The sequence below is a fragment of the Pelophylax lessonae genome (genome assembly GCF_965119305.1).
Source record: "Pelophylax lessonae genome assembly, chromosome: 13".
In the NCBI taxonomy this organism is placed as follows: domain Eukaryota; kingdom Metazoa; phylum Chordata; class Amphibia; order Anura; family Ranidae; genus Pelophylax; species Pelophylax lessonae.
The window spans coordinates 157,089,915-157,162,003 of record NC_138780.1 but is presented as its reverse complement, the minus strand read 5'-3'; the positions used below and the strand labels follow the sequence as shown (position 1 = coordinate 157,162,003).

The 72,089-nt window shown below is 42.0% G+C and overlaps 1 protein-coding gene across 1 annotated transcript; it reads left to right on the top strand.

Annotated features, from left to right (window-relative positions):
• Window positions 1-21,432: 21,432 nt before the first annotated feature.
• Window positions 21,433-48,797, top strand: LOC309569218 (uncharacterized protein; the record flags this gene model as incomplete). Its single annotated transcript, XM_082274973.1, has 3 exons — window positions 21,433-21,559; window positions 33,315-33,513; window positions 48,056-48,797. Coding segments are annotated over 3 exons (1,068 nt in total), but the record flags the coding sequence as incomplete, so codon positions are not given.
• Between the last annotated feature and the right edge of the window lie 23,292 nt (window positions 48,798-72,089).

The window sequence follows — 72,089 nt, the reverse complement described above, 5'->3', positions numbered from 1 at the left end:
GATCTGCTGATGTCACATAACTAGACCAAAAACCCATGAAAAAAGTATCTTTTGTTGTTTCGTCACAAATTTTGGCGGTTGTATTCGATATGTGCAAAGAGAGATCACACAAATACTTAAAGAAATAACATTTATTAAAGGTAATGACAAATAAAGATATAAAAAGAATACCTAACTTAAGATGCTGTTTTGCCACGGAGTCCCCCCTTGATGGCGTGGCATAGGTGACCACAGACTCATGCATAATGCAGCTCTGACACGAGACTGACTGCTCTAGTGATAACTGTAGTATATAGACTTGTGTGTAAGGAATGGACAACCCCCAAGCCAACTCCCTTTGTAAGCAACAATATGACTTTTTAAGGACTTGGCCAGTTTACAATCACACATTCCTTTGGTATGACTTAGCAGACTTTGTCTTTGTATAGCCCATTAGCCAAGGCTTGGAGGAATTCTTAAATATTGTGAGACAATTAGACAACTTTAAATAAGGAAATATGTACTATGCATTTCCATATCAATTGTATATATAGTAAAACTTTGGATTGAGAGTACCTTGGTTTGAGAGCGTTTTTCAAGACAAGCAACTTTTTTTTTTTATAAATTTCGACTTGATAAACGAGCGATGTCTTGATATACAAGTAGTGTCACATCACAACTGATTATAAAAGAGAAGAGAGGTGACTCTAAGGGTAGCAATATGGTTACCTTTATTGAAGGTACAACATTTAGCAACTCACATGGTTAATTATTAAAACAGACACATCTAAGTATGCAGGCATCTGGGGTAGAGTTGTCCACATAGACCATCCTCTGCACCGCCATCGACGTCATCCCTTCCACACTGCACTCCACGAGCGCTTCAAGACCTTCTTTTAGATCGCTCAACAGCAGGGTAGTCTTCACAATGGTAGACTGACAGCAATGAGAGACAGGAGTGTTGAGGACGGTCTATGTGGACAGCTTTACCAGGATGCCTGCATTCTTAGATGTGCCTCTTTTAATAATCAACCATGTGAGTTGCTAAATGTTAAACCTTCATTAAATGAAACCATATTGCTACACTTAGAGGCTCCTCTCTTCTCCTTTATGCTCTGTTGCTCCTGCTGGATTTTTCTTCTAACCCCCTTGTGGAGGCTGCCATTTGTGGATGGACGTTTTTTGGATACACAACTTATCACATTGCTATAATCTTTTTATATGGACTATAAACTAAAGGCCTTATGAATAAATGGTTGTGGAACGAATCATCTCAGTTTCCATTATTCTTTTGGGGAAATTCACTTTTGATATACGAGTTGTCACAATCTGGATGGAGGCCGAAGTGCAGAGAGGGCTTCCCTTGCAGCTCAGTGCGAGTCACCCCTGGAAGTGGTACAGGAGGTGAAGCGTCCCAAGTAGCACAGGTCGCCTGTGGTGAGCACCAGATGATTTCAGGAACTCTGGGTAAGGCAGGCAACTAGAGGAGTAGTAAAAGCTAGGCCGAGGGTCAAACACCGGTGATCAGTCCAAGAGCAAGGTAAGTAGCATAACAGGGACGAGCCAGGGTCATACACAGGTGAGCAGGCAGAAACAGAGTCCTTAGGCAAGCCGGGGTCATACACTGGGAAAACAGGCAGGTAGTAGCAAGAGCAAAGTCCGAGAGGCAAGCCGAGGGTCAAACACCAGGAGGAGATCAGATGGTTCAGAAACAAGCCTGGTCACAACAGGAAGTCCAAACAGGAAACAGGAAGCTGAGAGATAATCCAGCAATGAGTCTGCTCCTATGGCCACCTTTTATAGGCCAGCAGAGGGCAGTGTCAATTGAGGCAGGAACGACCATTGCTATTACTGGCAATGTTGCCAGTTCTCCTACGGCCATTTCCCTGATGGGCCAGCAGAGGGCTGTGTCGATTGAGCCAGGAGCGTCCATGACTAGTACTGGCAGAAATGCCAGCACGTCTGTGTCCCTGACACGAGTGCTCCGGATTACAAGCATGTTTCTGGAACATGTTTTGCTTGCAATCCAAAGTTTTACTGTATATTTATTTAAAAAATAAAAAAAAAAACAGTTACAGGGGTAGGCAGTTTTCTTTTTGACAATCTTGACATTTTTCAAAACCAAAACTCCCCTGCTAAATCTTTTCAATGCTGAGTTCAGTTCAATACAAACCTTCTTGTGGCATGTTTAGAAAGAGGAAGACGTGCAAAAAAAAAAACCTTAAAATATGTGAGCATGAACAGAGATCGAACATTTTAAATAATGGATATTTTTTGTTATGTGGCCATCTTATATATAAACCTTGATGTATAGAAAAAAAAGAATGTCTTAAAATATACAATATAAATAAATACCATACATTGCCCCTTCCTCCTATCAAGGTTCAAAACCAGCATTTAATTTGAACCGTGTTTTTTCCATCCTGTATATGTGTTATATACATAAAATATATGAATAAAGGTTCTGCCTGGAGTCTATTGAGTGTATCTCTTGTTCCCAACTTGGCCTTGTTCACTATACTGTCCTTGAGCACAATAAGAGAGTCTGCAGTGACATTAGCAATTAACAAAATGCCCCCTCTGCAGTGACAGCTGAGCGAGAGATCCAAGGACTGCATTATACAGCCGAACATTTATGAGTCGCAATTAAAGAGAACAGAGGGCTAGGACAGCTCAAGGCATTAGCTTTTTATATTTTATACGGCTTGATGCAGGTGGATGACTAATTTAGTGAGTGTTAGTTTTAATTCCTCTGACCACCCAGATATTGACGCTAATGATAGGGGTGTGTAAAGAAATTGTTGAAATTTTCAAAGAGGGCACTCGCTTCATCAAATTTTCATACAGCAAACGCTCTATGAAGAACCACTGCACAGGCAGTAAGACTATTTATTCATTTATACAGAAATTGGAAACAAAGGCACCTTTTAGCCTAAAAGATTTAGGTATTTTAAGGTCACACCCTTGCCGCACCCCCAATCACACCTTGAACAATTACGTGCCAAAAAATAGTTGAACCGACAGGTTTTTTTCTGTCTTTCCTTTACATCATGTAAATCCTAGCTGAATCTTTACTAAAGCACTGTGTATAAAAAAGAATTACCACTTTAAAAAAATACATTATTTATTTATTTATTACAGGGTCTTTTATAGTGCCATCAATTTACACAGCACTTTACCCATATATTGCACATTCACATCAGTCTCTGCCCACAAGGAGCTTACAAACTAAGGTCCCTAACTCGCATTCCTACATACACATACCTGGGCCAATTTAGACAGAAGCCAAATAACCTACCAGTAAACAAGATACCGCTCAAGGCGAAAACTCCTCCAGTAAACCTTGTATAAGCATATGAAGAGGGTGCTGGCTCTGCATGTACAACATGTAGAAACAAAAAAGTATAAAAAAGAAAAGAATTGCTCCTGCGCTTGAGGGGTTGTTCATGCGACTTGGATCGCTGGACATGACCTTAGCTGGTATTGTCATCGTCCTGCTGTGCTGCCACTCATGGATGGTTGGATAAACCACAAAGAGAACTGGAAAGAAAAAATACAGAGGACGCACCAACCTAGCGCATTACCTTAAAAACTGTTTATTGTTAAAAACATGAGTACATCATACTCACAAAAATTGATGGAACATAGGCACAAATTGGCATAGTAAGTCCACCAAGGAGGTCCACTGGGCGTAGTACACTGGTACAGACCGTGTTGAGATGTGGAACCTCTAAGTGCCGCTTACGCGTCTCAGGGGCGTACCCCCTTCCTCAGAACAAGGTACGAATAGATTTGGTTCTAAATGAGGAGCAGTAAGGAGCCATGTGTTTCCAGAGAACCATTCTCGTTCTCAACAGCAAACTAATAAAGTCTCCCTTTTAGTGATAGACACAGACTGTATATGGCCTCTGGGCTGCAAAACAGTATTGGCCTATTTTAATTCTTACTTATTATTTGTTGCCCAAAGTATGTCAAGGCATTGTGTACAGTCTGGTAAATCTGGCATCCAGAGCAGTTCTTTTTTGAATGTGAAAAACATTATTATGGGAACAATATGTAACCTAGACTGTAGCTGATAATTGCTGCGGAACGTACACTCACTAGCCACTTTATCTGGTAAACCAGTTGAATTGCTTGGTAACACAAATTGCTAATCAGCCAATCGTGTGGCAGCAACTCAATGCATTTAGGCATCTAGACTTGGTAAAGACACCTTGCTAAAGTTCACACTGAGCATCAGAATGGGGATGAAAGGGGATTTATCGGTGGCATGGTTGTTGGTGGCAGACGGGCTGGTCTGAGTTTTTAAAAAACTGCTGATCTACTGGGATTTTCACACACAACCATATCCAGTGAGTGGCAGTTGTGTGGAGGAAAATACCTTGTTGATGTCAGAGGTCAGAGGAGAATGGACAGACTGGTTTGAGATGATAGAAAGGCGACAGTAACTCAAATAACCACTCGTTACCACCAAGGTATGCAGAACACCATCTCTGAATGTAAAACACATGGTACCTTGAAGAAGATGGGCTACAGCAGCCAGAGACCACACCGGGTGTCTCTCCTGTCAGCTAACACCAGGAAATTGAAGCTACAATTCGCACAGGCTCACCAAAATTGGACATTAGAAGATTGGAAATACATTGCATGGTCTGATGAGTTTCGATTCTAGCTACGCCATTCAGATGTAAACAAAATGAAAACATGGATTCATCCTATATCCCAATGACACTACCTGCCTGGAGTTTGCATGTTCTCCCTGTGCCTGCGTGGGTTTCCTCCGGGCACTCTGGTTTCCTCCCACACTCCAAAGACATGCTGGTAGGTTAATTGGATCCTGTATAAAAAATTGGCCCTACTGTGTATATGAGTTAGGGACCTTAGATTGTAAGCTCCTTGAGGGCAGGGACTGATGTGAATGTGCAATGTATATGTAAAAGCGCTGTGTAAATTGACAGCGCTATATAAGTACCTGAAATAAATAATATATCATAGAATCACAGATACAGATTCAGGAAGTGTGTGAAGCGGGTTAGCTTGCAGCGTAAGTGTGGGGGACCGCTCACTGTAGGAGTGCGCACGTCTGGGAGACCGTATTGATTTTTTGTATGTGCAGCAGCATATAATTGGATGATGCCCTTGGGACAGCTTTTAAAACTGTATTTATTTTAATAAAACCTGGATTTTTTCCATCGCAATACTGCACTATGAGGAGTCCTTCTTTACATCTGATCTGAGATTCACAGGAGTTTCCTAAAAGACGCATATCCGGAACAGTGGAACTAGATCCTGGAAATACCCTAAGCGCTTGATGATCCCTTGTTTTCATAAGATAACAGGGATCCACAACTTCTGGTGAATCTTTATTTCTTCCATACCCTGAAGGTAATTGGAGGGTCCCACCACCACTATTTTCCTTACCACCTGCATGATCTGGATTATTCACATGGTTGCATTCACTTGATGAGGCATATTTGTTGGACTATTTTATACTTTGGACATTTTTGCATTTTTGCAGGTTGCACAAAGCACTGAATGCACTTATTAATTTTGCACATTGAATATTTATTCGTATGCACCTTACTTTAATTTAATTATATATGAATTATATATATTTAGCACAGAAAGTAATTGTGGATATATAGCACAGTATTTCAATATTTATGTAATTTAATTAGCACATATGCACTTTAGTGGTTCTATGGAATTTTGTTTACATATAATTTATGGATTCATCCTGCCTTGTAATAACGGTTCAGGGTGGTGGTGGCGGTGGTGTAATGGTGTGGGGGATATTTTCTTGGCACACTTTGGGCTTCTTATTACCAATTGAGCATGGTTTAAATTATAAAAGAGAAGAAAGGCACCTCCGAGTGTAGCAATATGGTTACATTTATTGAAGGTACAACATTTAGCAACTCACATGTTTGATGATTAAAAACAGGTACATCTAAGTATGCAGGCATCTGGGGTAAAGCTGTCCACATAGACTGTCCACTGCACCGCCATCAAAGGCATGGTTTAAATGCCCCGACCTACCTGATTATTGTTGCTGACCATGTCCATCCCTTTATGATTACAGTGTACCCATCTTCTGATGGCTCCTTCCAGCAGCATAATGCACTATGCATCTCACCACTGGTTTCTAGAACATGACAATAGGCTCACTGCACTCCAATGGCCTCCACAGTCACCAGATCTTAATCAAATAGAGCACCCTTGATGTGGTGGAATGGGAGATTTGCATCATGAATGCGCAGCCAACAAATCTGCAGCAACTGCGTGATGCTATGCTTTTAATATGGACCTAAATCTCTGAGGAATGTTTCCAACACCTTGTTGAATATATGCCACAAAAATTAAGGCAGTTCTGAGGGCAAAAGAGGGTCCAACCGGGTGCTAGCAAAGTTTCCCTAATAAAGTGACCAGTGAGTGTATGTTGCTGCTGTATTAACCTTCTGCAGCGTAAAAAGGGTTAAACTGAATATTCATTAAAGCGGAGTTCCGGGCACAAAATCGACCTAATCGATTTTGTGGCCATCCGCTTGCTCTTCTTCACCTGAAAAGGAATTGGATAGTTAAAATTATTTTTATTTTTTTTACTTACCTTGTAATTGTAGAAAGAAATACTCACCTATTTTCCACTTCCTCCCTCTGTGGACGCGGCCCGCGCCGTCACTTCTGGTTTGCAATGATTCCTGGGGGCTGAACGTCATCGCTCCCAGGAATCAATGCGACGGCACCGGCCCCGATCGTCACTTCCGGTGCGACGCCGCATTCCCTGCTAAACAGCTTCTGGGCATGCCCAGAAGCTGTGTAGGAATGCGGCGCCGCACCGGAAGTGACGAGAGGGGCCGGTGAAGGCGCATTCTGGGAGAAGAAGACGCGGAAGAGGACGCAGAAGAGGATCGCGCTGGCTTCAGCTTCCCACTACAGAGATGGCAACGCTGTAGAAGAAATTTTATAAGTGAGTATTTCTTCTTGCAGGTAAGTGCGAACCGGGACAGTACAGAGGCTATCCATTGTGGAATGTGCTAGCCCTGACTGTCCCGGGGGTATGTTCATTGAAAAAATGTTTTTGTGCCCGGAACTCCACTTTAATGCAGAAGTTCTGCAGCCATCTTTAGGGAGACTACTTTGCAGTGCTCATCAATGGAGTGTCTCCTGTGCAGGGGGCAGCCATCTTGGCTGGGTCTGGATCGTGGAGGACAGTGATTGACTGATGTAAGAGAGGAAATGGAGGAAGACAAGGGAGGAAAGGGAGAGAAGCAAGCATTTATGGATGGGGGGAACTGGGCTGCTGGCTGAATGGAACCCTGCCATAGCTGACCACAATCAGGTTAGACCTAAGAATAGCAAAGAGACTGCTCATTGCAAAGGACCTTGCCTGAGAGACCAGGAGTGTAAAGGGAAACAAAAACCCCACAAAATGCATGAAAACTGCATGCAAAAGCACATTAAAAACGCAGGATTAAAAGCGCAAAAAGTGCCTAAAAAACGTATCAACTGCAACTGCATAGATGTGAACCTAGACTTAAGAAGGAATGAGATCCCTCCAGGCAAACCTAATTTATCCAATGCTATTTATGCTCCAACTTGGAGACTCTCAAATTCAAGTGTTAGGGCCACACTTTATAGAGGAGCCTTGGCAGGGCAGTATGGCTTCCATCTATATTTGCAAATGTGTGCTATTAAAAACTCAGTTTTTAACGTAAATTATTAGACAGTGACAATATGTTTTTTTTTTTTTTTTGTGCAGGCTAGCTGCTTAGTGTGCTGGGAAATCTCGTTTTTAGGAAGTCACCAGCACTCCAATAGATGCATCATTTGTGGTTTTGGGGTTGATTTACTAAAGGCAAATAGATTTTTGCAAGTTGCTCCATAGCTTTATGAGGGAGAGCTCTGCTGACTTCCATTATCCAATCATGTGCAAGCAAAAATTCAGTTTTTTTTTTATTTTCCTTGCATGTGAGTGAGTGTTCTTTGTAAAGTGAAGCTTTACCCCATTTACTAAACTCTGGAACAACTGCACCTGCAAAAGTGCACAGTCCATTTGCCTTTAGTAAATCAACCCCTCTGTATTCTTTGAGAAAATGCAAGGTGTTCTCTGAATTACACCCATGCCGCAGGGCAGCCACTTGGCACAGGACCCAGAAACTAGCGGCAATCACTGTAGTAGCGATGCCTACTATGATTATTTCCCACTTCCATGGGGATCCCACAGGTATGACACATACATAATTGCGTTGGTCCAAGGTGGACCATTGTAACTATGTAAACAGTGCCATACCTAAATTCCAACTGTAAATATCTGTTGCTTACAAAGCCACCCACATCAAAGACCACCTACATAAAAACAACCTTGCAAAATAGAGCTCTAGACCGTTCCTTTATTATCCCCAGGCGTTATTACTTAGCCAATGTAGTCTGCAGGGAGGTCTTGCAATCAAACCTGGCTGTGCTGTGTTGGGGGGGGGACAACTGGACCACAAGACTGGTTAAACAGAATTACAAATCCATTTGCAGAACAGTTAACATATTTGTATTTGAATTACCCATTTTGATTATACCAACAACATTATAATGACCATAGGTTGTCTTTAAGAGAATCAAGACTTAACTGCTTAAGCCAATTGCCAATAAAGGTTTTTCTTAATATGAAATCTCAGTACTCCTTGTTTTACACACTTCAGAGCCATAAAATGTTGAATGATTAATCAGCTAACACACAAATGACTTCTTTTAACCCTTTATCCCCTCTCCCATTAACAGCAAAGGGTTTCTCAGTTGCCGAAAATGTGAACCTTATTAATCCAAGAGTAATGTCTAAGTTATGCAAATTAAATCTCATGTCTCAAATGAAGCAATTCAAGTTCTAAGTGACTTGTTTGTAAGTTGTTTTCAAATGACAGATTACTGAATCTGGAACTAATGTCGACCGAATATATTTACATGGTAATGTGCCATTGCAGACAACGATCAACGATTCCAATAAATGCAGCTTTTACTTCTTAGTTTTATAACAACATGTTCAATAGTGCAGTGTACAGATTGTCCTTAGGTCAGCTGCATTTACATTATACATAGGTTGATATGCCAACGTTTAGCACCTTGCAGGTCGTCACTGTTCACCCTAAAGAAGGGGACAAGGTGAGGCCCTCAAAAGGGGGAGTTCCGCTTTAAGGACTCATCCCCCGCTCCTCTTGCACAATCTGCACTTTAAGGAGCGGGGGGGGGGGGGGGAGCAGGTACCCAATTTTGACAGGTATCTGCTCCCACCTCCTTTCCGAGCGCCGCGGCCCTTGGCAATGGAGGTTCTCCTCCCTCCCTCCCCCTGAGTCTTCTAAGACACTGACAGGTCCCAAAAGACTGCATCCACCAATCCAGAATGCACCACGAGACGCGCACATGCACATTGGGCACTTGGCTGTGAAGCCGCAAGCTGTCACAGCTGGGTGCCCATAGTGAAGATGCCGGTGCTGCTGACGGAGGATTGAAGATAAAGATGGCTGGGGTGAGCTCACTGCTCGACTGTGGGACAGGTGAGGTGCTGTTTTTTAAAAGTCAGCAGCTACACTTTTTGTCAAGATGACTTTTATGTTTTTTTTATAGATGCCTGGAACTCCTCTTTAAGTGAAATTACATCTGTTACACAACAAAAGTGAAGTACCAGAGAAACTTGAACAGTATTTGGCTCAAGTAAGCAACAAATTTGGCAATAATCCGAGTGTATCGCGCACAGACAATGGAACTGAATATACAGGTGATAACACAAAGGCAATTCTCAGAATGCATGGCATAATATTTCAAACAACTGTACCATACAACCCAGAACAAAATGGGGTTGCAGAAAGAATGAACCATACTCTATGTGAGAGTGGAATAACCATGCTGATTGATGCAGATACTGTATGCCAACCACATACTTGGGGGAGGCAATTATGACCACATGCTATCTCCAAAATCGACTACCAGGAAAATCAAATGAGAAAACTCCATATGAACTGTGGAATGGAAAAGCCCCAAATTTGAACCATCTAAACATTTTTTTTATATGTGCATAGCCCAAATAAAAAACGTACAAAATGGGATGCTTGCACAAAGGAAGGTGTAATTGTGGGGTACAGAATTCTACACTAAGACACAAACAAGGTAACCATCAGTAGAAGTGTAATTATCGATGAAACTTCAGTATGTTAAAAATGTCATGAACTAACACAAACACTTGAAACTGGGGGAAATTTCACATCGGTGTCACATTAATATAGGCAACAAAGTAACAGAAAAATAAATTAATGCAGACAATCCAAATACTGTAAAAGAAGAAACCAGGCCACAAGTGTAATGTTCTGGTACCTCTGGTACCCTTATTTCCACATTTCTCTCTTAATATTGCGTCCCATCTTGCTATCCAAATGGAACGCATACACCTTTAAGGGCAATGACGTAATCGCCGGGCGCCGCTATGAGCGGCTATTTCAATCGCCGGCTTTCTCTCACTCATTGCTCGTTCAAACCGCATGTTGCCTTGTCTTGTCCAATGCTGCCAGAGCTTCAAGCTATTCCCCTTGCCTGAACAAGACCGGAACCTCGCTACCGATCCAGTATCTCGCTACCGGATTACTCCATTACTCTTAGACCTTGCTACTACTAACCCATCTAGTGATAAGTACCCCGCAGGGGATTCCTTCCTCAACCTAACTTTCACTATCTACTACTGCATACTAAAGGGACTATTACTATCTAAGCTATTTCTATCATCTGCATAGATTGCTAGCTCTTGGGACTACCATCACCTATCATTGCACTAGGTTACTCTCTCTTGCATACTTCATCTGCTGTCCCCTACCACCTGTTACTATACATGATTGCTAAAACCTATCTGCATACTATCATCACCTACCACTCTCCTGAATACTACTACTAAGTGCTCACCATTCTATTGCCTGTCTCTCACCTCTATTCTATCATATACATTCTATCACTCCAGGAACATCATATTGAGTGTATGTATATTTGCATAACAGGCTGTACACAGTGATGAAGTCCTGAGAGTTGGATATGTTGTTCAACACATTCTCTACATGACTACTGAGTGTAATAATTCTGCAGCTGCAAATCCATTCACTAACAAAAAACGCATGAGCGTTACAGATTGAACGAGCCAGAAAAAATATGGATTCAGCAGAATTACCCACTCAAGTAATGCAATTAAAACAACAAGTAGATGCATTGATACTTGCTCTTACAGAGGTAAAAAACGAAAATCAGGCTTTAAGACAGCAGGTTGGCCGTCTTGCGCAGCTCTCTGCTGCTCAGCCCCGTGAGCCTAAGATAAACCCTCCTCTAGTGTTTACTGGTGATCGGAGTAAATTTCGTGAATTTAAAAACGCATGTCGATTGCTATTCTTGTTGAAACCTCATACCTACCCCACTGACCAAATCAAAGTCTGTACCACTATTTCCTATCTGACGGGTGATCCCCGGGCCTGGGCAGACTCTCTCTTTGAGAAAGATGACCCACTTCTTAACTCCTATCCTTTATTCCTAGCGCAACTCGCTAGTTTATATGAAGACCCCAATAGGCAGAGTACTGCTGATACCCAATTGAGGGCTTTAAAACAAGGAAGGAGACCTGTTGAGGACTTCCTGGCAGATTTCAAAAGATGGTCCCTTGATTCAGGGTGGAATGACACATCCTTGCGAACGCAGTTCAGACTCGGCCTATCAGAAGCTGTTAAAGACGAGCTCGCCCGAGCGGATTTACCTGACACCTTGGATGGCCTGATACAGACCAGTATCAATATTGACAGACGACTGCGAGAAAGAAAGGCTGAGAAGATGGGATTGCCATTGTCCAGTCCTTCTCGGATGTCGCCTGTTGACCCTACTCCTATGGAGGTAGGAATGATACGCCCACCTTTGACCTTTTCCGAACGTGCCAGGAGGAAAACCGAACATCTCTGCATGTACTGCGCATCCCCGGATCATTTGCTAAACGGCTGTCCCCTTGTCCGCAAAAAAGAGGGTGAGTGTTCAAATGTCTTGCTAGGGGGACTAACAACTTCATTTTCTAATCCTTATCTTTTTATTCATTTGACATTACAGTGGGACCAAACTAGGATCACCACCAAGGCTATGGTCGACACAGGATCTTGTGGGAACTACATTGATACTTGTTTTGTTACCTTAAATAAAATACCTATTATTTCAAAACTTAAACCTGTCTCTGTTAGTTTCATTAACGGTATTCCGTTATCCTCTGGTCCCATCACTAATCAGACATCATGTGGAGACCACCACTTTTGATGTACTGACCTCACCACATTTTCCCATTATTTTGGGACTTCCCTGGTTACACATACATCAACCAATCATCGATTGGAAAACAAGAACTCTAACCTTCTCTTCTCACTACTGCGAAACCACGTGTAATCTCTCATCACATGGAAGGATCCTGTCTGTGGTGTCGGATGAGATTATACCAATATGTTATCAGGATTTGTCGGAAGTCTTCCTTGAGAAAAACGCTCAAGTGTTGCCTCCCCATAGGGACTATGATTGTTGTATCGATCTACTCCCTAATAGAAAATTGCCTTTCGGTCACGTTTATCCTCTTTCACAGGATGAACTCTCTCATCTCAAGGAATACTTGGATGAAAATTTGGCGAAAGGATTCATCAGACCTTCTAGTTCCTCCACTGCTGCAGGACTCTTTTTTGTCCGCAATAAAGATTCAAGTCTCAGGCCTATTATTGATTTCAGACAATTAAATACCATTACAATAATGGATCGTTATCCTTTACCTTTTATTCCTGAACTTATAGAACAGGTGCGCGGAGCTTCCTACTTTTCGAAATTGGACCTAAAAGGGGCATACAACTTAATTCGAATCCGTGACGGGGATGAATGGAAGACAGCATTCAGAACCAGATACGGACTGTTTGAGTACCTCGTGATGCCATTTGGGTTGTGTAATGCTCTCGCAGCCTTCCAACAATTTATAAATGACATATTCAGAGACTTGCTTGATGTTTGTGTTGTAGTATATCTGGACGATATACTTATTTATTCTCATTCCTTATCTGAACACATAAAACATGTAAGACTCGTGTTGTCAAGACTACTTGCACATAATTTATATGTTAAATCAAAAAAATGTTTATTTCATAAAGAGGAAGTACTATTCCTAGGATACATTATATCCAAAAATGGAATCAAAATGGACATGAGCAAAATATCCTGTATTCTAGATTGGCCTGTGCCAGCAACTCGCAAAGCATTACAAAGATTCCTCGGATTCTCTAACTACTATAGAAAGTTCATCAAGAACTTCTCTGTTATTGTGAGACCTCTCACACAACTCACAAGTACAAAAAAACAATTCAAATGGTCAGAAGAAGCAAATGGAGCTTTCTGCTTGTTGAAATCAAGCTTTACTTCTGCTCCCATACTACGCCATCCAGACCCATCCCTTCAATATATTTTGGAGGTAGATGCGTCAAATATGGCAGTAGGAGCAGTTCTCTCACAACGACCAACAAACACTTCACCACTTCACCCAGTTGCTTTCTTCTCAAAGTCACTAAGCAGCCCCGAGGTGAATTACCCAGTGGGTGAAAAAGAGTTACTAGCCATAAAACTGGCATTAGAGAATTGGCGACACCTACTTGAGGGTACTCGATTGCCAATCCTTATATACACAGATCACAAAAACCTTCAATACCTTCAGACTAATAGAACTCTTTCCCACCGGCAGGTACGATGGTCATTATTCTTTTTGAGATTTAATTTTCTAGTGACCTATACACCTGCAGACAAAAATAAAAAAGCGGATGCGCTTTCACGATTAACCGAAGATAGCTACGCCGAGGTTCGATCAGTTCCTATAATACCCTATGAACGTATTGTCGGTGTTGTCCGTTCCCTGAAGGAAGAGATTTTGCACAGCATAGGACTGGATTCACCTCCACCACAACTAAATGCTGATGCAGAAGGCTTCCTCTATTACAACGATAAACTATACATACCCCCTACTATGCGAACCAAGATCTTGGAATTGTCGCATGATGTACCTATGGCAGGACATATGGGTATGACTAAAACATTCAATTTACTTACTAGGCAATTTTGGTGGCCTGACATGAAGACGACCGTACAAAAGTTTGTTTCATCTTGTGACATCTGTGCAAGGTCCAAAATTGACACTACAAAACCATCGGGTCTACTTTGTAGTTTACCAATACCCCAGGTTCCATGGGAAGTGGTGTCCTTAGACTTTATGGTAGAACTACCACCTTCCAAAGGATTCAACACCATTTTAGTGTCAGTGGACCATCTGACCAAGATGGCACATTTCATTCCTATCCGAAGACTACCTTCATCCAAGCAAACAGCCAAATTACTTGTGAAACATGTCTTTAAGTTACATGGTATTCCAAAAACACTTCTGTCTGACCGTGGTTCACAGTTTATCTCAAAGTTTTGGCAAGCTCTATGTCAGATTCTACGAATAGAGCGAAAACTTACTTCTCCTTACCACCCTCAGACCAACGGACAGACAGAAAGAGTCAACCAGTGCATTGAGCAATATCTACGTTGCTATACTTCATATCTACAGGACGATTGGGTGGACCTCCTCCCGCTGGCGGAATTCGCCTATAACAACGCGACCCACAGCACTACTAAACAAAGTCCATTCTACTTAAACTATGGGTTTCATCCCACACTTCTTCCACCACGTATCTTGCCATCAAGTAATCCAGTGGCCTCTGATTATCTTACCCAAATAAAGGATTCCCTGGGTTTACTCAACACCACCATCTCACATGCCCATAGCCAACAAAAGAGGTACTACGACCTTCGTAGAAAACCCTCTCCCCAATATGCCATTGGGGATCTTGTTTGGCTTTCTACAAAAAATTTGAGATTAAAGATCCCTAGTAAAAAACTTGGACCTTTATTCCTGGGACCTTTCCCTATAAAGAAGCTTATTGGAAAAGCTGCAGTACAACTTACATTACCAACAGACCTCAAGATACATCCCATCTTCCATGTGTCTCTACTAAAGCCCCATGTTCCTAACCAAGGATTAAGGCCTACCATCTCACCTCCACCTCCTGTACAAGTTGAAGGCGGAGAAGAATTTGAGATAAAGGAGATTCTGGATTCTCGTATCCATAGAAGAAGACTCCAATATCTAGTACGATGGAAGAACTATGGGCCCAAGACGACACCTGGCTGGATACCTCCGATATACATGCCCCTAGACTGATTCGCAATTTCCACTCGAAATACCCGGAAAAAACAGTTCTAGAGGCCTTCCGGAGCCGGCCTTAAGGGGGGGTACTGTAATGTTCTGGTACCTCTGGTACCCTTATTTCCACATTTCTCTCTTAATATTGCGTCCCATCTTGCTATCCAAATGGAACGCATACACCTTTAAGGGCAATGACGTCATCGCCGGGCGCCGCTATGAGCGGCTATTTCAATCGCCGGCTTTCTCTCACTCATTGCTCGTTCAAACCGCATGTTGCCTTGTCTTGTCCAATGCTGCCGGAGCTTCAAGCTATTCCCCTTGCCTGAACAAGACCGGAACCTCGCTACCGATCCAGTATCTCGCTACCGGATTACTCCATTACTCTTGGACCTTGCTACTACTAACCCATCTAGTGATAAGTACCCCGCAGGGGATTCCTTCCTCAACCTAACTTTCACTATCTACTACTGCATACTAAAGGGACTATGACTATCTAAGCTATTTCTATCATCTGCATAGATTGCTAGCATTGGGACTAACATCACCTATCATTGCACTAGGTTACTCTCTCTTGCATACTTCATCTGCTGTCCCCTACCACCTGTTACTATACATGATTGCTAAAACCTATCTGCATACTATCATCACCTACCACTCTCCTGAATACTACTACTAAGTGCTCACCATTCTATTGCCTGTCTCTCACCTCTATTCTATCATATACATTCTATCACTCCAGGAACATCATATTGAGTGTATGTATATTTGCATAACAGGCTGTACACAGTGATGAAGTCCTGAGAGTTGGATATGTTGTTCAACACATTCTCTACATGACTACTGAGTGTAATAATTCTGCAGCTGCAAATCCATTCACTAACAAAAAACGCATGAGCGTTACAACAAGAGGCTTCAATCAGGAAATTCCTCAGAAGCAATAAAGGAATCCCAGCTAAACGTCTGTCCTATCTTGCTCACATAACATTAAAACCAGAGACAGATTCATGGGATGAAATACAAAGACTTCCAACTGGAGCATGAAAAACAAAAGTGGATCAGAGCTGCTGATGAAAATTGCAGATGCTTTGACAAAACAAGAAATACTGTAGATTTTGTTGTTAAATGGGGGTGTTGGAATACATTGTTCATGTATTTTGTTCAACAACTACATCAGCCAGTAGATGGCAGTGTTTATAAGTTTGTAGCTGCTCTATGGTTAAACAATGTCTTTTCTCTGATTATAACATTTCTGTTTCCTGTCCTCAGTTAAGCAGCGAAGTCCATGTGGACTGTGCACTGTCTATTCTGTAACGCTATATACAGAATTTCTAACAGGGAGGCCTCCTGAAACTGCCCTAGACAGTCACTTGACAGTAAAAGAAGGTCATCTTTTTGTATAACCCCAACTTTAACAAGGTTAGTGTTTCTTTTGTAAACTTTGAGGATGAATTGCTGTACAGTACCCGCAACTACAACTGTTAGTGAGGGCTTGGTTTAAAGTTAATTTACTGCTTGTTATTAATATGTAAATAATGTACTATCTATAGCCTTTTTACTTTAAGGTGAATGTGCCAAGGAGGATGAAGCTTGAGGGTGGGGTTGGCACACCGTATAAGAGGCCATTACCTGATCCTGTAATATGGTTGCAGCAGCTAATGCTACACTCTTGACCTTGAAAGTTCTCATTTAAATTGTATATTCCAACAGAGGCCACCTACATCAAAACAACCTGCATATATTTTTTATTAGGCCACAGTCATCTAACATACCTAATGAACAATGAGATTTCCCTTTGAAGTATATTTTATGCCTCTGAATACATTTAACGGTAAGTGCTTTCTGTAGCGTGCCATCATTTTCTCAGACATGCAATGCAGCATTACATTACTTTGCACAATGGATTTTAAATGAGGCAGTTTAAACACTAGAGAGTTTATTTAAAAATATAGAAAAGTCGAGCATAGATGTATATTTTTTATGAGAAATCCTGGCTTTTTTTTCTGCATTAACAGCTCTGCAGTGTAATTCTATATAATTAGTTTTCCATTAACTGAAAGCACATTTTGTGAAAGTAATTGAACAGGTTGTAATATGAATGTTTAAATAACAAGTCTCTTCCTTTTTATTAAAAAAGTTGTGACTCTGTGTGGATGGTACTTTATATCGTAGCACTCTGCGGCATGTGTCTGAAAATAATTCAGGTTGGTAAAAGGGGCATAACAAGTTCATAAGGTCCATAAAATTCAATTTTCATCAAAAAAATAAATTATATATATATATATATAAAAAACTAAATGCAAGAAGGCAATTGTGTTAAAAACACAGCACACAGTAAAGTACAAGGAATTAGGCAAAATTATTAATAGAGGATAGTCAACCAGATTTTCTGGTGACAATAAAAGCCAAAAGCACAACCGCGGGGGCATATCAGATTTGTTTTTTAGTTACCCTAATGATGCCTGTGATAATGCATTGTCCAATAAGTAGTTCAGAGGTGGAGATGTAACAGATGGGAAGCTTCATTAGTGAACCGGGAAGCAATGTGTCTGGGTGTCTAGTATGGTAGATGTATACAAATCACAATACTGGCTGGACAGAATAAAAAATCTCTTGCAACGTTGAAGTATATGTAAAGCAAAAACCTGTGTTTGGTACAGTTGGAAAGGAACAGTAAAGTTCCAATATATTCTTAAAATGTGTATTAACTGTTTGCCTGCAGTTTCACTTTGAAAGGGAACTTTGCTTCCACTTTACACTTTTTTTTTTAAACTTTCTCACCTGTACCAGTGGATTGTTCACAAAAAACATACTCACCTGTTCAGTGAATTCAGGGATTATCCATCCTCCATCTAAGACCCCCTTCCTGATCCCCGAGAGGCAATCAGATATTCCCTGGATCAACTTTACCTAAAAATGTTAGTACCCAGTTATATTATGTACATTTAGGAAAGAATCCAGGCCTTTTTAAAAGCAATCTACTGAGCTGGCCAGAACCAGCTCTTGAGGGAGTCTATTCCGCATTTTCACTTTACGTATTTATGTATGTGGAGATTAAATCTCTTTTCCTCTAGACCCAAAGAGATCCCCCTTTCCTCTGTGATGACCTTAAAGTGAATAACTCAATACTAAGTTCACTATATGGACCACTTATGTATTTGTTACATGTTGATCATATCCCCCTTAATCTCCTCTTCTCAAGAGAGAATAAATTCAGTTCCTCTAATCTTTCCTCATAGCTGAGCTCCTCCATGCCTCTTATCAGTTTGGTTGCCCTTCTCTGCACTTTCTCCAGTTCCCCTATATCCTTTTAGTGGACCTGGTGCCCAAAACTGAACTGCATATTCCAAGTAGGTCTTACTAATGATTTGTACAGGCGCAAGATGATCTATATATCTCTCTCCGGAGTCCAGGACTTTGGTTGCTTTGGAAACTGCAGCTTGGCATTGCATGCTATTGTTAAGCCTTTGATCTACCAAAACACCCAGATTCTTCTCCACCATTGATTCCCCCAGTTGTACTTTCTCTAGTATGTATGATGCATGCATATTCTTAGCCCTAAGTGTATACATTTACATTTATCAGCATTAAATCTCATCTTCCACATAGTTGCCCAATTAAACAGTGCATTGAGGTCAGCTTGTAAGTTGGAGACATCCTGTAAGAACGTTATTCCACTGCATAGCTTGGTGTCATCTGCAAAGACTGAAATGGTCCTTTTAATTCCAGACCCTATATCATTTATAAATAGTCTTCTCCTGTGATGTCACCCAGAGGTCAGTTGTCTCTTCTGAGTTCTTCTAGCTGGCCCCCTGATGACATGAAGTGGCGCATGCGCATTGCCATGTAGATTTTCCACCGTATTTACAGTGTAACAAAGATTCCAGGCCTTCTTGGGTGTGTGACGTCAGAATCACAGGAGGTTTCAGAAAAGGGATGACATAATGCTTGCCTAGGCAAGAAAGTAGAAAGGTAATTGTGTATTTTTTTTGGGGTGGGGGCTAGGTCAAGTGATATTCCAAAAAAGGTAAAGCACCGTACCAGGTCGGTTCACATTATACCCCTTAAAAAGTCCCCACATGTAAGTGCCCGCTTGGCTCATAATTGAAGAAACATGATTTGGATGGCCACGCACTCTTCTAAGACGCTTCCAAAAAATTTTATTGTGACAAATGGAAGATAAAAGACATCCCAACACTAGGATACACAGGTGATTCGTTGATGCATTTCACGCTAAAAACGTTTTTTCATAAACAGGGTTAAGTGATAGGACAGTGCAAAGATACATTTTAAAGTGATTCTTTCAATAAATCTGTACAATAAACGTCTACCTACAAAGGAGTCATTGAATACTCACCTCTCTCTGCCTGCAAAGCTGACCTCTGCAGTAGTGAAGAGAAACCGCTGGCTGAAGATCCCGAAGAATCTGACACTTTTTTAAGTGTTTATTTTCTGGTCCCCTGATGTGGTTCCTCCTGTTGACCCCTGTCACTGCAGGATAAAATTGACATACAACAGCTGTCAGTTTGAACCACTGAGCTCAATGGGAGGACAAGGATTCTGCTGGATCTTCAACCGGCAGTTTCTCTTCAGTATTGTAGAGATCAGTGACATGGGCAGAAGGAGACCTGATGTCATGATCAGGAGTCAGGTTCGGAGGCCAGTAGCTATAGCAGTAAAGAGGCTCCCACCGAACAGCTGGATAAGTGCAGCAGCAGGTCACCCTGGCGGATGACACCAGTTTACCCAAGGTGCAGAGTCTAAATACTAACCGGTATTCATCAGAGCTCCTGATGGAGATATGCTGCATGTTAGTACCAGGTCAAGGTCCTTAGGATCGCCCCACCAGGAGGTGAGCAAGCTGGGGTCCAGTAGTAGATATTGCACGTAGGGATCAAGTAGAAGCGTAGTCAGTAAACAAGCCACAGATTGGGATTAGGCAGAAGCATAGTCAAGGAACAAGCCAAAAGTCATTAACAAGTAGTAGCAGAGATACAGAAAGAGACAAGAGTGAGATATTGGCTGGAGAGAGCACAATAATCTGGCAAACAGGAAATGTAAAGGCATAGATTAAATAGGAAGTTCATGGGAGGAGAAAAAAGCTTGAGGTTCAGCAGAAGCATGGCACAAGGCAGGATTGTCCAATGCATCAGACAGTGTGCTGTCCAGCAAGAGGAGACATTGCCAGACACAAGAGAGGTCACAGGTTCAGACCCAGGTCCTGCCATCTGAGTATCATAAGTGTGCTGCTTCTTCTTTCATTGTCCTGTCAAAGGCTAAGGCAGGTCCAGGATGACCTGGGCTCTGAAGAAGTAGGTGGAATCATCGCTGAGAATATTTAGTGGCAGAAAAAGGTACTGCGGGGGGGGGGGGGAATCTATGGATTGAAGTTCAATTTGATATTTAATCTTTAATGAGCTATTTATTTTTATCTTGTTATTTTTGGCTGGAGTTCTACTTTTACGTATCCATGATATCCCTACCACCCTGTTGCACTCTATTATCAGATGCTGGTTGCAGTAGAACTAAACTCCAAAAAAACTACTAGAAGGCAGAACCTACCCCTTGCTCCAAGGAGTTTATTTTTTATTTTTTTATGTACACTGCTCCCTGGCTTAATCTTAACCTCAACTTTCAATAAAACCTAATGCCAGGATGAGGTAACTATAATCAGCCAGGAGTTACATCATCAGGGGCTTCCCAATGACAGTGCCAAAAGACAACGTACCTGAACGTAGACAGCAGCGGGGATAAAGCGATGGGGGGGGGGGGGGGAGGGTATGGACATTGCATTGCTAAAGGAGGGCTCACTAACCATGCATGATTGACCCTTGTGGGACAAGCTCCCTCGCCTCAAATGCGATAAAATTAAACTTTGGCATATTAGTATATTAATAGGTAAAGGCCAGAGCACCCAAGCAAATAAAATGAGAAACTATTTGTAGATTTATTTCCTGCTGGGGACTGAGCTAAAGGACCCAACCCTACAAGGCAATAATGATAAAGACTTAAAGCTTTAAAATAAATAAAGCTTTGAAATAAAATAAAGGGAAGTTCCGCTTTTCTTCCTGCCCCCCCCCCTTTTTTTGGGAGTGGGTACCTAGTTTTGATAGGTACCCATTCCCACTTCTGATCTGGTCTCCTAAGTGATCTAAACCAAAGTTTGCCACCAACCCCATCCTCTGATCTGATCTCCTATGCTCAATGGGAAATCGGCTGTGAAGCTGCTGGAAGTTACAGCCAGCTCCCCACACTCAAGACAGCAGTGCCAGGGACCTGAAGAAGAACTAGCCTGGGTGAAGAAAATGCTAGATCCCTGGACTGGTAAGTGTGTATTTATTAAACTTCAGCAGCTACAGCATTTCTAGCTGCTGACTTTTAATTTTTTGTTAGAAACGACTGAAGATTTTCTTTAAGCTGGACATACCAGCAGGTTTAATAAAAAGAACGGACCTGATTCCCCCAACCACACATTTGAGGTGGATGGGGGAATCCTCCCTGCTGTGTCATTGTATTCGGTTGACTCAGAATACACAGATTAGTGGTGCAGCCTATTGCCTGCGGTGCTGATTGAGTGAAAATATACCAACAGGGTGGTTAAACAGAAGTTGATCAGTAAATAGATATCTGTTCAACCAAAGTGGACACACATGGATAAAAATTTGGCCAGTCCCCGTTGAACCATCCGATTTTCGATGCAAATGAAATGGCAAACTTTAACCACTGCGCTGTCTCCAGGAATACATTTTTTTTCTGGCCAGCTTGACATTCAGTTTCCCACAATGCTTTTTTCCAAGCACATCAGATGTGGATATAAATGTATTTTACATGTGTAGCACCCTCCTAGGTAGGTCATAGAGAGAAAGTATAGTTTTGAGCCCTGTCTGATTACCAAAAGGGCTGCAGGTAAATCTATATCGTTCTCTGCCTACCAGAGAGCAGGATCTGTTGGTGAGGTCTGCTCAATGTGCGCAGGTGCAACTCATTCTGTCTGCAGAGTGTTTCACACTGGTCCAGTAGAGAGGCATATTGGACAGTGGGAGGAAACCTGACAAATGAGTACACAGGCGTTTAATATAGCCCTAGTGATTTGGCAGAGGAAAGTGCCTCTCTGTGTGCTGGGATACTGTATAAAAGCCAGGAGCACATGTGCTCAAGGTCTTTTGGCTGGATAGCGGAGTCCCGAAGGGAGGGAGCCATGTGGCCTCAGGTAGTCGACCTGAGGGCCTGGAGAGTGCTAGTGTAACGCTCCTGCGTTTCTTATATGGTGTGGATTTTCAGCTGCAGAAATAGTTCCACGTCAGTAGTCATGTAAGAGATATGCTGAGATACCATTCCCAACCTCAATGACTCATCATGTGTGGAAGGTCTTATTTCACACAAATACACACAAATACACACAATTAGCAAGCTGGTTCCTAGAGTGACTTTATGTATGTGGTAACACAATGATGAAGGTTGAGGGATAGGTTGAGTGGAGGTGATAGGTGATAGACACTTGAAGGTGAGACAGTAGCAGATGGATGCAGGAAGGTTTAGCAATGTTGTATGATAGCAGATGATAGAATAGCAGGTGGACATACAAAAGAGATCAACCCAGTGCAGAAAAGTAGCAGTAGTCTCAAGAGCTAGCAATCTAGTTTATGCAGATGTAATAAACAGTCTTTACTATGCAGAGCTAGATAGTGTAAGCTTAGTATAAGTTTATAGAGAATTCCCCTGGGGGGTACTTAGCACTATTAGCGATACAGCCGAAGGGTGGTTCAGGAGAGGCGGATGATCCAGTAGCGGGATACAGGGATCAGCGCAGCGAGGTTCCGTCAGCGAAGTAAGCTTGCAAGCATGGAAGCTTCAAGCAAGGTTAGCATCCAGATAAGGGTGTTTGAACGAACACATGTGAGTGAGAACCGACGCCTTAAATAGCCATCTAGTCCGGCGCTGAGTGATGACAGCTCCAGTCTTAAAGGTGTATGCGCACCTTTCCAAAAGTAAATGGTAGGGCGCATACACTTGTGGAAAGTGTAATTTAGGGTACCAAAGGTACCGGAACATTACAGCTAGTGAGGAACTGAACTCAGAGGTCTGGAGAAGCTGACTGAAAGCGGAGACACTGGAGGATCTGATACTGCAGTACAGTGAGTACAGATCTGTGTCAAGGGGCCTGACCTGAGGGGGCCACCCGTGCAGCTAGAAGAGTCAGTGGATGGGTGTCAGTAAAGGGGATGCTAGTGAGTGTCCCAAAGATAATGCAGATTCACCAAGTCTATTGCTGGAGAGATAAGAGCAAGGAGACTTAACCCTTTCCATACATGTGGCAGTATGGATTAAGCAGTACAGCTGCTTCCACAAGCAACCTGGTAAGGCCAAGTGAGAGTTGTCCTTATCCATTGTGAATAGTTACAGTTGGAGTATCCCGCTATTCCCTTCTCCCATCCAAGTTCCACAATAAACCATCAAAAAAAAAAATAATACCCCTGGACTGTTTATTGTGTGATGAGCCATCGAGAGTAAAGAGGGATGTGTGAACTGTACCCCAAGTGACCATGTGCTGGTAAGCAGAGGAGGCCTGAGAACTCATCGCACAGCAAGCCCTACAGGGACAGTGCCACACATGCATTTACAGTGTATTTCTATACAGTTCAGGTTTCTGCTTCCCAAAAAGACACAGATGTGTCAACAAGGATGAACTGCAAAACAAATGGGCTGAAAATGTATTGCATTTTTTTTAAATAATTATAATGCAGTCAGAAACTTCCAAAAAAATTGCATGTGAACTGCAGTATTTTGTATGTGCACTTAAAATTAATATATATATATATATATATGTTTTGTACCTCTCTTGATTTTTTAGTATGGTCAAGACAATAACAACATTTAAAAAAAATATATACATTTTAAATATATGCTATAACATATTAACTGCTTCAATACTGGCACTTTCATCCCCTTCCCCTTTCTGCCCAGGCCAATTTTCAGCTTTCAGGGCTGTCACACTTTGAATGACAATAGGGCGGTCATGCAACATTTTACCCATATAAAATTTTTTTTCACACAAATAGAGCTTTCTATTGGTGGTATGTTATCACCACTGGGTTTTTAAGTTTTTGCTAAATAAACTCAAAATACCAAACATTTTGGAAAAAAAAAATGTTTTTCTTCGTTTCTGTTATAAAACTTTGCAAATAAATAATCTTTCTTCCTAAATTTAGGCCAAAATGTATTCTGCTACATTTCTTTAGTGAAAATAACACAAATCAGCATATATTATTTAGTCCACAAACTAAAAACTGTTTTTTTCTTTTGCTTGTATTGGTATGACACAAAAAAAGGGAAAAACAAAAAAGTTAAATCTCCACAAAGCACTGAATTGGCCAGCAGTGAGTCCAGGTCTAAATCCCAGAGAGCACCTGTGGAGAGATCTCAAAACAGCAGTTGGGAAAAGGAACCAAAAATGCAGTAGAGAGGTGTAAGAAACTCATTGATGATTACAGGAAGCAATTTATTTCAGTTATTTTTTCCAAGGAGTGTGCTACCAAATATTAAATTGAGGGTGCCAATAATTTTGTCCAGTCCATTTTTTGGAGTTTTGGAATGTGTCAGATTTGACTTTTTGGTGTCATACCAATACAAACAAAAGAAATAAAAATGAGAATGCCTAAACATTTGTAATTGCAACAATTTTCTGGGTGAAGTTGTGCATTTATCTGATAGAAAGCCAATGTTTTTGGCCATGACTGTATATCTGAAAATCGATCAATCCTGTTGTACTGACGGCCTATCTAACTTCTTGAGGCCTGAAAATGCCAGGACAGTACAAATATCCCCCAAATTACCCCTTTTTGGAAAGTAGACAGTCCAAGGTATTTAGTAAGACGCACATGGAGCGACGAAAGTCATTCTGGGCCGTTGTTTTGCTATAGAACAAGCCGGAAGTGGTTAATATTCAGTTTTTTGCTTTTGACCCAAAAGGTGAAGCTCCTTCTTTATAATCACATTTATTATATAAATAAAGCTGAACTCCAGCCTTACCTTCAGTCTTGCACAGTTGCTCAACTGCGACAAGTCAGATAAACACAATGTAATTTTCTGGCTGGAGGAGATCCAACATCATCCCTTTCCTCCCCAGCCTAACTGCACCTGGCCTACAACTTTCATTTATTGTTTTTCCAGTACTTTCAATCACAAAGGCTCAACATTACATTGGGGGTACTACTTAGACCAATCTACATGCAAATGTAGTCTGTCTAGGAACACCCACTCCTCCAGATTGACATCCACCCATCAAGGCTTTTTGATTCGATCAATCCTGTTGTACTGACGGCCTATCTAACTTCTTGAAGCCTGAAAATGCCAGGACAGTACAAATATCCCCCAAATTACCCCTTTTTGGAAAGTAGACAGTCCAAGGTATTTAGTAAGAAGCATGGCTAGTTTTTTGAAGTTGTAATTTTTTGTCACAATTTTTTGCAAAATAAAGACACTTTTAAAAAAAGTATTTTGTTTTGTTTTTTTAAATACTGTCATCAGTGCAGGACAGCTTCATCATATAAGTAGTGTGACTGTGATCAGGGACACTGGTGTGACAGTGACAGTATGTAAAAAAATGTAATGTAAGAAAAAATTAATTTCATCGGTATAAGGAACCATTTTTACTAAATGAAACTGATTCATTCAGTGAGTATTGTTGTGATTAGCTGTGATTGGCCACAATTAATCCCATGGTACAGGTGGGCTGTGATTGGCCCTGTCTATACTATGTGATAACAGTGAACAATAACAGCTAGCAACACAATTGTACACAATGAATGGCATGAAAGGAATCCATCCATTGTTGGCAACTGTCATGTGATCTGCTGTGATTGGTCACATGGTACCGGAGGCAGGCCACTACAGTGATCTGTCATTGGCAGTGTCACAGCCGGCTACAGATTGAGCCCGCGCCATCATATGACGCCCACATGGAGCGATGAAAGTCATTCTGGGCTGTTGTTTTGCTATAGAACAAGCGGGAAGTGGTTAATATTCAGTTTTTTGCTTTTGACCCAAAAGGTGAAGCTTTAGCCTCCTTTATAATCACATTTATTATATAAATAAAGCTGAACTCCAGCCTTACCTTCAGTCTTGCACAGTTGCTCAACTGCGACAAGTCAGATAAACACAATGTAATTTTCTGGCTGGAGGAGATCCAACATCATCCCTTTCCTCTCCAGCCTAACTGCACCTGGCCTACAACTTTCATTTATTGTTTTTCCAGTTCTTTTAATCACAAAGGCTCAACATTACATTGGGGGATACTACTTAGACCAGTCTACATGCAAATGTAGTCTGTCTAGGAACACCCACTCCTCCAAATTGACATCCACCCATGAAGGCTTTTTGATTTGCTTGCATAAGGGCCGTGTTCTCTGAAATAATATGTAAACCCAACTTTTTATATTTCTAAAATGTGCCTGCTGTACCATGTACCTGTATGAAAAAGTATCCTGTTCTCTTTGTATTGCTTCCTTTGAGTGAAATCCCTGGTGTTCCTGCCAGTCCCTCTGCTTTCCTATTACAAACTGACTACACTAGGCATGAGAGCAAAGCATGGTCAGATCTCTAGCTATGTTGGGAAATCAGTGTGCTCTCCTCCGATTACAATACTTCCGCACAGCCATTGCCCGGGAATTTCAGTGTACTGCTGTTTCTCCTCCCCCAGCTCTCGGTTCTCAGCTGCATAAGGAGCTTAGAGGGTATGTGACCACTTAAAAACAGGGTATAAAAAGGTGTATATATAATGTTTTTTTTATATCTATACAAAAATGTTTTGCCTTTTAATTATATTTTAAACTGAATGGGTTGTTGTACAAGGTGAGGGTTTACATATACTTTAAGAGGATCTCGCCAGCCTCGGACAGCCGCCATGATCTGCCTGCATTGCTAGGATTCTGGCAAGATCAAGTGGTATTTTTCTGTACTTGAAAAAAATGTACTTCACTTGAAAAACAGGAAAATGAATGCAGCCACAAGGACTGGTAAGCTGTAGTATATTATATTTGTGTTATTTGGTTTGGATATCATCTGACTTCCATTGACTTTGGATACCCTTTGATTTGCAATGGCCAATCTGCCAATTAATAGGACTAGTATGCATGGAAGCTAGGATCCCTAATGACCAACCAGCAAAAAGGCTCGTTCCTTGGATGGCATCACAGGTGTCTAAGGGTTAGCAAAATGCAAGCAGGTTTGGGACAAGGGATGGTGGGAATGGGAAGCCACCCAGGTGCAGTGTTTCCATGTGGGAGGGGTGCCGCATGCCCCCGCCTACCTGAAAACACTGCGCCTCTAAGACCTCTGATACAGTCGCAATATACTATGTGAATAGAATGCCAGGGGAAGACCTAGTCTTCTTCTCAGCTCTAATGGGCGGTGCCCATTTCCTATATGCTTGTTCATATGCTACGTTTGTGAGTATATTGTACGCTACCCTTCTTTGTTTTTAACAAACATTTAAGTGGTAATGCACAAGGTCGGTGAGCCCTTCTCTTGTTGTTTTCTTGTAGTGCCTTTTGGATACCCTTGGTCCTGAGGGGGGCAGCAAGACCACTTCATTTGTGTCATAAAACCGCCTAGAAGATTCACCTTCCCGCATACCACTCGAGCGCAGGAGAGATATTGTTGTTTTTTAAAAAAAATGTTGGCAATTTCACCCTGGGCAGTGGATGACCTTGTCCCAGCACTGAGTGGAAGTGCATGTCACAAAGTTCAGGTAAAAAGCCTTCAGTGATATGGCATCTCCCAACTGTTCCAAGAAACATAGGGGCATGCCGTAAGTCGAGCAATCATGCTGCACAGCAGGAACATGCATGGTTTGCTCCTGCAATGTAGTTAAACAGGGAAAACTGTCTTACTGGCTGTTAAGCTAGCCAAACATGGTTTGGTATTCTCTTTGTTCAGCCTGTGGGCTAAGCAAGAGAAAATCAATGAATTCCCCTATCCATCTGACAGTATGCAGTCACTGTTCGGCCAACAATTTTCCACCTGGCTAGGCCAATTTGTAAATGTGCTCACAGGGCCTCCTATGGCTCAAATTTTGGCCAATTCAGCAGGAATTGGCTGAAATTCGAGCCATCTATGGCTGGTATTAAGCAGCAGGGTCCTTGATGATCAGCCTAAATTCAAAGCATTCTGGCCCTGCCATCCTCCCACCCAAGAATTCTCTCATGAGTGCAAGTTCAACGGTTTTGTTATCATTTCTTATGGCTCATTACAATAATGAAATTCTGCATTTATTTTAAAAGAATATTCTGCAGTGACCGTCCAGTTCTTATAACACAACACTTTTATCCATGAGGGTCTATGCTGCTGAAAATGTAGCAACTCAATTTATTTATGGAAATAATTCCTGCTTCATTTCAGGACACAAGGGTAGCTTCCGAATGGTTAAACAAAAATTGGAGTGTAGTACATTTCTTTTGCCAGCATGTTTATTTCATGCTTTGTTCCTCTGTCTGTGTGACTGACAAGTCTGTTTGCCAATAGCACTATGTCATAATCAAAATGTCTTCCAAGAGCTGTGAAAAGCCACATTTAAAATAATGCTGTTGTCAATCAGTCCTTTATGTATGCATGTCATTTTCTGGAAGGTTAAGGCATTCTGAACTGAACCGTGGTTTAAGAATCAAGCACTGATGTTTTAGAAAACAGGGAGACTTTCTATATATTTTATGTCTCTTACAATTAGTAATATATTGCTTTATAACAAAAATGTAAATTGAAGTGCCACACCACTGCTAAGAGGTCCAGATACAACTTTATTTCTATAAAAGTCAGGGGGGACAATCCCAAAAATATTGGATTGTCCTCAAGACTTTTATTGGTATAAAGTTGTATCTGGACCTCTTAGCAGTGGTGTGGCATTTCAATTTCTATTTTTGTTACATTAAACAAAAAGTCAAGGAAACCATGGAGATCCTGTGGGGCGTAGAAACCTCTTCCGATTATATACATCAACATCAGTACCAATAAGACAATCTTACGGGTCCAGCACTATTTTTCCATTTTTCCTCCGCTATCTTGCTATATAAGGCTGCCTGCAGATGGAATAACGAAAAAAATTTTCAGGCTTTTTTGACTATTCTCAATACAGGCAGAGATGTACATTTCCATTACAGGTCTACATAGTGGTCCAATCTTGGCTACAAGCACACTAGACGTTAAGCCCTGGTGTGTCAAAACCCACCCTTTCCATGCATCCACATGGCAAAGTTGCCACGTCCAGCCATGCTGCCTGTCAAAATCTATAACAGGCTGATATATACTGCAGCTGAACGTGTTTAGGGCCCTATGCGTTCAGGGACATATGCCTGGAATGTAGAATACCTGGTGAAAAAATAAGTTGTGGGTTTAAACAATCAATGATTGAGAATTAAATCTTCATGCTCTATGTAACATGCTTTGTGCCAAAAAAATGTCCCTATTTCTCATCTCAGAAAGTTGGGAGGTATGTGTCTACATGAACTCCAGTGATGGCTGCCTGGCATTCCTAAAAATTGGTTTTCTGATTATGATAATAGTGGACCATGCCCCCATTATGTGTGTTGAAATGGTCACTTTTGTGACAAGATGAGCCCTGTAGGAGCACAACTGGAAAACAGGGACATCAGGTTTTCTCACCATAACAGGAAGTCATCCAGTCTTTCTCTCTTAAAGACTGTCCTAGTGCATACAGCAGGTCAGTCTACAGCACAGCAGTGACCTCATGGTCACTTCACTTAGTTTGCTTGCTGGCAGTCTGTTTAGCCCTGGGCTCCTGGCACACTCTGTACAGTACACCTGCTTAGTCCCGCAGTTTAGCCTGTTCTCTCTGGCTTCCACAGTTCTCCCCCACATTCCCCAGGCCCATTGAAGCTCCCAGCCCTGTCTCTGGGCTACCTCCAGCTCACTTGTTGGCCCCAGGGTCTGATGGCTGAGGTTAAAGTCCAAAAATTGCAGCCATGTGTAGCACTCCCTCCATATTGCTATGAGTGGGCTAAATTCCAGGCTGGAGCTGCAACCAACTCACATCCTCCTTGGTTCTCCTCTTCCTATTTTGTCAATCTCTAGCAGGGAGGCTAGAACTGCAACCAAAAGGAGACATTCTACTGAGTGGCCTAAAAGTCTATTGGTCAATAGTACAATGCCATAAATAGTAATGTATATCTAATTTATTAATATGACCTCCGGTATCCTTTATCTTGTTAACTATTGTGTGAAATGAATTATTCCACAGCCAGCTGACAATCCTAAATCGCAAAATCAATAATAAGCCAGACTAAGTACTATATTATATTCCAATGGTCAAACCTGCTCTATACCTACTGTATCTGTCAACTGTTCCAAAATCTCTGTAGCTGCCAGAATCCAAAAACCCTTGCCAGAATCCTCAGTAGTAGGTTACCTAGTCGATGTTCAGCCAATAACTGACTCTGTGAGAACACAGATTCCACACTTTGAAATAGGCTATGCGACCTGCAGTTGTGTTTGAATGTCAGAAGCTGAAGAGAGCCTAGGACAGCTGATAAGTTAGTCTACCAGTGCTTTACATATTAGATTGGGCTATAGGGCAGTGGTGGATGGGGGAGTAGAGATGTAACAGGTTAGAATTATAACAGGGTCTAGGGTTGATTTAAAGACAACTATATGGAAAACATTTTTTAGTTTACTAAAGCCATAAAACCATTTTTGAATTCAGCCAAATAATTTCAGTAAATAATGAAAATCAGTCTGTAACTACAGCCAAAGCATTTTTATTTCAATTGGATTGAATGGGAACATGTTAGACATGCTTTTTCTTACAGACAGGCGTTTTCTTTCAGTCTGTGTCCCAGATGGCCATTGTTACTGAGACAGAAAGTGATGGGAATAATACCTCCTATTTTGGCAAAACTGGAGATAAGGGGTAATCTTTCGATAGGAACACCTGCTGGTGACAAATATCTAAACTGGATTTTGCCCTCACTTTGGAAAGATTTTTTCTCAGTTTCTGTTGTGTCTCTAGGACAGAAAGTGAAAGAAAATTATAATCCTGCATGCCATCCTTTATGAATGCCATAAAAGGTAAAATAGGTCAAATAATGGCGAGGGAAAACATTGTAGACTTCTGGACATACATTTCTTGAAATTTTTCAAAGCTAAACAGTTTGAACAAGTTCCTTTTTTCTCATTTTGTGTTTCTAGAAAAAATAAGAAGCATGGAATTACATCTGTAAATGCAATCAAGGGGCTCTTGACCTATGTGAACACCAATATCTAGGAAAACATGACTGGCTGCGGTTCCAAAAATGAGACAAAGTCAAACAGCAATAGAGGCAACGATAGCCAGGGGTAGTCTGAGTTGAAGGTCACATATCACAAACAATGAAATTTCACCTGCAAAGGTTACAGTTGTCTGCTAGAATGTAAAACATATATTTTATGTATATACAAACTATATTCCTTTATCTATTGAAAGCATCCAAAGAACCTTTTTTTCTGAATTGGAAAGACAACAAGCGGTAATTTAAATTGCGGCATCATTAAATAAATAAATTGGGATATCAGAAAATCCAACAGAACAGAAGTCTGTGTTGTACATAAAAAATCAGTCCCATGTTCAGGATTATTTCTTGAATTCACAAGAATTTATTTAAAAAGATTGTTTAAACATTGAGAGTTGTTAAAGTGATTGTAAAGTCTCGTTTTTTTTTTTTTTTTTTTTTTTGGTTTAAAATAACATGTTATACTTACCTCCTCTGTGCAGTGGTTTTGCACCGAACAGCCCAGATCCCCCTCTTCTCAGGTGCCCCTTCGGCACTCCTGGCCCCTCCCTCCTGTTGAGTGCCCCAAAGCAAGCAGTTTGAAATAGGGGCACCCGAGCCAAGCCGCAGCTCCCTGTGTCCATTCAGACACGGAGCCACGACCCGTCCCCGCCCCCTCTGTCTCCTCATTGGCTCACTGAATTTGATTCACAGCAGCAGGAGCCAATGGTGCCACGCTGACGTCTCAGCAAATGAGGAGGGCAGCCAAGACAGTCCTGCAACATCGCTGGATAGAGATGGGCTCAGGAAAGTATTAGGGGGGATGCTGTACACAGAAGGCTTGTTATCGTAATGCATAGAATGCATTAAGATAAAAAACCTTTTGCCTTTACAACCACTTTAATTAAAGTGTTTTAGTGGGGTAATCTGTGTTGCTACTATTAACCAATTGTGTGTGTTGTTTCATTATACTTCGTTCTGGGTTCTGTTATGACCTCCTGGATGAGTTGTTGTTGTGCTCTTGGAGTAATTTTGCTAGGCCAGCCACTGAGTCCTGGGAAGGTTCACCACTGTTCCAAGTTTTCTCCATTTGTGGATAAACCACTGTGGTTTGCTGGAGTCCCAAATCCTTAGAAATGGTTTTGTAACCCTTTCCAGACTGATAGTACATGGGGGAGGGAATTGTGGGACTTTATATGAGACTCATGACCAAAAGAGTCTCCATCCCTAAATTGATTGACAAGAAATAAAAGCAATGTGGGACTTTATATGAGGTGTGACCAGATAAAAAGATAAATTATGAATGCGTACTAGGAAAACCAGATAGGTAATAATGTAATCAATAGTTTATTAAAAATCTAAAGACCAAATATTGGTAAAGCCAAAGTGCTCACTATAAAGATGTATCCCATGGTAATGGGAAAAACATGAATGATACACATATGGGTATAGATGATCTAGAGACACTGATATAAAATAATACAATGTTGTCCTGATACATTCTGGTATATAGTAAGACTTGTAATGAGGTCATGATACAAAAAATATACATAATGAGCATTTGTAATTGATGGATTGCCTGTATTAAACTCAACGCGTTTCGTGACTGAAACATGGCAATTACTTTGTTTCGCATCTGTTTTTGAATTTCTTTAGATCACTGCAAGATGTATTGCTTTTTGAGACCTTTTAGCGTGCTTTACTTTGTTGGGCAGCTTTTATTTAAGTGTACATTCATCATTTAAAAACTGAATTTTGTATTTGCCCAGTGTCATGTATCTTTGTGTAATATTAAAATGTGTTTGATGATCAGAATCATTTAGGTGTGAAAATATGCAATAAAATTATAAAATCAGAAAGGAGCAAATATTTTAACAGCACTGTAGTTGAGGAAGTAAGATGTAGACTTAGAAGGTTAGCTAGATGTTGGATCTTACCTGACTGGCTGTCTTTAGACATTCTGGAGGTGGAGCTGCAAGGGAAGGATTCCAGGGATGGAGAAGACAGTCAGTTAAGAGCAAGGTAACTATAGGAAAAGTTTGTCTCACTTGACAACTTTTGTCATGACAGCTTTGCAGAGAGGGGGTTGTTGGAGTAGAGCTAACTTTAAATTGTTTTTTCAAAATGTAGGGAACCATCTATTGGTTTGGGGTTTCCCCCGTTTGGTGGGCAAGCATTGTGACTTTTCTTGAGTTAGTTCCACAGATGAATATGCTGTGAAGGTAAGCCACTGGGGCGGACTGCTACAGTTGAGGGCCAACTCAGGACAATTTTGGAAGCAGTGATACATTCAAAACCCCTTCTTTTGTTAAATGGTGCTGCCAATTTCACCATTTTTATTAGTTTATTTTGTATATCTATTGGTTAATGTATGGTAATATTGCTTCAGTCTTCACCTACAATGTATTGCTGGACTTATTCCTTTTCATATCAGCAAGCACCCTATGATCTTTGACAAGCTACCCATGCCCTAAAAACAATTTCTCATATACTTAAAGTCACAGACTTCAAATGTTTTGCTGACATCGACATCTTCATGCAAAATCGTCTCATATTATTCAGCATATAAATGAACTTGAAATTATTGCGTTTTTCAATTATTTTTGTAACTGTAAAATAGGCAAAAAAAAACCCTTCACAGCCAAAATACAGTATTAACTGTAATAATTCAAAATGGGTTACTAAGGATTTCAAGTATAACAAGAATCCAAGAAATGATGCGAAATTAATCATTTTCACGCATTCCGAGCAACCTTTGTATTGACAATTCAAAGGTTTCACTGATTTACTCATTCCAACACTTTATTCTATTTTATAGATACCAATCTTTGATAGACTGAAACCCTTTGATGTGACACGGGGGGAGGGAGATAGTGTTGTATGCAAATGAGGAATTGTACAGGTTTAGAATTCTAGGAAGGTTTTATTAAATGAGAGTCAGGGTGGGGGAAGTCATATGAAGATAAGATGGAAACATGAAAGTGTTATGTAGTGTTATGCGCAGAAGGAGGTGACCTATCAAGGATATTGAATGTCATGTCAATACCACTCGCACTTGGTATAAAAATATTAATTCCTTCAGAATGTCCTACAGGCATTTCTTTGCAGAAGTAGTACTTGAACCTCCACCAGGAGAAAAAAAGGGCAAAAATAGAAAATTATGTTCTGACTATAGATGTATATCTGATGGACAAAACTGAATATGGTCTACTTCAAGGAATATGGTTATTTTTTTTCTAAATTAAAAAAAAAGTTGTTTTCCAAACCTTGTGTTTGCATTTACAGTGTGTTGGATATTTGTTCACCCAAAAGTGGTACTTTAGTTGTTGGTATAATATATACTTTGGAGGTGAGGTTTCCCAGCTATAAATGATGGTCTTGTTTCTGCATAGTTTTATATTTCAGGTGACCTGCCACTTTTGGATATTTACAGTCTTTTTGTTGCTTTCTCCATAGAATTTAGAGCCCATTCAGACTAGCGCGATACGACTCTGCACGACTTGGGGAGGCGAATTGTCAGTCCCGTGCACCACGACTTCGGAGCGACTTGCAGAGGCTTCACATAATGGAAGTCTATGCAAGTCGCTCTGTGGTCGCCCCAAAGTAGTACAGGACCCTTTTTCTAAGTCGGAGCGACTTGTGTCGCTCCTATTAGAACGGGTCCTGTGCTAATCAATGGGCCATGACCGAGCGCGACTTGTCAGGCTGACAAGTCGCCTGACAAGTCACGCTAATGTGAATGGGCTCTTAAGCAACTGCAAAAAAACAGAGGTAGTACTCACCTGTCTTTCTGCTCATATTGCTGTTCTTCACTCTGGGGCTACATAAGGATCTTCAAAACAAGTTGCTTTAATTTACTCAAAGAAATTAACATGGAGACTCTAACACCTTTCCAAAGGCTCTGAGACATGCTGAACCTTAAACTTAAGCACAGAGATCTCAACATCCATGACCTGCAATAAATAGCAGCTTGTTTTGTAATTTTCTAAACTATTGGGTGAAATTGGCTGTATAAAGTGTAACACATTAGGCCCAGTGTACAACAGAAGGCTAAGGAAAAGATGGGGCTTTGTATGGGCGAATGGAGAGAGGATGATCACAATTATCACACCATTAGATTACAAATTACTCTCTTTATTGTACAAACATATATAAAAATATTATGAATACATAAAAAGAAGATTAGATAAAAGAAAATCGCATGTGTAGAAATATATTCCCATAGGGAATGCTGATACAGTGTATCTTAACCACTCTACAACCGCTCACAGTAATATTACTGCGGCAGAGTGGTTCGTTATCGTCCAGCGACGTAGTATTAACGTCGTTGGACACTCCCCCTTCTGGGCGGCGCTTGCGCGCTGCCGGAGGCTCGCTCCCGCTGTTTTCATTCACAGCGGGAGTCGGGCCAGGGGAGGAGCAGCGGCGATCGCCGCTGCTCTTACCCGATCGTCGGGGATCGAGTCTGGAGATCCGCCCGCTGTGTGTAAACACAGCGGGCGGATCTCCATAGTGACAGGGAGTGACAGATCGGACTGTTCAGCATAGCTGGACATCCGATCTGTCCATGACTCACACAGTCACCTCCCCCCCTACACGTCAGTAAGCACCAGGCATACATTAACCCCTCCCTCTCCAATAAAATTAACCCCTTCCCTGCCAGTGTCATTTTTACAGTAACAGTGCATATTTATAGCACTGATTACTGCAGTAATGTCACTGGTACCCCCAAAAGTGTCAAAAATGTCAGTCAAGGGTCCGATCTGTCCGCCGCAATGTCGCAGTCCCGCAAAAAAAATCGCAGATCGCCGCCATTACGCGTTAAAAAAAAAACACCAAAAATGACAGAAATCTTTCCCTTTGTTAGTAAACGCAATAACTTTTGCGCAAACCAATCAAAATACGCTTATTGCGATTTTTTTTTTACCAAACATATGTAGCATAAAACAAATTGGCCAAAAATTTTTAAAAAAATTGGTTTTTACATCTTTTTTGGGGGGAATTTCATATAAAAAAATGTTAAAAATATTGTTATTTTTTCAAAATAAACGCTATTTTTTTGTTTATAGCGCAAAAAGTAAAAATCGCACAGGTGATCAAACACCACCAAAAGAAAGCTCTGTTTGTGGGAAAAAAAGGACGTAAATTTCGTTTGGGTACGGCGTCGCACGACCGCGCAATTGTCAGTTAAAGTCGCACAGCGCCGAATCGCAAAAAGTGGCCTGGACGGAAGACAGCAAAATCCTCCGGTGGTAAAGTGGTTAATAGATGTTACGGTCTCTAGATAGCACGGTCTAGGGTCCCCAGCAAGCCGATGCGTTTCGCATCAGGGCTTCCTCAGGGCCAGAGAGACCAAGGCAGACTGATATTTCCAGCTGCGATAGAGACCTTGGGGGACACATGCGTTGAGGAGCAGATCAGTGCAGGTGGGTGTATAGGGGGGGGGGGGGTGTGCAATAAAGCAACTGCAACCATGCAGATTTGGAAGAAAATTCACATTCAGTTTCACATTCTCAAGTTTACCATAGGAACCCAAATTACAGGCTACAGACACGTTCCTCGTATGATACTATATTAGCAATAATAGGGTCTCTATTAAGACCATTTTGCACATGAGGCAGGTGCTTCACAGAGTATACTCTATACATCCATACATACTGGCCACATCATGGACCTTGCCATCAGGATAAGGGGCTCCTTCCGTTCACCCTTGCAACAGAGATCTGCCATGGCAGGAAGCCTCTTCTAGAGATGATGCACAAGAAAGCCCACAAACAGTTTGCTGAAGACAAACAGACTAAGGACATGGATTACTGGAACTATGTCCTGTGGTCTGATGAGACCAAGATAAACTTATTTGGTTTAGATGGTGTCAAGCGTGTGTGTAGGGAAACCAGGTGAGGAGTAAAAAGACAAGTGTGTCTTGCCTACAGTCAAGCATGGTGGTGGGAGTGTCATGGCATGGGGCTGCATGAGTGCTGCTGATACTGGGGAGCTACAGTTCATTGAGGGAACCATTAATGCCAACATGTACTGTGAAATACTGAAGCAGAGCATGATCCCCTCCCTTCGGAGACTGGGCCACCGTACAGTCTTCCAACATGATGACGACCCCAAACACACCTCAAAGACGACCACTGCCTTGCTAAAGAAGTTGAGGGGAAAGGTGATGGACTGGCCAAGCATGTCTCCAAAGCTAAACCCTATTGAGCAATGAGCATCTGTGGGGCATCCTCAAATGGAAGGTGGAGAAGCGTAAGGTCTTTAACATCCACCAGCAGCTCTGTGATGTCATCATGGAGGAGTGGAAGAGGACTACAGGGGCAACCTGTGAAGCTCTGGTGAATTCCATGCCCAAGAGGGTTATGGCAGTGCTGGAAAATATTGGTGGCCACACAAAATATTGACACTTTGGGCCCAATTTGGACTTTTTCACTTAGGGGTGTACTCACTTTTGTTGCCGGCGGTTTAGACATTAATGCCTGTGTGTTGAGTTATTTTGAGGGGACAGCAAATTTACACTGTTATACAAGCTGTACACTCACTACTTTACATTGTAGCATTTGTGTCATTTTTTCAGTGTTGTCACATGAAAATTTATAATAAAATATTTACAAAAATGTGAGCGATGTACTCACTTTTGTGAAATACTGTACATAAGTATTTACACAGCCTTTGCTCAATACTTTGTTGAAGCACCTTTGGCAACAATTACAGGCTCAAGTCTTTTTTAATATGATGCTACAAGCTTGGCACACCTATTTTTGGGCAGTTTCTCCCTTTCTTCTTTGCAGGACCTCTCAAGTTCCATCAGGTTGAATGGGGAGCATCGGTGCACAGCCATTTTCAGATCTCTACAGAGATGTTCAATCTGGTTCAAGTCTGGGCTCTGGCTGGGCCACTCAAGGACATTCACAGAGTTGTCTCGTAGCCACTCCTTTGTTATCTTGGCTGTGTGCTTAGGGTCGTCATCCTGTTGGAAGATGAACCTTCACACCAGTCTGAGGTCCAGAGCGCTCTGTACTGGTTTTTATCAAGGCTGTCTCTGTACATTGCTGCATTAATCTTTCCTTCGGTGATCTTTCCTAGTCTCCCAGTTCCTGCCGCTGAAAAACATCCCCACAGCATGATGCTGCCACCACCATGCTTCTCTGTAGGAAATGTATTGGCCAGGTGATGAGCGGTGCCTGGTTTCCGCCAAACATTATGCTTGCCATTCAGACCAAAGAGTTCAATCTTTGCTTCATCAGACTAGAAATTTTGTTTCTCATGGTCTGAAAGTCCTTCAGGTGCCTTTTGGCAAACTCAGGGCGGGCTATCATGTACAATTTACTGAGGAGTGGCTTCCGTCTGGCCACTCTACCATACAGGCCTGACTGGTGGAGTGCTGTAGAGATGGTTGTTCTTCTAAAAGGTTCTCCTCTCTCCACAGAGAAATGCTGGAGCTCTGTCAGAGTGACCATCGGGTTCTTGGTCACCTTCTTCACTAAGGGCCTTCTCCCCAGATCGCTCAGTTTGGCCAGGCAGCCCGCTATAGGCAGAGTCCCGTTGGTTTCAAACAATTCCCATTTACAGATAATGGTGGCCACTGTGATCATTGGGACCCTCAAGGCTGGAGAAGTTTTTCCGTTCCCTACCCCAGATCTGTGCTTGAAATACAATCCTGTCTCGGAGGTCTACAGACAATTCCTTGTACTTCATTACTTAGTTTGTGCTCTGACATGCACTGTTAACTGTTGGACCTTATATAGACAGGTGTGTGCCCTCCCAAATCATGTCCAATCAACTGAATTTACCACAGGTGAACTCCAATCAAGTTGTAGAAACATCTCAAGGATGATCAGTGGAAACAGGATGCACTTGAGCTCAATTCTGAGTGTCATTGCAAGGGCTGCGAATACTTATGTAAATGTATGTTTCCCTTTTTTATTTTTAAAAAATTTGAAAATATTTCAAACAAACTTCTTTATGGGGTATTATTTGTAGAATTTTGAGGAAAATAATGAATTTAATACATTTTGGAAAAAAGGCTGCAACATAACAAAAAGTGGAAAAAGGGAAGTGCTGTGAATACTTTCCAGATGCACTGTACCTAAATTAACCTTCAGGCATCATGGAGTGCCCATACTTTTTAGACAATCTCTTGTAGAGTTTTAGGATACATCTGAAAATGGGAAAATGGGCTAATTAGCATTGGTAACCAAGAGTTGCATCTCAAGGGAGTCTTTTTCAAAGATTGCTGTACACTATATGGCGAAATGTTTGTGGACACCTGGCCATCACACCTTTATAAGCTTGATGGACATCTTGTTCCAAAACCATGGCCATTATTATGGAGGTGGATGCACCTTGTGGTTATAATAGCCTCCATTCTTCTTGGAAAGCTTTTCACAAAATTGAATCATGATTTATGTGAATATATGTGGACATGTGTCAAATCTCCCAAAAGATAATCTGTGAGGTCAGGTACCATTGTTAGGTGCGAGGACCTGGCTTTTAATCTGTATTCCAATTCCTCCCAAAGGTGTGCAACAGGTTTAAAGTGGTAGTAAAGTTACTTTTTAAAAAATAACAGACAGGATATTTATGAAAATACAATAGTTCACTAAAACTGTATACAACCAGAAAACAATGTAAAAAATAATAACAAAACCCAGTGCAGCTGATCAAAAACATATGGAGATGTGGTATAGAAGAAGGACATTGGTGGACAGCGCTCAATGGATTGGATATCAAAATGGTCATAGAGTCAATAGGGCAATGAATGGCTTCAATGAACAAAAAAATGGCTTCAATGAACAAAAAAATGAATAAAAGGTAAAAGTAATGGTAAAAGTAGCCAACAATACCTTAAGATATTACTTAAGATTTTCTTAACCACTTAAGCCCCGGAAGATTTTACCCCCTTCCTGACCAGGGCCTATTTTGCGATTTGGCACTGCATGACTTTAACGGACAATTGCGCGGTCGTGCGAAGCTTTACCTAAACAAATTTAACGTCCTTTTTTCCCACAAAGAGAGCTTTCTTTTGGTGGTATTTGATCACCTGTGCGATTTTTTGATCATGCGCTATAAACAAAAAAAGAGTGTCAATTTTGCAAAAATAACAACATTTTTCAAATTTTTTTGTATGAAATTCCCCCCAAAAAATGAAAAAATCAAAATGTTTTAACATTTTCGGCCAATTTGTTTTATGCTACATATGTTTGGTAAAAAAAATAGCATAAAGCGTATTTTGATTTGTTTGTGCAAAAGTTATCGCGTTTACTAACAAAGGGAAAGATTTTTGTAATTTTTGTTGTTTTTTTTTTTAACGTGTAATGGCGGCGATCTGCGTTTTTTACACTGTTCACTGTTCTTACACAGGGCAGAATGACAGGCGGCTTGTTTACATCAGCCGCCTGCCTTTCTCCATCTCCACCCGACGATCGCGAGTGACCGGCGGACATCGGGTCCGCCGTTTACACGCGCGGGGGGGCCCGTGACCGTGCGGAGCGGGAGCGCGCCTCTGGAGGCGCGCGCTCGCTCCCTAGACCCTCACAGGCTAGCGACGTAGTACTGCGTCGCTTTGCCTGTGAGGGGCTGACCGCCGCAGTAAATAGTCGTGCGGCGGTCGGCAAGTGGTTAAGATCCCAAGCGTGTTGAAAGGTTAACATCACTCGAAAGGCCAGCCTGTAAAGCATGGAGGGGCGCCAATGCCCATGCTGCGTAGAGTGGAGACCTAGTTTGGGGAAGGGGCACCTAGGGGAAAAATTAATCTGGGGAAAAAGAATCCCCTGAGAGAGAACAGCATTGGGGGTACAGTGTTAGCCAGCACTACAGAAGAAAAAAGATTTGGGGTACTTATTTCAGATGTTTGCAAAATGAGCAAACAGTGTGACCAGGCAATGGGAAAAGTGAATAGAATTCTAGGATGCATCACTAGAGGGGTCCCCAGGTCCTGATTCCTCTATAAAGAGCTTTAGTAAGACCTAATTTAGAATACTATATCCAGTTCTGGAGACCTCACTTACAGAAAGATAAAATAGAACGAGTCCAGAGACAAGTAACAAAAATGGTGAAAAGTTTGGGGGATAAAACATTATGAGAGCAACTTCAGGAACCTAATATGTACAGTCTGGAGGAAAGAATGGAAAGGGGAGACATGATTACAACCTTTAACTACATTAAGGGGGTGAATAAGGTTCAGGAGGGCAGTTTTTTCAATATACAATAAAAATCAAGAACACGGGGACATAACCTCAAACTAAATAGAAGAAAGTTCAAAACTCATTTTAGAAAGTATTATTTTACTGAAAAGTTGATGCTTGAAATAAACTACCAGCAGGGGTAGTGAGACAGTCAACAGTAAATGGCTTCAAACATGTTTGGGACAAACATAGATCTATACTTAGACAATAAAGTTAACCACTTAAGCCCCAGCCCTATTTCGGACACTTTTTGTTTACAAGTTAAAACCAGTATATTTATTTTTATATTTAGAACCCCCAAACATTATATATATTTTTTTAGCAAAGACTCTGGAGAATAAAATGTCGGTCATTGCAAAATTTTTTGTCACGTGGTATTTGCGCAGTGGTCTTTAAAACGCCATTTTTTTGGAAAAAATTAGAAAAATCACATTTCACTGCATTTAAAAAATACTAAACAGTAAAGTTAAATAGGGTAAAATGAATCGGCGCTTAATCACCCCCCATAAGAATAAATAATAAAAACTTTTTAAAACCAAGCACAGCAACTGCAAAAGTATGATGGTAATATTTAACCACTTTACCTCCGCCCACAGTAATATTACTGCGGCAGAGTGGCTCGTTATCGTCTGACGACGTAGTACTACGTCGTCAGACACTCCCCCTTCTGGGCGGCGCTTGCGCGCCGCCGGAGGCTCGCTCCAGCTGTTTTCGGTCACAGCGGGAGTCGGGCCAGGGGAAGAGCAGCGGCGATCGCCGCCGCTCATCTCCGATCGTCGGGGATCTAGTGTGGAGATCCGCCCGCCTGTGTAAACACAAGCGGGCGGATCTCCCAAGTGACAGGGAGTGACAGATCGGAGTGTTCAGCATAGCTAGACATCCGATCTGTCCTTCTGTCACATAGTCACCTCCCCCCCCCACACGTCAGTAAGCACCAGACATACATTAACCCCTCCCTCTCCAATAAAATTAACCCCTTCCCTGCCAGTGTCATTTTTACAGTAACAGTGCAAATGTATAGCACTGATTACTGCAGTAATGTCACTGGTACCCCCAAAAGTGTCAAAAATGTCAGTCAAGGGTCCGATCTGTCCGCCGCAATGTCGCAGTACCGCAAAAAAAATTGCAGATCGCCGCCATTACGCGTTAAAAAAAAAAACACCAAAAATGACAGAAATCTTTCCCTTTGTTAGTAAACGCAATAACTTTTGCGCAAACCAATCAAAATACGCGTATTGTGATTTTTTTTACCAAACATGGGTAGCAGAAAACAAATTAGCCAAAAATGTAAAACAAAATTGGTTTTTACATCTTTTTTTGGGGGGAATTTCATATAAAAAAATGTTAAAAATATTGTTATTTTTTCAAAATAAACTCTCTTTTTTTGTTTATAGCGCAAAAAGTAAAAATCGCACAGGTGATCAAATACCACCAAAAGAAAGCTCTGTTTGTGGGAAAAAAAGGACGTAAATTTCGTTTGGGTACGGCGTCGCACGACCGCGCAATTGTCAGTTAAAGTCGCACAGCGCCGAATCGCAAAAAGTGGCCTGGACGTAAGACAGCAAAATCCTCCGGTGGTAAAGTGGTTAAAGATATAGGTGATTTTGTGCAAATAATGCAAAGGATAAAACGTATAAAATATCATAAAGTGATATAGTGCATAGTGAGAGGTAAATAAATACACAGATAAAACGTGCAAACGTAAATAAATACACAGATTTTGCACGTTTTATCTGTGTATTTATTTACCTCTCACTATGCACTATATCACTTTATGATATTTTATACGTTTTATCCTTTGCATTATTTGCACAAAATCACCTATATCTTTAAATATTACCATCATACTTTTGCAGTTGGTGTGCTTGGTTTTAAAAAGTTTTTATTATTTATTCTTATGGGGGGTGATTAAGCGCCGATTCATTTTACCCTATTTATCTTGATATATGTATGTGGAGACACTGCTAGGAATTGGCTGCTAACCCTTAAAATCCCCCTTCTTCATCTCTATCTTAAATCTCTCATTTCTTATTACATCTGGTTGATGGTCAGCGCGTAGGCATATTCTACTTCATTTTAAACAGTAAAGTTTGCCCATTTTTTTTGTATATTGTGAAAGATGATGTCACACCGAGTAAATAGATACCCAACATGTTACGGTTTAAAATTGCGCCCCCCCCCCCGTGGGATGGCTACAAACTACGGTCAATAGAGATCTCAATCGGCGACGCTTTAAATTTATTTAACGGTTACCAGTTTAGAGTTAGAGTGTAGCTCTTTTTTTTAAATTATTGCCCACGCTCTGGCGATCACGGCGATACCTCACATGTGTGGTTTGAACAGTGATTTCATTCGCGGCTCGACTTGCGTATACATTTTTTTTTGTGCGCGAGCTAACGGTGACGGGGGCGGCTAAATCTTTTTTTTTTTTCCTATTTATTTTTTCTATTTTTTTTAACTTTATTACAGGTTTTTAAAAAAAAAAAAAAAATAACCTGATCACTTTTATTGCTGTCACAAGCAATGTAAACATCCCTTGTGACACCAATATGTAGTGACAGGTACACTTTATGAAGGGATCGAGGGTCTAAAAGACCCTAGACCCCTCCACTACACTTCCCTGTATGCAAAACGCCGAAAACAGCGTTTTTGCATACAGCCATTTTTTAAATTTGCCGCCTTTTGCAGCACACTAACCCAGAAGTGACGTCATGGACGCCGCCTCCGGGTTACATCATCGGAGACCCAATCGATGCCGTTTCCGGCATTTATCGGGACTCCATCCGGCCGGCGGACGTGCCGGCTGGGTGCTCGGGGCTCCCGGTGGGACGGGAGCCCCAAGCAAAGCAACGGAAGGCGGCGGGAGGGGGGGACTTCCCCTCCCGCTCACCCGGGTAACTATCGAGAGGCTCCCGAGCCGCATCGGTCATTACCGACGGAAAGCCGACCGTCGGCTTCAAACCACGGTACCGGGATGATGCCTCTAGCTAGAGGCATCATCCCGGTATAACCCCGCAAAGTTACCCAACGTATGGGTACGTTAGTATGTGGTAAGTGGCTAATGAAAAACTAAAAAAAAAAAAAAAATGGGCAGACTCGATGGACTACTCAGTCTTTTTCTGCCATCACTCTTCTATGTTTCTATACAACCACAAAGATTTAGACCACGCTATAGCTGAAAGATGGCTACAGCATGGTCGTCCAGTTCTGGGAGGGCTTCTATTGATGTCCTCCCAGAACCACACCTACCTGTGTGCCCTGGGGCACGCATCGAGCAAGCTATGTGATTGCTGTGTCCTTTGGACACAGCTGATCACAGATCGAGGTAAAGGGCCAATCACAGTGGCCCTTTACCATGTGATCAGCTTTGCTCAATCCGGTTATCGGTTTTCCTCAGCCCTATCACTGTGTGAGGAAAGAAAAGCCGATAACCAGCAATCATGTAACAGCACACATTTACACTGATAATCAGGGCACTGGATTGATATTCAGTGCCTTGATTATCAGTGTAAATGTGTGTAAATGCAGCCCCATCAGTGCAGCCTATCAGTGCCACCTTATTGGTGCAGCCTCATCAGTGCCCATGAATGCCACCTCATCAGTGCAGCCTCATCAGTGCCTATTAGTGCAGCATCATTAGTGCCCATCAGTAAATGTCATCAGTGCACATCAGTGAAGAGAAAAATTACTTTTAGCAAATTTTATGATAACCTAAGAAAAACATTTTTTTTTTTTTCAAAATTTTCATTTTTTTTTTTGTTATTTGGTTACCAAAAAAATAAAAAAAAACCCAGTGGTGATTATATACCACCAAAAGAAAACTCTATTTGTCTCAAAAAAATGATAACAATTTTGATTGGGTACAGTGCTGCATTCAAAGTGTGACAGCACTAAAAGCTGAAAATTGGCCTTGGGAGGACGGGGGTGGAAGTGGCCAGTAGGCAAGGGGTTAAACGTTGCATACCCTAATATTCATATGGATATACTTTAAGCATGGTTTAGTTTCCTTAGAGTAGACCATAACCTAAATGTGCATAGTTTTCTCATAAAAATAAGATTAAATCAACATGAGAGAAATGTAAGATCCAAGATCTAACCCGAGAGTATTTGGATTTTTAACGTTGTGGTTTTTGTTGTAAACAACCTTTCAGTTATTTTCTATTTTTTGTTTGCTTTTCCTATTCTTCAAAACTTTCACCACATACATCACAAAGCAGAGATATCAAAGTCATAGAAGCCAGAGGATTACAAAGGAACCTTAAAACCAAACGTAGGGATTGTTATGTTTACACAAGTATCAATGAGGTTTTTTTTTTGCAGATGCTTTTATGATCATTGTTCTGAACATCTTATGTCGTGCAAATTCAGAAGGTTTTTCACACAGACCCAGCTCCAAAGATGTAAAAGTCTTTGAAGTTTATAAAAATTGCCTTTTTCCACAATAATAATTTCTTTTAGTTTTTAAATATGTATTTGTGCCAAATTCACAAATGTCTTACACCACCTTTTTACTAAACCCAGGGCCCTGCATTCTCTATATCTGGTCTCCCACAGTACACAGAACATGGAGATGTAATTCATTTAGTAAATTTAAACTGCTAAATACATTTTCTCATCAGCAGTATAGAGCAGTCTTGTGACTTCTATCAGTGTCTGGTTAAAGCTTGTATGAGTTTTCATTCTCCTCTGACTGGCCTATGAGGCTGCACGACTCCTGACCCTCTGTCTGGACAATGCTGATTGGCCCTGTGCCGATCACATGCACCCTTCCAGCAATACACACCAAACTGAGCATGTGCAGAGTGCCCCCAAGACTCTGATGGTTTGGGGACAGTGGAAGAAGGGAAGGCTCAGAGAAGACAGAATCAAACAGCCTTTTTACACAATGTGCAGTATTAACCCCTTAGGTTCAACAGTCAGTATAACAAGCATGATTTACTGCATATACAGACTGATTTTACTGTTGTAGGTTTAGTAACACTTTAAGCAACCTTGTTGCAAAAAAAAACCCCCAAAAAACTGTATTTACCTGCCTGTCACCCATGGCGCCCGTAGTTCTTTCTTAAAGAAACTTTAGAACCCGATACACTTCATATAGGGTGTCAGGCCCACCACTGCATTCTTCTCAGAATCTTGATTGGTGGAATCACCCATACGCACCGCTATTTCTGTTTAATTCTATAGATAATTCATACGGAAGGAAGGAAGGAAGGAAGGAAAAAATAAAAAAAGGAAGGAAGGAAGGAAGGAAGGAAGGAAGGAAGGAAGGAAGGAAGGAAGGAAGGAAGGAAAAGGATGGAAGAAATGGAGGAAGGAAGGAAGGAAGGAAGGAAGGAAGGAAGGAAGGAAGGAAGGAAGGAAGGAAAAGGAAGGAAGGAAGGAAGGAAGGAAAAGGATGGAAGGAAGGAAGAAGGAAGGAAGGAAGGAAGGAAGGAAGGAAGGAAGGAAGGAAGGAAGGAAGGAAGGAAGGAAGGAAGGAAGGAAGGAAGGAAGGAAGGAAGGAAGGAAGGAAAAAGATGTAAGGAAGGAAGGAAGGAAGAAAGAAGGAAGGAAGGAAAAAATAAAAAAAGGAAGGAAGGAAGGAAGGAAGGAAGGAATGGAGGAAGGAAGGAAGGAAGGAATGAAGGAAGGAAGGAAGGAAGGAGGAAAGGAAGGAAGGAAGGAAGGAAAAGGATGGAAGGAAAGTAGGAAGGAGGGAAGGAAGGGAGGAAGGAAGGAAAGAAGGATGGAAGGAAAGAAGGAAGGAAGGAAAGAAGGAAGGAAAAGGATGGAAGGAAGGAAGTAAGGAAGGAAGGAAGAAGGAAGGAAGGAAAAAATAAAAAAAGGAAGGAAGGAAAAAATAAAAAAAGGAAGGAAGGAAAAAAGGAAGGAAGGAAGGAAGAAGGAAGGAAGGAAAAAATAAAAAAAGGAAGGAAGGAAGGAAGGAAGGAAGGAAGGAAGGAATGGAGGAAGGAAGGAAGGAAGGAATGAAGGAAGGAAGGAAGGAGGAAAGGAAGGAAGGAAGGAAAAGGATGGAAGGAAAGTAGGAAGGAGGGAAGGAAGGGAGGAAGGAAGGAAAGAAGGATGGAAGGAAAGAAGGAAGGAAGGAAAGAAGGAAGGAAAAGGATGGAAGGAAGGAAGTAAGGAAGGAAGGAAGAAGGAAGGAAGGAAAAAATAAAAAAAGGAAGGAAGGAAAAAATAAAAAAAGGAAGGAAGGAAAAAATAAAAAAAGGAAGGAAGGAAAAGGAAGGAAGGAAGGAAGGAAGGAAGAAGGAAGGAAGGAAGGAAGGAAGGAAGGAAGGAAGGAAGGAAGGAAGGAAGGAAAGAAGGAAGGAAGGAAGGAAGAAGGAAGGAAGGAAAAAATAAAAAAGGAAGGAAGGAAAAAATAAAAAAAGGAAGGAAGGAAAAAAGGAAGGAAGGAAGGAAGGAAGGAAGGAAGGAAGGAAAAGGATGGAAGAAATGGTGGAAGGAAGGAAGGAAGGAAGGAAGGAAGGAAGGAAGGAAGGAAGGAAAAGGAAGGAAGGAAGGAAGGAAGGAAGGAAGGAAAAGGAAGGAAGGAAGGAAGGAAGGAAGGAAGGAAGGAAGGAAGGAAGGAAGGAAGGAAGGAAGGAAGGAAGGAAAAGGAAGGAAAAGGAAGGAAGGAAGGAAAAGGAAGGAAGGAAGGAAGGAAGGAAGGAAGGAAGGAAAAGGAAGGAAAAGGAAGGAAGGAAGGAAAAGGAAGGAAGGAAGGAAGGAAGGAAGGAAGGAAGGAAGGAAGGAAGGAAGGAAGGAAGGAAGGAAGGAAAAGGATGGAAGAAATGGAGGAAGGAAGGAAGGAAGGAAGGAAGGAAGGAAGGAAGGAAAAGGAAGGAAGGAAGGAAGGAAGGAAGGAAAAGGATGGAAGAAATGGAGGAAGGAAGGAAGGAAAAAGAAGGAAGGAAGGAAGGAAGGAAGGAAGGAAGGAAAAGGAAGGAAGGAAGGAAGGAAAAAGAAGGAAGGAAGGAAGGAAGGAAGGAAGGAAGGAAGGAAGGAAGGAAGAGGAAGGAAGGAAGGAAGGAAGGAAGGAAGGAAGGAAGGAAGGAAAAGGAAGGAAGGAAGGAAGGAAGGAAGGAAGGAAGGAAAAGGATGGAAGAAATGGAGGAAGGAAGGAAGAAAGGAAGGAAGGAAGGAAGGAAGGAAGGAAGGAAGGAAGGAAGGAAGGAAGGAAAAGGAAGGAAGGAAGGAAGGAAGGAAGGAAGGAAGGAAGGAAGGAAAAGGAAGGAAGGAAGGAAGGAGGGAAGGAAAAGGAAGGAAGGAAGGAAGGAAGGAAGGAAGGAAGGAAGGAAGGAAGGAAGGAAGGAAGGAAGGAAGGAAGGAAGGAAGGAAGGAAAAAAGGAAGGAAGGAAGGAAGGAAGAAAAAGGATGGAAGAAATGGAGGAAGGAAGGAAGGAAAAGGAAGGAAGGAAGGAAGGAAGGAAGGAAGGAAGGAAGGAAGGAAGGAAGGAATGTGCTGTATTGATATAAATCACCTAATAATGAACAACTCTTTGAAGATGAAGTAAAATGAGGTTTACCTAATAATAGTAAGTCTGCAGCCCCTTGTGACAAGGACATACCTCAGTAGTTTACCTGGCCAGTCAGAAGACAAGATTAAGTCACCATATTTCTGACACATAATCAATCTGCATACTTCCATTGCTCAAGCAGTTACCAATAAAGAAAAAATCACTCATATTCAAAAAGGGGAACATGTGATAGCTTTCCATATATCACCACAATTAATATTATATATTGCACTCAAGAGGCTTAAATGGTCAGTATGGGATAAACTGAATGATGAGCGGCTTCTAAATAAGAAGAATTTATCACTGATCTTGAATTCCGAATGAAAGCAACAAACATCTGTGCATTACTGGCAAAATGTACAGTATATAAACATTTACAGACTTGTTCAATGCAACAGGGCAAGGGGTATAACCCTTGGAGATCTGTTTATTAAATGGAGACTGTAGACTTTATGTATTTAAAAGGACACTTTTGTGCATTACATGTATTGCTGTCATTTTCTTCTAATGTTCCTACTATTTTTATTTCTGAAAAGGAGGTGGGTAGGGAAGATAAGGAATATGATTTCTATTTTTTTGGAAGGGTGAGAATAAGCCATTTTCTTCCATGATGTTCATATAGTGAAAACATTAGGCCAAACCCCATTTTGAAAGCTACAGAACACTTCCTTTAAAGATGTTGTAAACCTCAGAAAAAAAAAAAAAAACCCTGAAAGACAAAATGAGCTAGTATGCATCGGATACTAGCTCATTATGGAATACAAAAAATATAATAACATAAAAATAGATGTTTTAATTTTTTTATTGGCTGTGTTTTATAGCCGAAAGTAAAATAATTATTGTTTATTTTTCCCCCAGAATTGTCACTCTTTTTTTGTTTATAGCACAAAAAATAAAAACCGAAGAGGTAATAAAATACCGCCAGAAGAAAGCTCTATTTATGGGAAAAAAAGGACATACATTTTATATGGGTACAGCTTTGCGCGACCGCGCAATTGTCAGTTAAAATAACGCAGTGCCATATCGCAAAAAATGGCCTGGTCATTAAGGGGGTAAAACCTTCTGTTCCAGAAGAGGTTAAAGGAATCCCATGGCATTCCCCAGTCACCAGAACTAGTGTCCCCACGGGAAGATTTCCCCGCTATTAATTTTTTGGGGAAAACACAAAATTTGGGATTTTCTTTTACTTTCCCTTTTTACTGATAAAGGTAAACAGGACAAATAGAGAAGGTAGATCTCCCCAATGGGGGCACAGATAACAATAAAAACTGACAAGGGTTCCCATCCCTCTTAACTCCAAAACTAAAAAAAAGTTTTGCATTTAGTTATACTTTACCTATGACTTTGCCTGCTGATTTTGACCACACTTATTATTAAAGCGGTTGTACACCCAAAAAAAAACAAACCTGCAAGACAAAGGCATAATGAGCTAGTATGCATCTTACTTACCTTAGAACGATCCCTGCGGGCGCTGCCATTACCCCTCGGCATCTCTTCCGGGTTCGGCGGCTCCGGCGCTGTGATCGTGCCGGTTTAGGAGATATTAATTGTACCTACAGGTAAGCCTTATTATAGGCTTACCTATAGGTAAAAGTGTCAAAAAGCGGGATACTACCGCTTTAAGTGCAACACCCAGCCAGACCCACAGGACTGGAAAGCAAACAGACCAACTGGATAGATAAATGTCTTGGTGTAGATATCTGGAGGGAACAAAAGACTGATGACGTGGTAAAGGACTGCTGTGATTGGCCCTTTACCCTGATCTGTGATGCAGCAAATCTGAAGGACTCAACGATCACAGGGCACACTGCCTGCGTGTCGTAGGGGGCGAGCGAGCAGTGCGATTACGGGAGGACATCTATGGACACCCTGAAAGCCCGTAATGTAGCTGGTTTTGCACAGAGTGGCCCCAAACCTCCCACTTCTGGAGGTCACCCAGCCCTGCTCTTTTCCGTGTACCCCAAAGCAAGCCCCTCGCTATGGGGACACACCTGTAGGCTAGCTCTTGAACAAGGCTGTGTATGTCTATAGACACACACCCCGCCTCCGCCCCACCCCCGCTCTCTGCTCACAGGATTTATCCTGCTGCTGCTCGGCCCCTGTGAGAAGAGGACGAGAGGGGAGAGAAGTCCTGAAGCCGGAACAGTGTTGGATTGCTGAAAGGCTCAGGTAAGTGTTTAGGGGATGGAGGAATAATTAGTAGGGTGTTTTGTTTAACTTAATGCAGAGAATACATTAAAGTGGAACTAAACCCATAGTTTTAACAGCGTCAATAAATGGGTACATTCCAGCACATTCCGGGAATGTAACTGTCCCATTTGCTTGTGCTCTCATCCAAACTGTCAAGGGGCTAAATGGCAGCTTCCTTAGCTAAAAAGGATAGGAGGATTTCGTTCTGCTTCAATGTAAAACACATCCAGGCTTTAGAACTACTTTAATTTGCTAAAGCACCATGAATCATAAACAGTTGCTGTTTTTTTAACCTTTTTTTCATCCTGTGTTGAAAAAATTCATCTCCAACATCTTTGCAGCCACCTCCGGGGCTACATGCACAATAGGTGGACACAGGCAGTCCTCCTGTATAGGGCCCATCAGGTCTTCAGACTAAGTTCACCAGTGGTAGCCTGCAGTGTGTATGGGCCCCAAGATTTCTAATGGCAGCCATGTTGCTACCCCTCAAGTAGTCTCCTATGTACTCCCTTTATCCTGAACAAGCAAGGCCTCGGTGACATTCCCTCTGGTGAAACCATGCCAATAATCCCCCTTGCCCTGGTAACCAATAGCACCACTGTCCAGAAGTATGCTGCATTGTGGTAGAGAGGCCCCTAGGATTAAAAGATGATCAATAAAAGTGGCCCTTACTGTAGTAACAGCTTCATGGCATTTCTCAGGGCAGGCTTCTTCATGGTGACAACAGTGTGCTAAAATGGCAACTTGTAGCCTGCATGGGAAGCCTATGTGACTGGAAGACAATACAGGAACCTACCTGGGGGACAGGGACAGAGTATTGCCATCCCATAACAGGAAATGTCTGAACAAGGACCTTCATGGTAGTAGACATGTGTGATTTGCTTAGTTATGAATCGAAATTCAGACAAAATTTTCATATTTCTGAGATTTGGATGTATATGAGTCTCAGTCTCAGTATCACAATAGTAACACATTTCAAAAAATCTGAAATAAAATTAAAAAGAATAATTATATTTATAACGAAACAACAAATTAATTTGTTTTCATTGGTTTCATTCGGATGTCATGATGCAACAGTTTGGGCCTTTTGTTAAAGTTTGAAGCATCCAAAATAATGTGATGACATAAGGAATGATCTGAACTGATTCAGAGCCATTTCGTTTTTATGTTGCATTAACATTTTTGATTATTCTAAAAAATGCACTACATTTGAAGTGGAAACATATTGCAATAAATACAGTAAGGTATAAAAGTGAAATAAGATGATGCGTTCTGTGTTTGGGCTGGATAGAGGTGGACTCATCAGAATTTCCGAATCATAACATAAGGAATGAATCCAAAATAATTTTGTTCCATTTTTTTTTGTTATGATTCTAAAATTCTGATAAATCCACCTCCATCCAACCCAAACAGAGTGCATAATAAAAAAAAATTCCAGAAATAACAAACTAACACATTAAAACCAATCTTCTGAAATACCAGTCAATTCAAGACAAATATACGAAACAAATCCGAATATACGAAACAAATTCTGAAAACAAATCATTCTAACATAATGAATGTGATAAAACAAAATGATTAACCTAACAAATGAATCCAAAATGAAACAAAACACATTTTTCCGTGGTGCACATCTATACATTGTAGGATCAGTTACTAGTTTATTGAATGCTGCTGATTTAAAAATAATAAAATTACTTTTGAAATTACATTAACACGTCACCTCTAATAAGATTTAAATGATTGGGTTGAAATCTAGCTTAAAGCTGCTACTATGTTCTATACTACTTCAATAAAGTGTTACTAATCCCACATCATAAAAAACTATCAATAAATGGTGTATTACATGGTGTTCATACTCAATCAGTCACTATGAGGTTTGTTTTCTGTATTCTGCAAAAAAACTGGCTTTCTATCTCTACCTTCAGTTCATTTCCCCAATTCAGCTAGAGATTTTGCAGCTATGGTGGAAACATGCTCAGTTTTCAGTGAGTTTTTACGGTGGGCATTTCCTCCCTATCACATCTGAGCAGCCCTAGACTCTAGAGCCACACATGTGGTTGTACACAGTGGTAAAAGACAGCCCACTCCCTCCTTCCTCCTCCATGCCCACTAACCAGCTAAACACAATGGGGGTGGGATATTACATGTAGATTAATGGAGGCTTCACCTCCCTTTTATTTTAAGACACAGGCTGCAGGGGCATGGCACTACCTGTGACTGGCAGAAATCCACCCATACCACATTATTTTTAAAAAAATAATAAAGATTTGATTTCAATGTATTTGTATGCCAATTAAAAACAGTTTATTTATATTATTTATTTATTTTTTCTCTGTGTTCCTGTAGCACACTCCTAGGTAGGTGCTGGGGACTGCATAGTTTTTGAGTTTCCCAGCTTAACAGGGGAACTGTCAAGTAAATGTAAGTACTCTCTGCCTAACAGGGAGCAGTGATCCATTGATAGGGTCTGCTCAATGTGATCAGATGCTGCTTATGTTGTCTGCCTGTTTCACACTGATCCAATAGGATGGGGCATATTAGACAGTGGAAGGAAACCCTGACAAATGGGAGCATGGCTGTAGATACAGCCCTGGCCATTGGCAGAGGAATGGAAGAATGGGTGTAGATACAGCCCTGGCTATTGGCAGAGTAAGGTGCTGGGTGACTGTTTATATACCAAGAGAGCATGTGTGCACAGGGTCTTCAGCTTGTGAGCGTGGTCCCGGAGGAAAGGGGGTCACTGCCCCTCCTCTGTACAGGCTGCCATGCGGCCTCAGGTGGTCGACCTGAGGGCCAGAGTTACAGAAGCTGCAACCCAGATGTCCTGCAGAGCTGACTGAGAGGGAGAAATACCTGGAAGGATCTGTTCCTGGTTAGTGTGAGTACAGATCTATGTCTAGGGGCCTGTTCAGTGAGGGTCATCCCTTCATGTTTGGGAAGTAAGTGGACGGCTGCCAGCTAAAGAGGATACTGGTTAGTGTCCTGAAAAATCAGTGTTCATTGAGCCAGAGCAAGCAAAGGACTTATTCTTCCATACAACTGCAGTATGGTTCAGCAGAGGTTCTGCTATTCAGTTCAACCAAGTGAGGCCAAGTGAGAGTTGCCCTCCTTTGTGCATAGGTTGGAGTATCTCCCAAATCCCTTCTCCTATCCAAGTTCAATACAATAAAAATACAATAAAATACAAAAAAACAAATCCCCTAGATTGGTCATTGGATAACGAGCGGATGAGTGTGTACTTGGACGAGGTAAAATACCAAGCAACTGGCTGCATGATCAGAGGGATACCCAGGGAAATCTATAGTCAGCGACTCCGAGGGCAATGCTGCATTCCAAAGGCTGCTTTTCTTTTCTTTTGAACATGTGACCAGCAGCAGAGGAATGGAAGTTCCTCCTGCTTAGGTTCCCCTGCAGACAGGTTGGGAAAGAGCTGGGACATGTGAAAGCTGTATATCAAATTAAATTTTAATTACAATTTTTTAAATTTAAAATTTAAATAATTACAGTGCCATCATTCATATACAGAAATAGAAGGGATGATTTATGGTAAACAGTGTGTGTTTAGTATTACTTTAACTGCTACTACCTATGCATAGTGCTACTGATATTTTCATTGTAGCTGTATAGTTTTTGCTACATTCACATCAAAATTCCAAAGACCTTTTAGTTTTTGTTGCAAAGCACATTTATATGAAAAATCCAAACAATAAGCGCTGAATTTGTCCCAAATGGTAGATTTGCAGGCTGTTCTAACAGGTCTCAAAAATCAATACCAGTGATCACACCGCATCACTCGAAGGGTAAATGGGAAGTAAACAAGATACAAATGAAACAGACACCATTACAGACACATCATAGCTTGCAGGATGAACATATTTTAATTTTTTTTCCCTCCCAAAAACCAAAAGGAAAGCATATTTTAATCTGGTAACATATGACAGCAGCAATTAGACATAAACAGAACAGTTTTTGCCCGATGTTTGGAACGCAATTAATTATTAAGCTGAGTTTCCACCTTTGTTCCACCTCCAGTAAAAATTCATCGCCTCAACGTTCATCAAATATTGATTCTTTTCAACCAACGCTCATGCCTTCTCCCTTCAACATTATTATAATGAGGGATAACAATCAAATTGTCCTTGCTGAAACCCCATCATTTCCCAGTGCCATCTGCATTGATCCTTTTTGGTGGCTTTTACCATAAATTATTCCATTCAATTAACCGAACCTGCTCAAAGTGGCATTTTGCAAACTAAATAATTTATGGAGTGTTTTGGAGCAAACAAAAAACGATCTGCCTAATGTGTAGGCTTGCTACGAGCATTAATAATGATACAGGGATCACTGTAGATGATTGTCGTATTCTTTGTTCGGAGGAAGAAATTGCCCAGGGAAGGAAGGAATTTGTCATTAACAAATGAGACAGTGTTTCGGTGTCAGTTTGAACAGCCAACAACTTCATCACTTGTTGGAAAAAAAGAAACTTGCTTTTTTTACACCTGTACTTTTCTTTTTAGTATCAGTAGGATTATATACTGTATAGGTTTGAGCCCTTTAAAAGCAGATTTTAAGGAAAATGGGAACTCCCGTTTTTAGTAACTTTCTATGTAATGATGGGTCCAGTTCACTTACAGCTCCACATTTCTACCTGTAGACACATGTTGGTGAAGTCTGGTATAGCAGGGCATCCATAAAATACATTTATCCTCTATAGGGATTCCATCTATGTTTGGTTGGACTTTGGTCCTCCAATGTCTTTCTTTATTTTTTGCAAGGGATCAAAGCGAGGACTTCACTATGTTATTAGGAAGGGGCCCCAGAAATTTCCCATGTGCCTGCATGGAGACCCATCAGTGGAAGAAAACAAGGAGCCTTGTGGTCAGCATACAAGACACTTCTATGTTTCTTGGATGATTATCTGTGTACCTTTTTTCAAAAGGACCAGACCCAACTTATATTGATAAAAGCCGAAAGTGGTCATGAACTTAACCACTTAAGCCCCGGAAGATTTTACCCCCTTCCTGACCAGGGGGTTTTTTGCGATTTTTTTAACTGCGTGACTTTAACGGACAATTGCGCGGACGTGAGACGCTGTACCTAAACGAATTTGACGTCCTTTTTTTCCCACAAACAGAGCTTTCTTTTGGTGGTATTTGATCACCTGTGTGATTTTTACTTTTTGCGCTATAAACAAAAAAAGAGCGTACATTTTGCAAAAATAACAATATTTTTCACATTTTTTTTATATGAAATTCCCCCCCAAAAAATGTAAAAATCAAAATTTTTTAACATTTTTGGCCAATTTGTTTTCTGCTACATATGTTTGGTAAAAAAAATAGCAAAAAGCATATTTTGATTGGTTTGCGCAAAAGTTATTGCGTTTACTAACTAAGGGAAAGATTTCGGTCATTTTTGGTGTTTTTTTTTAACGCGTAATGGCGGCGATCTGCAATTTTTTTTGCGGTACTGCGACATTGCGGCGGACAGATCGGACCCTTGACTGACATTTTTGACACTTTTGGGGTTACCAGTGACATTACTGCAGTAATCAGTGCTATATATATGCACTGTTACTGCAAAATGACACTGGCAGGGAAGGGGTTAACTTTATTGGGGAGGGAGGGGTTAAGTGTGTCCCTAGGGGCGTGCTTTTTACTGTGATTGGCTGTGGCTACTAGTGTAGGAACAGTGATCAATGGTCCTACATAGTAGAACCATATGATCACTGTTTCTACACAGGGGAGAATGACAGGCGGCTTGTTAACATCAGCCGCCTGACTTTCTCCCTCTGCAACGACGATCGGCGATGCACTGACTTCCCTGTGAACGAGCCGCGGCGTAGATCTATGTTACTTTGCCTGGCCGGGGCTGACCGCCGCAGTAAATAGTCGTGCAGCGGTCGGCAACCGGTTAAACAGTAAAAAATTGGTGTTATAGGAAATATCTAGAAGTGGTAATTGTTCCTAGGGAGTGCTCAGAAAAATTTACATTTTGTCTTGAATTCCTCCTGCAAAATAGCAATGCAATTCCTGTTAAATGAGGGTGCCCAGGCACTCCTGTGCCTATATCCTTATACTGTAGCTCTATATCTACATTGTGAGATTCAAGGCACCACTGCCTCTGACTGCTAGTCTGAAAAGATTTGAAATGGGATCTTGGAATGTCATTACAGTTTTGCTTACTGTTCTTCTTGGAAGTCTCAGTTTCCCAGCAGGTTAATCCCTCAGCATTGGTGCAATGCTCAGCAGGGGGTGGCAGCAGGAGAACTAAATATTCTGTTTCTCCTTTTCAGGTGTAGTGCACCCCTTAAGGAGCCACAAGTAGAATGGGATCCCCCACCCTGCACAGCCAGGCACACCAAATTTCCACAGGCACTCTGAGTTTTATTGAGGGATATAACTTGAATAGGGATTGGAGTTCATGGGATGCCCACTTGACTTCAAACAACAAACTTCAGGGCCAACTCTTCAGGGACAACTCTTCAGGGACAACTCTTCCTATATACAGTCTAGATACAGCTCCTCGTCTTCCCCCAGCACACACTTGCTTGCAGAACCCAGCTATGTCATTCTGTAGTATCTTTGTAGCAAAGGCCCACTACAGGCAGAGGCTCAGCCCCTGTACTTGCAAAAAAGATGGGGTGACACAGCTCACAGTTTTCCATCACTTCCTTTCTGTGGTCACTGCTCCCAGCACCACATTTCCAGGTCCTGGTAGCCCTCCTGGCTGCAGCTGCCCCTTTTACTCGCCCTGCAGGCTAACTTCTCCCATTTTTTCAACAGGAACGCGGGGGAACGCAGTTCCGGCACCTCCAGCACTGAATGTATGTAATGGCAAGGGGTGCTGGGGTGGAGTGTGATGGAAGGTCTACTGATGCTGGCTGTTGGGGGATCTATTGTTGCTGGAGAGAATTCAGTTTTGTGTGGTGGCCTATTGTTGCTGGTGGGGATAATTGTTGTTGCAAGGGATCTACTGTTGAGGGAGGGGTCTATTGTTCCTGGCTGCTGGAGAGTCTATTGATGCTGGCTGCTGGGAGATCTGTTCTTGCTGCTGGGAGTCAATTGGTGCTGGAGTGATATTTTGTTGCAGGGGTCCAAAGTTTCTGGGGAGGTCTATTATTGCTGGGGAAATCTATTGTTGTTGGGGGTGTATATTGTTGCTGGCAACAGGGGATCTATTTTACTGCTTTTCTTGTTATCACTACCAAATTCCATACAAATTAATTAGCACGACATAATGTTACTTGGCTTTGTATTCTCTAAATGAGGCAGTGCTGGGAGACTGGTAGGGGGTGGTACTAAGGGACGGTGCTCGGAGGTGGGTAGGGGCGGAGACAAGAAGTGACTCAGAAGGGGGGAGTTCCTGCACCTATTCTCTGAGAAAAAAAGCCCTGCTCACCAGCCCACCAGGCTGAAACTCAGGAGATCTCCCGGTCATACTGACCTGTCCCTGTTGTCCTCCCATGTGCTCCCGTGCCTCCAGGAAAGGATTCCTTTGTGTGTTGTAAAGGGTCCCTCCAGCACCCGAGCCCCTGGCCCAAAGTCATCCCCCCCAGGCTTGGCGGCACCCTTTAGGGTCATGACATCCTCCTCAGCACTCCATCTTCCACCCGATTGCCCCTGCTGGCCTGACTCATGCCTATTTATGAGGTGTCTACCCCCTTCCAGCCCCTTTTTGCTGGGGATTGGTGGAGGACTTCATAAATATGCCAAACAGACCCTCATAGCTTCCACCCACTACTGTACATCTAGAAGCTTCTCCAAGGTTCCAAAAAACAGGGGGAGGCACCAGAAGAGCTGTCTGAATGAGTCATCCAGCCTCCCTGATTTCCGAATCCCTAAGGGCCCTTTCACACGGGCGTTACGCATGTCCGTATATCATCCTATTTTTTTGCGAATGATATACGGACATAATGTATGTCAATGGCATTGCGGATGTCAGCGGATGACCATCCGCTGACATCCGATTTTCGTCCTTTCAGTTCTGTTCCGTTTTTTGGAACGGAACAGAACCCTATTTTTGTTCCATTTAAAAAACGGAACGGATGCAAAATCGGATGTCAGCAGTGTCATCCGCTGACATCCGCAATCCCATAGACTTACATTACGTCCGTATATCATCCGCAAACGGATGGGATGATATGCGGACATACGGAGTGGATGACACCAGTGTCACCCGCTCCGTGAAAAAAAAAGTGCTGGAGCGGATCACAATGCGGTCCCCTCTGTGTGAAAGAGCCCTAACCAAATTCAACCGCGGCCTGGCTCTCAGCCAAGCCATTTTTCCTACACTGACAACTGAACCTATTTACACTAGCACACTAGCTAGAAGGTGCTACACAGGCATGGGATTTGTTGAGACCTCTAACTTATGTGACAGGGTCCCTTTCAGAATTAAGGCCAAGCCTCACTAGATCTCTTCTGCTTTCTTATCTCTGCTCCACAAAATAATGTCTCACTCCTTCTGCCACTTCTCCTCTCCACTGTGTGAAATAACAAAAATGAGTGGTACATCCTTCAAATGGTTTCTGCAAATACGTGGATTTGGTTACTAAGAAAATGTGGATATGATTGTCGGACTTTTTTTCTGATAAGAAAGGATTCAACTCATCAACAATTACTCAACTTATTTTGGGTGCGTTGACCCTTTAGTCGAGTCAAAGAATAGGACTGCTTTGCCAAATTGTACAAAAGTTTATCAACTCCATGCGATTAATTAATTTCACTTTTAAATTCTTTCTATGGTTCTCAGTGATTATATTCTCTTTTATAATAATAATTTACCCGTTTCCTCAGGTCAAACAGCCTCTATGCATATTTTATCTTCTTTTTTTTCCTTTACATATCATTTCCTCTCACTTCCCACGAGACTGGGGATTTATTAAGTGACTTTTTCATCTTTTATCTCCACTGAAGGTGTATTCTTATCCATGCTTGCTCAGGGACAATTTAGCAGTGAAGGATAAGGTCTAGTTAATTCCTGACCCAGCGCTGACACTGATGTGCAAGGTGAGACTTGCTGATGTAAGGTCATCGATGACCCCAAGCTTCTATCTATGGAGAGGTAGGGAGTTCCATTTCACTTTCATCTCTGGCCATTTAACAGTTCATTTCAGACATGAAAGGCAAATGGAGCCTCCATCCGCGTATCTGGAGTGAAAGAAAAAGGTTTCATTACCTCTCTAGAGCCGAGGATTAGACCCATTCTTTGAGAGAGATTGACAGGCCATTGATGTTCTCTGCCTTCTATCTCATCCCCTTTTTTCTTCTTCTAGGAATTCCTAATGATTCCGTATGCTAAACAGATTGTTTTAACTTTTCCAGTGTATGCCTTCATGAAAGCTGTTAGACAGAGCTGTAACATCTAAAAGACTAATATCTGGAAGGAAACACAAAACTGACTATCTAAGAACATCTAAACGAACAGACACGTCTGTCAAAGATGAAGGGAAGACAGCTGCAAATATTTACGTAGTAAAGTATGACCACGTGCAAGCGTTGTCAAAATTCTTTGAAGACTGTGCATCATTTCTTATTAATAAAGGGATCCCAAAGCAACTCTGTTGCAAGATTAAATATAAAAAAGGAAATACTTACCTGTCCTACTGCCTGTAGAGCTGATGATCTCCATTTGCTTGATGAGTTACACGTGCGTGACATCTGTGAAGGTTCTCATTTATCTAAGTCATGGTGTAGATCAGGGATCCTCAAACTACGGCCCTCCAGCTGTTGCGGAACTACACTTCCCATGAGGCATTGTAAAACTCTGACATCCACAGATATGACTAGGCATGATGGGAATTGTAGTTCCCGAACAACTGGAGGGCCATAGTTTGAAGACCCCTGGTGTAGATAGTAGTAAGTCACAATTAACCACTTGCCGACTGCCGCAAGTACATATACTGCGGCGGTCAGCCCCTCACAGGCAAAGTGACGTATGGGTACGTCACTAGCCTGTGAGGCTCTGGGGAGCAAGCGCGCGCCGCCGGAGGCGCGCTCCCGCGCGGTTATGGACCCCCCCGCGCATGTGACCGGCGGACCCGATGTCCACCGGTCACTCGGCGATCGTCGGTGGAGAGGGATAAAGGCAGGTTGCTAGTGTAAACAAGCCGCCTGTCATTCTCCCCTGTGTACAAACACTGATCATACGGTTCTACTATGTAGGACCATTGATCATTGTTCCTACAGCTCAAGCCACAGCCAATCACAGTTAGAATCCTGCCCCTAGGGACACACACAGTCCCTCCCTCTCAAATAAAGTTAACCCCTTCACTGCCAGTGTAATTTTACAGTAACAGTGCATATGTATAGCACTGATTACTGTGGAAATGTCACTGGTAACCCCAAAAGTGTCAAAAACGTCAGTTAGGGGCCGATCTGTCCGCCGCAATGTCGCAGTACCGCAAAAAAATCGCAGATCGCCGCCATTACGCATTAACAAAAAAAAAACACCAAAAATGACAAAAATCTTTCCCTTTGTTAGTAAACGCGATAACTTTTGCGCAAACCAATCAAAATACGCTTTTTGCGATTTTTTTTTTTTTTTTTACCAAACATATGTAGCATAAAACAAATTGGCCGAAAATGTTAAAAAATTTTGATTTTTAAATTTTTATTTTTGGGGAATTTCATATAAAAAATATGTGAAAAATATTGTTATTTTTGCAAAATTGACGCTCTTTTTTTGTTTATAGCGCATGATCAAAAAATCGCACAGGTGATCAAATACCACCAAAAGAAAGCTCTGTTTGTGGGAAAAAAAAGGACATCAAATTTGTTTAGATACAGCGTCGCACGACCGTGCAATTGTCCGTTAAAGTCACACAGTGCCGAATCGCAAAATAGGCCCTGGTCAGGAAGGGGGTAAAATCTTTCGGGGCTTAAGTGGTTAATGCTAAAGTTAAGCTAAAAAACATTTTTTTTCTCTACACCTTTAATTACATTACTTGCCTGTAATGAATTATGTTACACACAGTGCATATTGCTAGGTTCTGTAGAAATCTTCACTGCTAAGCTGCCCTGTCCTCTTCTTGCAGCTGAACTTCTGGTGTTGTGGAAATTAACAACTTTGGGTTTTCGGACTCAGCTCTATTAAAGATGATCTGAAAGGGACACGCCCTCTCCTGCCCTCTCCACCAATGAGAAATTTTCTTCCACTGATTACACTGCCTATCTGTTAATGGAGGAGAATCCTTGTTGGATCACCTTTAGTGCAGCTGAGCCCGGAAACCCAAATCCGGTAACTCCCATAGTGCCAAAAGTTTAGCACCAGGAAGAGGACAGGGCAGCCCTACAGAGAAGATCTCTACAGAATCCAGCAGCTTGCAAATCATGGGACATACTAAATTACAGGTAAGAAATGTAATTAAAGCTGTAGAGAAAAAAAGTTTTTCAGCTAAAATTTCAGCTTTAACATGACTTGTTTTGTAATGTTGAAGATGCTTTGCACTTCTATCAGTTTGAATGAGTGTCATAAAAATACATCCCTAGCATTTATAGCCAAACAGGTAGCACAGTTATTTTAAAGTATTTTTTTAAGTTTTTTTTTTTTTTTTAAATATATAACAATCATGTAATACTTAACTGCTCTGTGCAGTGGCTTTACACAGAGCCGCCCCGATCCCTCTCTTCTTGGGTCCCCTCGCCGGTGCTCCTAGCTCCAGCCAAGCTGTTTGCTGTGGATGCACCCGAGCAGGCTCACTCCTGAGCCGCTGCTCTGCCTGTCCATTCAGACATGGATCCGCAGCTCAGCCCTGCCCCCACTCTTTTTTTTGGCTCACTGGCTGTGATTGACAGCAGCAGGAGTTAATAGCCAATGGCTTCTTAGCCAATAAGGGGCAAGAGGCCCCTGAGACTTTTGTGCACATCGCTGGATCACAATGGTGCTCAGGTAAGTATTCAGCGGGCTGGGGGGACTACTGCACACAGAAGGCATGACTGCATGAAGATAAAAAAAACCTTGAGCCTTTAGAACCACATTAATCCAATCACCATAGAATACATTAAAGCAGATTTTGATTGTCCAAAAGCAGGATGGAAAGTGTAAAAGCTATGGAAGCACTTCCATACTTTGGGGTCAGGAATTCTGGAGGTGTTAATCCTTTCATTTACATTGCTAAAGCCATTGGCTGAGAGTGCTGATCAGGCTGACCGGGCCAAATAACCTGCTTCTGTCCAACTGAGTGCCTTACACACGGGCCGAATGTCAGTAGTTTTTTTTTAAATGGCCAATGTCGACCGGCATTTGGCCCTTGTGTACGGGGCTTAAGGGTGAGGGCTATCAAGGAGTTACATTTAGACCCCGTTCACACTGGGGCGACGCTACTTGCCGGGGCGACCTCACAGGTCGCTGTGCGCAGCTCGCACCGCGACCTCGGAGCGGCCGGCACGGACTTCATAACATTGAAGTCAATGCAGGTCGCTCCGGGTCGCCCCAAAGAAGCTCCGGACCCTTTTTCGAAGTCGGAGCGACTTATGTCGCTCCTATTAGAACGGGTCCACAGCTTCTCTATGGCAGGCAACCTACGGCGACGGCGTGAACGGGGTCTTAGTGTTAGCTTTGCTTTTGTTTACTAACATAACTATTGATTACTATTTCAGCATTCACATGGTGATCACATGGCTTTGTTAGGGCATTATGTTTGCTGTTTGTTTTCAAGAAACTTCACCTAAGCAATCCACATCTCAAAATTGTTAATTCACATCCTCTGTAATGCTCCACCTCCAATGGCTTAGCCTTCAGATCCCAGTATACTCAGATAAAAGAAGGGAAAAACGATCTAGTGCTCTCTGTATGCAAACCGCTTTATTAAATAAAATAAATGAGGTTCTCACAGGGGTAGCAGTTGTTATAGTGCAGGCATGTAAAGGCTGACAGTGTATAGTCCTTCCTGGGTCTGACGTTCGGCGAGTAGGCTCCTCCCCGTACGCGTTGCGTCATGTGACTTTGTCAGCGGGGTCACCCCGATCGTCACTCGGCTGAAGGCTAAGCCATTGGAGGTGGAGCATTACAGAGGATGTGCATTACCAATGATGCCTGATTAACTCTTTCTGAGTCTATATATAAGAGTATACCAGGATCTGAAGGCTAAGCTGTTGGAGGTTGGAGGATTGCAGAGGATATGCCATAACTCATTACCACTGATGCCTGATTGACTCTATATGAGTCTATCTGTAAGGTGAGCTGCTTAAAGAGCACTAATCACTGGAGCACTGGAGGAAGTAGAGTGGAGTGAAGCACTGATTCACTGTTTGAAGCACAAGTTATTATTGAGATTTTTTTCTGAATTATTAAGGACTTAATTTTTGGCCAATTGTACACTATTGTGACTCTATTGCACTATTATCACTGGGATTTCACACACAGTGTAATTTATTCTTATTATTTTGTTATTGGTGTGGCACATGTTGCACAAATTTTATTAATCATCCACAGAGATTTACTATTTATCAATTGAGTCACCATTATTAATTATTTCCTTGGCGCAGCTTTATTTATTTATGTTTAGATAGTGAATGTGTCCAGCTTTAACATTGCTTCTGCCCGTGTAATGGGGGGAAACTACGGTGCTTAAAATTCTCCATATGCGATGTTTTAAACGCCTTCACAGGTTACCAGTTTAGAGTTGCGCAGGAGATCTGGTGCTAGAATTTTTGCTCTCCCTCTAACGTTCGCAACAATACCACACATGTGTTGCGCGATCACCGTCTACATATGCGTGCGGGAGTAACGTATGCGTTCGCATTTGCACGTAAGCACGGTGGGACAGGGGGTGCTTTAATTTTTTTTTTTATTATTTTATTAAAAAAAAAAATGTTTTTACACATTATTTTTATTTTTTTTGTAATAACTTTATTGCAATCATAAGGGACGAACAACATCCCTTGTGACAGCATGGGCTGTGACAGGTCATCTATATGGAGAGATTTGGGGTCTACTAGACCCCAAATCTCTCCTCTGTCACTGCATGCAGCCGATCAGACCGAGATCGGTTTGATCAGCTGCTTCTCTGGCCGCTGGTGGCCAGGTAAACAAAGGGGTGGAACCGGATGTAACTAATACTCATTGCTCCTGGTTTCCAGGGTTACAGAGAGAGGGGAATGACGTCAGTTCCTCTCTCTCTGTACAGGGCAGCCATCGCTGCAGGCCGCATCGCTCCCAGCCTCTGCAATGGGACCTGAGAGCCCCGGAAAGGTGGAGGCGGTGGGAGGGGGGTGGGATACGCAGAAGTGATCGAGTGGCTGAATAACCGCTCAGATCACTTCTGCCTGAAAAAGCTGATACCGAGATGCGGGCATCATCCCTGAATTACCACTGAACCCAAAGGACATACAGGTACGTCCATTTGGGAGAAGTAGTTAAATAGCATTTTTCATTTGTGGTGCTCAGATGCAGTGTAACTTCACTTTAGAGCTGCATGATTAATTATTAAAAAAATCATGATCTCGATTCAACCCCTCTTACGATTTTAATCCGGCATTTTCAGGATTCATGTAATAATGCAGAGCAGTTCTCTGCTCAGAGCTGTAAAAAAAAAAAAAAAAAAAAAACAACTGGCAAAGTTTAGCACAACACTGGTCGGCGCTGAGAGATAAAGAGAAATATTGTATCATTTTGTTCTTTTAGATCAAGGGTCTAACTTCGGTCTGAAAATTAGGTCAGTTTTCAGCCATTTTCTGACATTTGTTGCTTACAAGTTAAAATCATTATTTTTTGCTAGAAACTTACTTAGAACCCCACATATTATATACTTTTTTTTTTTAGCAGAGACCCAGGGGTCTTCAAACTTTCTAAGCAACGGGCCAGTTTACTGTCCTTCGGACTTTAGGAGGGCCGGGCTGTGGCCAGCGGGAATAGAAAATGTCTCAGACTTGGTGTTCTATTGGGTTAAAATAATTATATATGCCTGTGGGCAGTAGGAAATAGTGCTTAATTGCTGGTGTCAGTGGAGGAAATAGTGCACCATCATTGGTGTTAATGGGAAGAATAGTGCCCCATTATTGGTGTTAATGGGAAGAATAGTGCCCCATCATTGGTGTTAATGGGAAAACTAGTGCCCAATCATTGGTATTATTGGGAAGAATAGTGCTCCATCATTGGTGTTAATGGGAAGAATAGTGGCCCATCATTGGTGTTAATGGGAAGAATAGTGGCCCATCATTGGTGTTAATGGGAAGAATAGTGCCCCACCATTGGTATTAGTGGAAAGAACAATTCCCATCATTGGTCTCAGTGGGAGGAATAGTGCCTTATCTATGGTGTCAAAGTGATGAATAGTTCTCCATCTTTGTTGTCAGTGGGAGGAACAATGCCCTAAGGGTCGAATAAAGGCAAGCAAAGGGGCACATCCGGCCCACGGGCCACAGTTTGAAGACCACTGCCCTAGAGAATAAAATGGTGGTTGTTGCAATTTTATTTTTGTCACACTGTGTTTACTTATCGGCCTTTTATACACAGTTTTTTGGGAAAAAACACCCTTCAATTAATTTGGTGAGAATCGTGAGATAATGGTGATCTTTGTTTTAAGCAAAAAAATAGTGATTCTCATTTTATCCAGAATCGTGCAGCTCTACTTCTCTTTAATGAATCAGGTAAGTAAAATTAATTCTGCAAAGAAAACCAAATCATATCATATCAAAAAAAAACAAAACAGGATTTTTACTTACTTGTGATTGATGTCAGACAGCTTCACCTCATTCACCAAGCTAAATCATTTATTCACTTTACAAAGTGAACATACTCTACCTCTTTGGTAAATCAACCTGACTTATATGTGCAAAGTGCAGGAAAAAATAGCAACCAATCAGATTTCACTTTGCATCATTTTGACACAAGCACAGCTAGAACAAAGAAGACAGATTGCTGATTGGTTGTTCCCAGCTGCTGCTCTTTGCCCTATTAAATAAGCCTGAACATCACCCGTATTGCAAAAGTTCATGGCTGTACATTTTATTTCCCATGCCGGCATTCTGGAACACACTCAATTTCTTTATAAACAATCATTACAACAACCTATCAAAGCCCAGTTAACGTCAACTGAAAGCAATCAGGCTTCTTGCAGAATGACGTCCACTATTTTATATTTCTTAAATAGAGAAGGAAAAAAGAATTGCAGCGGCATTATGTATGAATGGGAAGGCAATTACCTGGGGAATGTCCCAGATTGATCTCTCAATGAAGGGTTGTGCTTAGTGCTGCCGTTTAATCTCACGTTACGGACTTTATCATGAGACATACAGATACCTTCCCAATAGTTTATTGCAAGCAAAATTATGTGCAGATAGTCTTTGATCTTTTCCCTGCATAACTCCAAATGATCTCCCTTCATTCTCTTTTCATTTGACTCCACAGGTTAATAACACATATATATTACTCAAGGGAAATCTTCGGAACTGTGTGAATATTTTTATAGATAGATATCACAAAGGATTAGGATAGTTTACATTTACATTATATTTTTTCAGCAACATACCATAAGAACCAATTTCCTATTTATAGCGGGTATGTGTGCTTTTAATTACATGACGGCAATAATAGTGCACACATAAAACACTAAAACATACCTATCTGTTCATTTTTTAAATTCAGTCTAGATCAGTGGTCTCCAAACTGTAGCCCGGGGGCCAGATGAGGCCCTTGCTTGCCTTTATCTGGCCTTTAGGGCACTATTCCATCTACTGACACCAACAATGGGGCACTATTCCTCTCCACTGACACCATCGAAAGGGCAAAATTCCTTCCATTGATACCAACAATGTAGTACAATTCCTTCCATTGACACCAACAATAGGGCAGAAACCCACCAACGACAGGGCAGAATGCCCAACAATGGTGCACTATTTCTCTCCACTGACACCATCAAAAGGGCACAATTCCTTCCATTGATACCAACAATGGAGCACAATTCTTTCCATTGACACCAAAAATGGGGCAGAATTCTACCAACAACTGAGTAGAATTCCCAGCAACGGGGCACTATTCCTCTCCACTGACACCATCAAAAGGGCCCATTTCCTTCCATTTATACCAACATTGGAGCACAATTCCTTCAATTGACACCAACAATGGGGCAGAATTCCGCCAACGACTGGGCAGAATGCCCAACAATGGGGCCCTATTCCTCTCCACTGACACCATCAAAAGAGTACAATTCCTTCTATTGACACCAATAATGGGGCAGAATTCCACCAAAGACTGGGCAGAATGCCCAACAATGGGGCACTCTTCCTCTCCACTGACACCATCAAAAGGGCACAATTCTTTCCATTGATACCAACAATGTAGCACAATTCCTTCCATTAACACCAACAATGGCGCAGAATTCCACCAACGACTGGGCAGCATTCCCAACAATGGGGCACTATTTCTCTCCACTGACACCATTGAAAGGGCACAATTCCTTCCATTGATACCAACAATGGAGCACAATTTCTTTCATTGGCACCAACAATGGGGCAGAATTCCACCAACGACTGGGCAGGATTCCCAGCTATGGAGCACTATTCCTCTCCACTGACACCATCGATAGGGCACAATTTCTTCCATTGACACCAACAATGTAGCACAATTCCTTCCATTAACACCAACAATGGCGCAGAATTCCACCAACGACTGGGCAGAATTCCCAGCAAAGAGGCACTTTTCCTCTCCACTGACACCATCAAAAGGGCACACTTCCTTCCACTGATACCAACAATGGAGCGCAATTCCTTCCATTGACATCAACAATGGAGCACAATTCCACCAATGACTGAGCAAAATTCCTTACAATGACACCAACAATGGGTCATTGTTCACTCCCACTGGACCCCAGGACATTTTTTTTTACTCCCACTGGCCCACCTAAAGTCTTAAGGGCAGTAAACTGGCCCTTTGTTTAGAAAATTTGGAGACCCCCTGTTCTAGATAAATAAACCTACATTGTGTCATGCCTACTTGACTTGCAAATCAATTGAAAGATACAAATCAGTTCCCTGCAGGGGATGTTCGATTTTGGTACATTTGTAGATAGTTGGCATAAGGAATTTCATTGTGTGCGATGGCTAGTAAAAAGACCTTGTCACTTGTCCATTCAGGGTCACAGCTGCCTCCAAAATACTCAGTGTCGGAGCTCAGAGGACATGGAGATGTTATTCCATACATCATGTGACAGTGCTCTGGCCTAGTAATTATTCCCTAAGCATTAGCATTACATTATGGGAGGAGGATACATGTATTTTCCAGTGCCTGCCAGAAAAAGCAGTGACAGGAGGTGCTGGAAAGGGGAGCAAATGTGGACAAGTATGGGGAAGGCTTTACATTATAATTTTAACCTTGAATAGGCAAAGTGCTGGCATCTATTTAATGCGCACAAAACACAGGAGGCCAGTGTTTTAGGGTGTACTCACACTGGCCATCGTTGAACTGAACCATGCCCGAGTTTGACTATTGTCCCTCCAAACTCCCTCACTGGTCTGCACTCACACTAGGCTATAAAGAAGTGTTCCCAGGCACAATTACACCATCACCTCTGTCAATCAGGTCCCAGTGATCCCAGTTCCTGTGCTTAGTCATCACTGGGGAGTTCTATGCTGAGTCACAGTTTGCACTTACATTGAAGTGAACTGTACTGGACCACAAGTGAATTGTGCATGGGACCACTTAACTGTTCCAGGACATGGTTCTGAGTAACTACACTACACAAACAAACTAGACCAAGGAGGTGAGCCATGCCCAGGTTTGGTAAAACTGCCAGTGTGAGTGCACCCTTAGAGATGAGCTCCATTTGCTGTATACATAAAATAATGGGCGGCTTATATCTAATTATACAGGTTTAAAAAAATGTCATGTCAAGCACCTGTTTTATACAGCACAAGACTTTAGTAATATGAGCTCTCTCTATGGCTAACCCATAGGGCTCTGGGAATCCTTTGTTGCATATTACATTTGTATTGTTTGTGTATATATACAGTTTTCAGCATAAATGAATACACCCCTTTTGAAAAGTAAGATTTTAATCAACATTTCAAAAAACACAAGAACTATTTCCAGAATTTTGACAAAACTGAGTTTTATAGAATGTTTGTTTAGCTCTTTACATGAAAGTAAGGTCAATAATATAACTTAGATTGCAAAATATTCAGTTTTACTCAAATTAGTTTATGCAAAAATGAATACACCCCCAATAAATACTACTACATCTAGTATTTTGTATGACCTCTATGATTTGTAAGGACAGCACAAAGTCTTTTAGGTATGGAATGAACAAGTTGGCAACATATTGCAACATCTTTATCCATTCTTCAAGAATGACCTCTTTTAGAGCCTGAATGCTGGATGGAAAGTGATGCTCAACTTGTCTCTTCAGAATTCCTCATAGGTGTTCGATCAGTGGCAGCTGGTGCTCAAAACTTTCGGGGGGGCGCAAACAGAAAAATATAATAGGCATTGCTTTGCGGCAAAAAAACACGGTAAAAAATTGCATCATTTTGAGGTCACAAAAGTGTGAAAGGGGCCTTCAGTAATCACGGTATAGTGTGCCTCCTTCAATGCAGAGTGACCAGTGTGCCCCCATCAATGCAGATTGATCAGTGAGCACCCTTTAAAGCAGAGTGACCAGTGTGCCCCCATCAATGCAGAGTGACCAGTGATCAGTGTGCCCCCATCAATGCAGAGTGACCAGTGATCAGCGTGCCCCCTTCAATGCAGAGTGACCAGCGTGCCCCCTTCAATGCAGAGAGACCAGCATGCCCCCTTCAATGCAGAGTGACTAGCATGCCCCCTTCAATGCAGAGAGACCAGCCTGCCCCCTTCAATGCAGAGAGACCAGCGTGCCCCCTTCAATGCAGAGAGACCAGCGTGCCCCCTTCAATGCAGAGTGACCAGCGTGCCCCTTCAACGCAGAGTGACCAGCGTGCCCCCTTCAATGCAGAGTGACCAGCGTGCCCCCTTCAATGCAGAGTGACCAGCATGCCCCCTTCAATGCAGAGACCATCCTGCCCCCTTCAATGCAGAGTGACCAGCGTGCCCCCTTTCAATTCAGAGAGACTATCGTGCCCCCTTCAATGCAGAGAGACCAGCGTGCCCCCTTCAATGCAGAGAGACCAGCGTGCCCCCTTCAATGCAGAGTGACCAGCGTGCCCCTTCAATGCAGAGTGACCAGCGTGCCCCTTCAATGCAGAGTGACCAGCGTGCCCCCTTCAATGCAGAGTGACCAGCGTGCCCCCTTCAATGCAGAGTGACCAGCATGCCCCCTTCAATGCAGAGACCATCCTGCCCCCTTCAATGCAGAGTGACCAGCGTGCCCCCTTTCAATTCAGAGAGACTATCGTGCCCCCTTCAATGCAGAGTGACCAGCGTGCCCCCTTCAATGCAGAGTGACCAGCGTGCCCCCTTCAATGCAGAGTGACCATCGTGCCCCCTTCAATGCACAGAGACAATCGTGCCCCCTTCAATGCAGAGAGACAATCGTGCCCCCTTCAATGCAGAGTGACCAGCGTGCCCCCTTCAATGCAGAGAGACCATTGTGCCCCCTTCAATGCAGAGAGACCATTGTGCCCCCTTCAATGCAGAGAGACCAGTGTGCCCCCTTCAATGCAGAGTGACCAGTGCACTTACCTGATTTGCAGTGGCGGCTTCTCCACAGTCCTCCGCATCTCCCTGCGTCTCCTTGAGTCCTCCCGCCTCCTCCTCCTCCTTGGCCAATGGCATGGGTTCACCTTTCAGCCAATCAGGA